General features: G+C 45.8%; 1 long non-coding RNA gene across 1 annotated transcript; it reads left to right on the top strand.

Annotated features, from left to right (window-relative positions):
* Positions 1–1,974: 1,974 nt before the first annotated feature.
* Positions 1,975–11,059, top strand: LOC139555111 (uncharacterized). The gene is made up of 6 exons (XR_011670947.1): positions 1,975–7,516; positions 7,640–7,749; positions 7,868–7,997; positions 8,615–8,790; positions 8,882–8,993; positions 9,086–11,059. It is a non-coding gene; the product is annotated as an uncharacterized lncRNA (long non-coding RNA).
* The last annotated feature ends 49,889 nt before the right edge of the window (positions 11,060–60,948 follow it).

The following is a 60,948-nucleotide window of genomic DNA, read 5'->3' as shown; positions in this document are numbered from 1 at the left end:
TGCTACTGTAGACTGAATGATATTTCCATGTTAAACTATTATGGGATGCATTTTCTCCAATGTTTTTAATGGTAGGCCACTCTGATAGGCCTACATTATGATGAAATGGCCACTGTTATAACTGTAACTTAAAGCGGGTACAACCTCAGTGTTCACAATAAACGCGCACCAGAAGTTGCACAGAACTTTCACAAAGTTCAAGTTTGCGCTCAGCAGACCTTGCACTTAGTAGCGAAAAAATGGATGGAACATTAGCCAGCATCCCTGTGGAACGCGTTTGATACCTTTTAGTCCATACCCCGACATATTGAGGCTGTTCTGAGGGGGGTGCAACTCAATATTAGGAAGGTGTTTTTAATGTTTTGTACACTCAGTGTATGTTAACTAGCTCTGCTATTAGCTAGTCTAACCTCATCGCCAGTGACGTCTTCCTTGAGTCCTGCAAGAAGCTGCAAGATGAGCGGGCATAGGTAACACCTAGCTACAGTGGCGGTTCTGGGGGGGGGGGGGGGGGCAGGGGGGGCCAGTGCCCCTGTGACAACAATTTTGAACCCCTTGTGGCCCCCCTAAATGTGGAGTATGAAATAATTTTTACATAACTCATTTTTGCTATCGTTCTTTTTTTACATCCGTTATTAGACAGTGGCAACGATGATGATTATGAACATGGTCTTTTGCCTGCTAATGCCTTCAATGCAGTGAAGAAAACAATAACGTCTAATGTAACTGGCCCCTCTAACAGTACAACTGGCCCCAGCTTGGCCCCTCCAGTTGAAATGGTCTAGAACGCCACTGCCTAGCTAGTACCTATTTACGTCACCTGACCTACTTACTGTGTTGCTCTACATTACCACTGAATCATAGCTGTAGACAAGACACACCATAATGAATGTTGACCATGCGCCATAGATCACCTGCTGGATGTCTACATGTTGAAAGAATTACGGCCAATATTCTGGTCAGTGGCGATAGGAGGATGTCTATCGCGTCTTTTCACCATTCGTCGACCTGGTATGTTTTCTCTAGTAGTTTAAAGTATTGCTCTACATTACCCATGAATCACAGCACTAGGTCAACACACACACACCTCTACGGCAGGGAGACAAGCATAGGCCACAATACTATTATCTGTAGCCTGTGTTGTGTAGTCTACAGATAACAGTATTTTGTGTGTGTGTGTTTGTTTTGCAGAGGTGGGACCGAGTCACAAGGTCCGAGTCTCAAGTCAAGTCCCAAATAGAACGGGTCAAGTCCAAGTCATGCATTCTAAGAGCAAGTCTAGCAAAGTCACAAGTTTCAAGTCAAGTTTTAAAAAAATCTATACATGCAACGACTTGTTCAACTACACATCTTTGTCTATTTATTGAGGGTACCAGACAACCCTTTTCATTATTTTGTCTACAACACATTTTGATTAGTCTGTCGTTTTTAAATAGGGACATGTAGCAATCGTAAGGTCATGACATCAGCAGAAGGCAAGGCAGGTTGATGTGCTCAGAGTAGATGTATTTACAGGTCTTGGTGATCCAATAGTGAAAGACCCATATCATACAAAATATACAAGTACACAGCAAATTGGCCAGTGATAACAGGGGTTCATTTTCTTGGTGTTACATTTTTCGAGGTGTTGACTTAAGAGATGTTTTTACACCCTCTGTGCTAATATAACTCCCAGGTGAGTTATTTTTTTCCAACAATAATAACAATATTACACATCAATACAGGGACATTCCTGTGAATACAATGAAACAAATGTAATAATAGAAAACCAGGCAATGACTTATACTAATGTTTCCAACTGATTAAGTTTCACAAGTTTGAGGGATTTATAAAATTGTAACAGTTCAATTAACAAAACTACAAAATAAGGATTTGTGAATATAATATTTGGCCAAGAGAATAATAATGTTAATAAAATAGTTATGATCGGAATTACAAGGACGAGCATAATGCCTCCCAGTTGAGAGTTACTGTACAGAGGTTGGGCGGTGATACTCAACAGTGTTGATTTAGCTTCCGGTTTTCGCTTGAAACTTCCTTTTCATCTAATTGCCAACGTTGCAAGGCAACTGGAATTGCGCAGCATTGAAAGGTAAGTAATATGTAAAAAATGTAATAAGTTAGCTGGTGGCCAACTTGTTATATCGGCTAAGTGAATGGTCGAGATCTTTGTAGCTAACGTTACATCTGCGAAGTTTAGATTTAGGAAGTTGCTAGCTAGCTAACGTGGTCAGTTAGCGCTAGATTACAATTAGAAAACTATTCGATTTGAGAAAATGTATCAAAATCCAGAAGGATCAGAGTTTGGCTGTACCGTTAGTTGATTTCAATCGTGTGCGTGTTGAGTTCACTAGGCCAACTAACTTAAACATTAGTTGTGCAGCAGGTGCATGGTGTTAATTGGGGTGTGACCTAGTGTGATCAATTTGAGCCTTATTTGGTGCAGTATGTAACTAGCCAGGAAGTGATGGTAACAACATGGCTAATATCTACTAATTTGTTCTTCAAAACGCATATAACTAAGAATGTTTGTCTGGCCAAATATTGTTAGCCATATAGCTAGCTAGTTAGTTATCTAACTACAATACCGATCTCAGCATATTGTAATTTAGCGCTAAAGTTAGCGAACTAGTGCACGTGGCCAGACGTCAAGATGACACCCCTATCACATTTTATATGAACATGTCTATCTATGGTGTGTGTGCTTGTTGTTAATCACAGATCAGACATTGTGTTCAAGCCAATATGGCTTGACATGTATTGGCCAGTTTCTTTCCTATAGATTTGAGTGGCGGTGGTTACTGTTTGTAGCTAGTTATATAGCTAGCTAGTTTGGATGGTTGATTTCACTGGAATATTGCCTTGCCAAGCCCCAGATCCGCAGCCAGGCAGACACCTGTTACTAGAGGTCGACCGATTATGATTTTACAACGCCGATACCGATTATTGGAGGACAAAAAAAGACGATACCGATTAATCGGCCGATTTATAAAAAATTAAAATAAATGTTTTATATATATATCATACACACACACACACATTTTTGTAATAATGACAATTGCAACAATACTGAATGAACAATGAACACTTTTATTTTAACTTAATATAATACATAAATACACACACACACAGACACACACAGCTCTGAAGTGACAATGATACTGAAAAGTCTGCTTAGGAGACAAATACTCTCAACTGTTTGAATAAAAATAGAGTTTAAGTTACCTGTGATGAATGTTGAAAACAAAAACTGTCATTTCTATATGCAGGAAATCCCATTTTAATAATGGGCATGGTAAGAATTGACAACCAAAGTGCGAGTCATAATTCCCATGACACCTTCTAGCAAAATCTGAAAAGCGGTTCCTTCATTTATTCCATAGGATATTTTTAGATTCACTTAAAATAAGGTCTGTGTTGTGTAGGCTTACATCACCGTGCCAATTTTATAACTGTGTAGATATCCATAGGACAAGGTAACTCTGATCAATATTGGCTAAATATAAGCGAATATAATTTTTTTTGTAGAGTGGATTTATGAAAATATGTTGACATGATGTGATATTTACACGGGTATCAAAACGTCGAGGCGGTTTAAACCTGCACGAAACACAGACCTTATTTGAAGTAGATCAAGACATTCTCTATGGAAGACATGAACGGTAAAATAACGAAGGAACCCCTTTCAAGTTCAGACGCAAGTTATTACAGGAATTATAACTCGTCGACTATTTCTCTCTAAACCATATACCTTTGACTAATCCGGAAACTATCACCTCGAAAACAAAACGTTTATTCCGTTACGTATTTTATCTAACGGGTGGCATCCATGAGTCAAAGTATTCCTGTTACATTGCACAACCGTCAATGTTATGTCATAATTACGTAAAAGTCTGGCAAATTAGTTCGCAAAGAGCCAGGCGGCCCAAACTGTTGCATATACCCTGACTCTGCGTGCAATGAACGCAAGAGAAATGACACAATTTCACCTGGTTAATATTGCCTGCTAACCTGGATTTCTTTTAGCTAAATATGCAGGTTTAAAAATATATACTTGTGTATTGATTTTAAGAAAGGCATTGATGTTTATGGTTAAGTACACATTGGAGCAATGACAGTCATTGATTGATTGTTTTTTATAAGATAAGTTTAATGCTAGCTAGCAATTTACCTTAGCTTACTGCATTCGAGTAACAGGCAGGCTCCTCGTGGAGTGCAATGTAATCTGGTGTTAGAGCATTGGACTAGTTAACTGTAAGGTTGCAAGATTGGATCCCCCGAGCTGACAAGGTTAAAAATCTGTCGTTCTGCCCCTGAACGAGGCAGAACGTTCCTAGGCCGTCATTGAAAATAAGAATGTGTTCTTAACTGACTTGCCTAGTTAAATAAAGATTAAATAAAGGTGTAAAAATAAATAATAATAATCGGCAAATCGGCGCCCAAAAATGCCAATTTCCGATTGTTATGAAAACTTGAAATCGGCCCCGATTAATCGGCCATTCCGAATAATCGGTCTACCTCTACCTGTTACATCATGGCATTTGGAACAAATGGTTGATCCACTGCGGGGAAGACAAAGGGGAGAGGGTATAAGGGGGCATTTTGTGTATCAAATCAAATGTTATTTGTCACATGCTCTGAATACAACAGGTGTATTACAGTGAAATGCTTACTTACAAGCCCTTATCCAACAATGCAGTTTAAAAAATAAGAAATAAAAGTAACAAATAATAAGAGCAGCAGTATAATAACAATAGCTTGACTATATGCAGAGTCAATGTGATGGAGGTAGTTAAAGTGACTATGCATAGATAACAGAGTAGCAGCAGTGTAAAGTGGGTGTGTGGGGGGCAATGCAAATAGTCTGGGTAGCCATTTGATTATAGGTTCAGCAGTCTTATGGCTTGGGGTTACAAGTTGTTTAGAAGCCTCTTAGACCTAGACTTGGTGGTCCGGTACCGCTTCCCGTGCGGTAGCAGAGAGAACAGTCTATGACTAGGGCAGCTGGAGTCTTTGACCATTTTTAGGGCCTTCCTCTGACACCGCCTGGTATAGGGGTCCTGGTTGCCAGGAAGCTTGGCCCCAGTGATGTACTGGGCCGTACGCATTACCCTCTGTAGTGCCTTGCGGCCGGAGGCCGAGCAGTTGCCATAACAGGCAGTGATGCAACCAGTCAGTATGCTCTCGATGGTGCAGCTGTAGAACCTTTTGAGGATCTGAGGACCCATGCCAACTCTTTTCAGTCTCCTGAGGGGGACTCGGTTTGTGTCGTGTTCTCTTCACGACTGTCTTGGTGTGCTTGGACCATGTTAGTTTGTTGGTGATGTGGACACTAAGGAACTTGAAGCTCTCAACCTACTCCACTACAGCCCTGTCGATGAGTATGGGGGCGTGCTCGGTCCTCCTTTTCCTGTAGTACACAATCATCTCCTTTGTCTTGATCATGTTGAGGGAGAGGTTGTTGTTGTTTCTATACAGTTGAAGTCGGAAGTTTACATACACCTTTGCCAAATACATTTAAACTCAGTTTTTCACAATTCCTGACATTTAATCAAAGTAAAAATTCCCTGTCTTTGGTCAGTAGGATCACCACTTTATTTTAAGAATGTGAAATGTCAGAATAATAGTAGAGAGAATAATTTATTTCAGCTTTTATTTCTTTCATCACATTCCCAGTGGGTCAGAAGTTTACATACGCTCAATTAGTATTTGGTAGCATTGCCTTTAAATTGTTTAACTTGGGTCAAACGTTTTGGGTAGCCTTCCACATGCTTCACACAATAAGTTGGGTGAATTTTGGCCCATTCCTCCTGACAGAGCTGGTGTAAGTGAGTCAGGTTTTTTAGGCCTCCTTGCTCGCACACACTTTTTCAGTTCTGCCCACAAATTTTCTATAGGGTTGAGGTCAGGGCTTTGTGATGGCCACTCCAATACCTTGTCTTTTTTGTCCTTAAGGCATTTTGCCACAACTTTGGAAGTATGCTTGGGGTCATTGTCCATTTGGATGACCCATTTGCGACCAAGCTTTAACTTCCTGACTGATGTCACATAATTTTCCTTCATCATGATGCCATCTATTTTGTGAAGTGCACCAGTCCCTCCTGCAGCAAAGCACCCCCACAACATGATGCTTCCACACCCGTGCCTCACGGTTGGGATGGTGATCTTCGGCTTGCAAGCCTCCCCCTTTTTCCTCGAAACATAACAATGGTCATTATGGCCAAACAGTTCTATTTTTGTTTCATCAGACCAGAGGACATTTGTCCAAAAAGTATGATCTTTGTCCCCATGTGCAGTTGCAAACCGTAGTCTGGCTTTTTTATGGCGGTTTTGGAGCAGTGGCTTCTTCCTTGCTGAGCGGCCTTTCAGGTTATGTTGATATAGGACTCGTTTTACTGTGGATATAGATACTTTTGTACCTGTTTCCTCCATTATCTTCACAAGGTTCTTTGCTGTTATTCTGTGATTGATTTGCACATTTTGCACCAAAGTATGTTAATCTCTAGGAGACAGAACGAGTCTCCTTCCTGAGTGGTATGACGGCTGCGTGGTCCCATGGTGTTTATACTTGCGTACTATTGTTTGTACAGATGAACGTGGTACCTTCAGGCGTTTGGAAATTGCTCCCAAGAATGAACCAGACTTGTGGAGGTCCACAAATATTTTCTGAGGTCTGATTTCTTTTGATTTTCCCATGATGTCAAGCAAAGAGGCACTGAGTTTGAAGGTAGGCTTTGAAATACATCTACAGGTACACCTCCAATTGACTCAAATTATGTCAATTAGCCTATCAGAAGCTTTTAAATCCATGATGTCATTTTTGGGAATTTCCCAAGCTGTTTAATGGCACAGTCAACTAAGTGTATGTAAACTTCTGACACACTGGAATTGTGATACAGTGAATTCTAAGTGAAATAAACTGTCTGTAAACAATTGTTGGAAAAATTACTTGTGTCATGCACAAAGTAGATGTCCTAACCGACTTGCCAAAACTATAGATTGTTAACAAGAAATTTGTGGAGTGGTTGAAAAAGTGAGTTTTAATAACTCCAACCTAAGTGTATGTAAACTTCCAACTTCATCTGTATGTACACCATCAAATGTTTGCAACCAAATTTTACTCAAATATGATATTGTGTGTAATTGCGTTTTGCAGGAATGCAGTGTAACATGTTGGGGAAGGTCCATTATCAAATATGCAAGAAGTTCATGAAGATGCAGACAGGTTTCTCTTATGGAGATTTTATCAATCAATGTGAATATATGAACTGTCTGATGTATATTCTTAATTGAACCCTTGGGCTTGATTCTGTTGCCCCCTAGATGGCTTATCTCTATGTATTATGTATTCTGATTTGGTCTATCTTTTTTGTAGTACAAAATAGGTTTGGACTGCCCTCTGCAGCACAAATATAATTTTTTTAATGATTCCTAAACTGAGGTGGAGGAGGATGTTCTGCTGGACCTGATTGAGGCCAATCCAGACTGTGCCTCACAATCAAAGTTCTTGATGAAGGTATCTTTCTACAGTCTCTCATAATGATATCAAATAACATGAATGATAGATTGGTTGCTTTGATCCGTTGTTTGTGCTCAGACTTTTCTCCTGCAGGCTGTTCAACACCTAGTTCCTCCACAGACACATTATCCTTCTAAAGTTATTTCGACCTGAGATCTCCAGAAAGGCCGTCTAAAAAAGCCAGGACAACCTTAGGAGATGAGGCCATCGACTTCACAGCAGCAAAAGAGGTATAATGACAACTGATATTGCATGTTGATCATCCCATTTCTGTGTTTGCTTTTCATGGACATTCCGACAGCATAATCCAACCCAAAATTGTTGAACTTTTTTCTCTTGTCTTAATAGATGGTCCGAGACACCCTGACTAGTAGACCTGGTGTGCAAGATGTATTAGAAGAGTACCAGACAACCAAAACATTGGACCACCGAACCAGGAGAGAGATGATTGCCATCTTAGTCAGCCACAATCATAATGGTAAGCTTCTCCTTAGCCAATCTGGCCACACAGTGGATCAAAACAATCGAACTATACATGAATGTTATTTGGCATCATTATGAGACTGTAGAAAAATACAGTACAAGTTTGGTTAAACGTATTTGGCGCGTGTATGCTTTACTGTTTTTGAGCAGGAGACTTCCCACTCGCCAACAGAGAGATAGTTATGCTCTTGGAAGTGTGACCCTCTTTCCTTCGTATTGCTTTAATATTTTGACACTTGACCTCGCGTCAAACCATCAAGAAGAGATTTCACCCCAGTCGGGAGGCCCAACCCATAGGAGGAAGACCTGGCCCACCAGCTTGTTGGTGATGCTTGCAAGGAGGCCATATCATTCCCTGTCCACTCGGCTGATGAAAAACACGTCTATCAGAAGATGGAGGTGTCACAGTATCGCCAGGAGTTTATAGCCCAGACAGAACCACAGATGTCCTCAGTCTTTTCCAGGTTTCTGGACATCAAAGGATTGGATAGTAATGTAGTATGTGCTGGAATCAGAAGTACAGGCTAGTTATCTGATTGAGAACATGAGTTGTCTCATTGAGAACATGATTTTGTGTTGGTCATGAAGTTGAATTGCTCCACTTTGTTTTAGGTGAATCAGGACTTTTTGCTGATGTTCAATGATGAAACATCCTCTAAACTCCTTGAAAAGTGGGACACTGGATTGAAGCCTAAAGTCATCAAACTGGTCAAATCCCTGACTACGACCATGATATGTGTTGCCTCTTGAAGTCTGCAGAAAACTTCCAGAGAATGACAGCGAAACCAGTAAGTGGGTTCTCTCATGGGTCGTGAAATGTTTCAAACTCAGCGATGTTGTTTTATGTGATTTGGGGTGTTTGCCCTTTCTTGCCCTCAGACTGGGACAATGATATGTCCTCCCTGCTGCTTCATCTCCCACCACCAGCAGGAGGGAAGAGGACCATGGTCAGTGCCTGTGATGCTGTGGCAGACTAGTGCACTTTCATACGGTAAGATGATACAGTACTTGTGTAATCATTTTTTTGGGTTGTCTTTGTCTTAACATGTGGAGAATGACTTAAAAAGACCCTTTGTGTTGCAGTCATGCTGCAGCATTGTAGACCATCTTGATGGGAGCCATGGTCGACAGACGTACCTCCTTGCCATCGGAAGAAGACAGAGCAAGATTGACAACTACTACAAAGTGGTGGACAAGAGGCTTGTTCCCTGCCAGGCAACTAGTGGTCTGTGTGCTTTTGATGTACTGTTCAAAGCCCACTTTGTCTTTAACCTGACGTATGATGATGCTCTTGTCAACTTCTACACATTAGTGCAGACAACCATCTACAACGTAGATGTAGGCAAAACAAGAGAGGCCCCTAGCGTGACAGAGTTGAGGACAAAACTTCTTTACTAGATACATGTATGTTACGGGGCTTTTGTTGTCAAGCGTTGTACAGAAACAGCCAGTCATTGATATCTCATTTGAGAATTAAGCATAGCTTCTATCCCTCCACTACGTTTAGATTGGTCTGTGCTCAAGATAATTGTAGATGGGATTTTCAACATACTCAGGTTTCAGAAGACATTTCAATAGTATTCACAAGGGTATTGGTCAAGTAGTTGATGCATTAAGCTTAGAAGGGCCCTCTCATGTTGCTGATTCTCCAGTCCAGTCAGAAGCTCCTAAAATGGGTGGTGACATTGGTGTCCCACATGATAACACTCAAAGGGATTGTTTTGAGAAGAATGGACAGTCTTGCTAAAGATATGTGTGCTTCCATCATTGCCAAGTTGCAAGCTAGTGGTGTTGCAAATAGTGTTGTCAACAGTAGTGTGATTCAGAAGAGCTTACTGCTGGGCTGCACTCCCTAATTAAACAAGATGTTCTGTCAGTTATGCCTATGGATAACACCTCTACATCTGCTGTAAAGGATCGTTTTGAGAATTTTTAAAACCTATTTGCCAGTTTTAACACAGAAATCAAGAGAACAAAGTACTTCAACCAAAAATGGGGGTTTTGTGGAGCCAGTAGAAGTAGTGTTTGGAGTGATAGCAGGGTAAATAAACAAACAGGCATGTATGATCAAGTCCCAGTGAAAGACACTTTTGTATATATTCCTATACTGGAAACATTGACGTTCATGTGTCGCAATTCTGTAATCTGTAAGTTATTGGAAAATGCAGCTAGGGATAAATCTGTAGAAGACGCGTATGAAGACTTTTGTGATGGAAGTTACTTTAAGACTCATCCCTTGTTCTCAAAACATAGTACAATTGGATCTGTAAAGTATTTCTATGGTGACTTAAACTGCCAACCCGCATGGATCCAAGCGTGGTGTTCACAAGATAGGCACCATTTATTTTGTCCTCAGGAATCTGTCGCCCAAGTTTACCTCTGCTGTGATGAATATTAATTTTGTGTCATTATTTCATTATCAAGATCTAAAGGAATATGGCTATGATGCCATTTTAGAGCCCTTGGTTAAACTGGAGAGTGATGGTGTAAATTTGTCTTTTTCAACTGGCTGTGCCTTTTTTCAACTGGCTGTGCCTTTTTTCAACTGGCTGTGCCTTTTTTCAACTGGAGACAATTTGGGGATGCATGCAGTCCTTGGTTTCACAGTCCTTCAGTGGTCATTACTTTTGCTGGTTCTGTTTGATAGAAAAGTGTAATGCTCAGACGGTTTACAGAGAGGATGACCCTAAGATTGTCTTGGTGGTACTGAACAAGTTGCATACTGATAATTTCTGTGAACATTACCATGCATTCACTGTGTTTGATGGTGTTGATGACAAAGTTTATCTGAAATGTTATAAGCCTTTTGTCCTTCAAAGTGCTTATGGTGCTGATGAGAGCCTTTGTTTGACATGATTGAGTAATAGTCAGATTATTGGAAACTTTGTCAAGAAAATTGCATACCTTGTCTTAGGACTTCCACTTGTGTTTAAATAGCAACTCTGCAAATACTCTTGTTCTCATATAGTACATGTTCTGATGCACTGATTTATTTTGAATGTGCCTGTAATGCACTGATTTCACATTAGCCTAAATAAATGAAACAAAGCAGTCACACTACTCTTGTAAGGAATCATTTATTGCTCCTGTTTAAGTCATCTACAACTTGCAGGCTTGATTTGAGTGGGAGAGAACCAGACAACAACAAAAAAAGATTTCCTAGTGTGAATATTTATCACTTCCTGGTGTCAATTCAGCTACAGGATGCATTCTGTATACATCTGGCCCTTCTTTGGACACTGTGTTAACTAACCTCCAAACGAGCCATACACCACTCCTTCCGTGGCCTCCAACTGCTCTTAAACGCTAGTAAAACCAAGTGTATGCTTTTCAACCGTTCACTGCCCGCACCCGCCCGCTAGCATCACTACCCTGGACGGTTCTGACCTAGAATATGTGGACAACTACAAATACCTAGGTGTCTGGCTAGACTGTAAACTCTCCTTCCAGACTCATATTAAACATCTCCAATCCAAAATCAAATCTAGAATCGGCTTTCTATTTCGCAACAAAGCCTCCTTCACTCATGCCGCCAAACTTACCCAAGTAAACCTGACTATCCTAACGATCCTCGACTTCAGTGATGTCATCTACAAAATAGCTTCCAAATACTCTACTCAGCAAACTGGATGCAGTCTATCACAGTGCCATCCGTTTTGTCACCAAAGCCCATTATACCACCCACCACTGCGACTTGTATGCTCCAGTCGGCTGGCCCTCGCTACATATTCATCGCCAGACCCACTGGCTCCAGGTCATCTATGTCTTTGCTAGGTAAAGCTCCGCCTTCTCAGCTAACTGGTCACGATAACAACACCCACCCGTAGCATGAGCTCCAGCAGGTATATCTCAATGGTCATCCCCAAAGCCAACACCTCCTTTGGCCGCCTTTCCTTCCAGTTCTCTGCTGCCAGTGACTGGAACGAATTGCAAAAATCTCTGAAGTTGGAGACTTATATCTCCCTCACTAACTTTTAAGCATAAGCTATCTGAGCAGCTAACCGATCGCTGCAGCTCTACACAGTCCATCTGTAAATAGCCCACCCAATCTACCTACCTCATCCCCATATTGTTTTTATTTATTTTTCTGCTCTTTTGCACACCAGTATCTCTACTTGCACATCATCTGCTCATTAATCACTCCAGTGGTAATCTGCAAAATTGTAATTACTTCGCTACTATGGCCTATTTATTGCCTGACCTCCTCACAGCATTTGCACACACTGTATATAGACCTTTTTTCCTACTGTATTATTGACTGTATGTTTGTTTATTCCATGTGTAACTCTGTGTTGTTCGTGTCGCACTGCTTTGCTTTATCTTGGCCAGGTCGCAGTTGTAAATGAGAACTTGTTCTCAACTAGCTTACCTGGTTAAATAAAGGTGAAATAAAAATTTAAAAAATGTATTCTCTAGAGTTGATCCTCAACATTGAAAGGTGTTGCTGCTTAATACTGAGGGTGTTGTTCAAATGAACCATGGGAGTGTTTTTTCTATGTCTGAAGTGTTATCTTAACGCTCAGTTTTTCAATATTAATACTACAAAAAGTGTTAAGTTAACACTTTCAAATTTGCTCTGTACATTTACCAAATGCACGGGCAATAGCCAAAAAGAAATAGCCTCTGTATTGGATTGGACCCTTTTTTTCAATTTCCGCCTAAAATGACATACCCAACTAACTGCCTGAAGCAATGAAACACTTTTGAAGTTAGTGGAAATGTGAAATAAAAGTATGGGAATATAACACAGATCTGGTAAAAGATAATACAAAACAAAAAAACATACTTTTTTTTTTTTTTTCTGTTCCATCTGAAATGTAAAAGAGAGGACATAATATATTGCAGTTTATGCGCATTTTGGATTTTGGCCACTAGATGGCAGCAATGTATGTGCAGAGTTTCAGACTGAACCGTTTAAGCGTTACAATACATCAGACAATTTTGTATCAAGTCTGCCCAAATTGGTCAATTGATACATTTTCAAGTACATAAAACATTTTCAAGTACATAACTATAGAGAAGATACACAAATGATATGTAATATTTTAAAAAATTACACTACCAGGAAAGTCATACATGATGGAAAAGTAACTTCCCTAAAGAAAAGACACTAACCTTCACTTATCTAGATGGCCGAGCTGAGGCGGGTGTGGGGCCAGAAACAGCAGGGGTTCAAACTTCAGAACCCAGTTCCTACATTTTGAATATAAAAATAGATTTTTATCAAACAAAACTATGCTACATGTTTTATCTCTGGGACCCTCATAACAAACCAGAGCAAGATTACGGAATGTAAGTACATTACCTTCAAATGTGAGGTAGCCTAGTGGTTAGAGTGTTGGACTAGTAACCGGAAGGTTGCAAGATCAAATCCCCGAACTGACAAGGTAAAAATCTGTCGTTCTGCACCTGAACAAGGCAGGTAACCCACTGTTCCTAGGCTGTCATTGAAAATAAGAATTTGTTCTTAACTGACTTGCCTAGTTAAAAAAAGTGAATGTATCAAACCAGTTAACTTGATAAGTCTTTTGTTGTGCACTCTCAAGCAATACCATGGTAGTTTTTCACTAATAGCTACTGTAAATTGGACAGTGCAGTTAGATTAACATGAATGTAAGTTTTCTGTCCGTATAAAACACGTCTATGTCCTGGGAAATGTTCTTGTTACTTAGTGCACGTTAGCTCAACCTTCCAGGTGCAGGATCCCTGTCCTATCTGAACGGACACAGGTAGAGGGCAAGACTGTACAGGTTCCCCTTGAGAAACTAAATCGAATCTGTCTCTAACAGCAGCTCAAACAGGTAGGCCTACATAATATCAGCCCCCAGGACCATACAATTACCCAATTGGCAATTACAACCAATAAACTGGTTCTACAATGTAAAAGGCATTTTCCACATCCATTGGTACATCAGTCTTAATCAGACTTAATGATAATGAATGGTATTTCAATACCAGGCATAGATGGAAGAATAATTTTCTCTTATTCAACGTTATGACTCCAAAGCGTGAAGTGCAGGCCACATAGCCTATTTCTATGCGCACTGAGGCGCACTATCCTATTACGCACAACCAGATTGACAGACATAGGACACAGACACACGGAACTCCGACATAACCCAGAAAATGTGAACAAAGGAAACCATACATTTAATTAAATAAATAGAACTTCCACCGCATGAGTCTTGTGAACGTTCATGTGCGCAATAAACATCGCGCCCACTCAGCATGTGAGAAATGGTTGGCTAAATCAAACTGTATCGTAGGCCTATGAAACAGAAATGTCTGCGTGTTTCAATGAATGGTACGGGGATGGAATGTTGAAACGCCAGCTATTATAGTATTAGATGGAAAATAGATTTACCACATTGGGCCTGTGCATTTAAACGTGTGAAAGCAAGAGCAAACATTTCATCAATATTTTTTTTAATTCTCCACTGGCTGGAGTTTGGAGAGCGCAAGTGAAGAGCCACGCCTGTGGTGCGTCTTCGCCACAGTAATAATTAATTTCTAACAAATTCCAAATGCAAGCTTCATGAGTAAATTATCAGTTTCAAGCAATTGTTACATACCAAAATACCAGTAGGCATATGCTAGTAATTGTTGCCCGATTTGCTGATGAGCTTGCAAAGTAAACCGTTCATATTCTTGATCACACATGTTTTGGAGCTGCATATATATTTATGGTAATCCTCTCTTCCTATAGTTTGACTGCACCGATCCTATAGCTGTACAGCAAATCCGCAATCTATTCGCTTGCTCACCACACGACCTGTGTTGATTGACAGTTTGCTGGTCCAATCAGTGTCGAGTGTGCGTTTCCCTAGCCAATCTGTTGCAAGTTTTTTTGCAAAGGCTTTGCTGCGGCTACTTTCTCTGGCTTGTGTGAAGAGTAATCCACGCAGACGCTGTGCCCCAAAATGAGTGACAAAACATTACCAAACCTGTCCAGATAAGTTCAGGTCATCAGTCTCAAGTCAAAGGCGAGTCCCGAGTCTTGAAGCTTCAAGTCTCAAGTTATTTAATTTTCTATCAAGTCGAGTCTCAAGTCATTGGCCAGGTCGCAATTGTAAATGAGAACGTGTTCTCAATTTGCCTACCTGGTTAAATAAAGGTTAAATAAAATAAAAAAATTAAATGTGTAACTCCAGTCAGACTCGGGTCCTAGTCATGTGACTCGTGTCCACAACTCTGGTATTTTGTCTACCTGGAGTCTGGAGGTGATGGTAGAAGTAGATGGGCTTGTATGTATTTCTCAGGTTGCATCCTGATTCTCCACCCTTCTCTCAAAGGTGTGCACTTGCACACTTCCCATCATGGATTTACAAATGGTGAAAACAATGCTTTTAAATCCACGACGGGATTGTGCAAGTGCACACTTCAGGAAAATGGAGAATAGGGATGCAACCTATAGTATCGCTGTCAGTGTCTCTTTGTATTTCTCACCCCTTCTTTCACTTGGTTCCTCCCTGTCCAGATCCTGCACTCCCCAGTGGAGGTTGCAGATAAAGCAGAATCATCACCATGCTACCCTCCAGTTCCACTGTCATAGAGGTCTACACTGGACCTGACTGCATCCTCAAGTAAGCAGCTCCCTCTCTCTGGTCCTCTTCCCCAGAACTATAGATGTAAAGAAACTGGTGTAGAAACAGACCTGATCCCCTATAACTGCCCTGATCCCCTATAACTGCCCTGATCCCCTATAACAGACCTGATCCCCTATAACAGACCTGATCCCCTATAACAGACCTGATCCCCTATATCTTCCCTGATCCGCTATAACAGACCTGATCCCCTATAACTGCCCTGTCCCCTATAACAGACCTGATCCCCTATAACAGACCTGATCCCCTATAACTGCCCTGATCCCCTATAACAGACCTGATCCCCTATAACAGACCTGATCCCCTATATCTTCCCTGATCCGCTATAACAGACCTGATCCCCTATAACTGCTCTATCCCCTATAACTGCCCTGTCCCCTATAACTGCCCTGTCCTCTATAACAGACCTGATCCCCTATAACTGCCCTGATCCCCTATAACAGACCTGATCCCCTATAACTAGCCTGTCCCCTATAACTAGCCTGTCCCCTATAACTGCTCTATCCCCTATAACTGCCCTGTCCCCTATAACTGCCCTGTCCCCTATAACTGCCCTGTCCTCTATAACTGGCCTGTCCCCTATAACTGGCCTGTCCCCTATAACTGGTGTTTGCAAATCTGAAGGAATCGGATTGGTGTAAGCCTCATTGGAAGGCTAGGTAGAGGTCATGGTCTCTGGACTTAGTTAACCCCCAAAAGTTGATGTCCGCGCCCCTGTTGAAATCTAATGAGCATAATAACAAATATCCCCATTAAAAATCCATCAATTTAAACAAGAAATGTCTGTTTTTTTGCATTGGATGCGTCTCAATCCACTGCATCTGCCGATGTCGCACTTCCTCATCTGCGGTGAAAGGTGATAGAACTAGAGCATCTGCGGTGAAAGGTGATAGAACTAGAGCATCTGCGGTGAAAGGTGATAGAACTAGAGCATCTGCGGTGAAAGGTGATAGAACTAGAGCATCTGCGGTGAAAGGTGATAGAACTAGAGCATCTGCTGTGAAAGGTGATAGAACTAGAGCATCTGCGGTGAAAGGTGATAGAACTAGAGCATCTGCTGTGAAAGGTGATAGAACTAGAGCATCTGCGGTGAAAGGTGATAGAACTAGAGCATCTGCGGTGAAAGGTGATAGAACTAGAGCATCTGCGGTGAAAGGTGATAGAACTAGAGCATCTGCTGTGAAAGGTGATAGAACTAGAGCATCTGCGGTGAAAGGTGATAGAACTAGAGCATCTGCGGTGAAAGGTGATAGAACTAGAGCATCTGCGGTGAAAGGTGATAGAACTAGAGCATCTGCGGTGAAAGGTGATAGAACTAGAGCATCTGCGGTGAAAGGTGATAGAACTAGAGCATCTGCGGTGAAAGGTGATAGAACTAGAGCATCTGCGGTGAAAGGTGATAGAACTAGAGCATATGCGGTGAAAGGTGATATAACTAGAGCATCTGCGGTGAAAGGTGATAGAACTAGAGCATCTGCGGTGAAAGGTGATAGAACTAGAGCATCTGCGGTGAAAGGTGATAGAACTAGAGCATCTGCGGTGAAAGGTGATAGAACTAGAGCATCTGCGGTGAAAGGTGATAGAACTAGAGCATCTGCGGTGAAAGGTGATAGAACTAGAGCATCTGCGGTGAAAGGTGATAGAACTAGAGCATCTGCGGTGAAAGGTGATAGAACTAGAGCATCTGCGGTGAAAGGTGATAGAACTAGAGCATCTGCGGTGAAAGGTGATAGAACTAGAGCATCTGCGGTGAAAGGTGATAGAACTAGAGCGGTGTTTGTCAGACCATGAGACATCCTGAAAATCCGTCTTTTCACAAAACCGTCTGTAGCGTCCGAACAGTTTGGGCTACAAACTATTAGGACCCCTCTATGGAAAGATGACTCTCATGAACAGTTTGTTTGTTGTTGTTGCTCTAGGACGCCCACAGGCCTCACAAGACTCGTCTGAAGGTCCCCGGTACCGTCTGAAGGTCCCCGGTACCGTCTGAAGGTCCCCGGTACCAGTTGAACATAAATTAATGGAAGTATATATGGAGACTGTTTAGGGCCATAAAGAAGGGGTTAAATCAGGTGTGTCAGATCAGGATCCTATTCTCTTGGAAGGAAACTGAAGAAAATGAGCCGAAACTGGGGAAGAACTACATGAACTTGTCCAATAATAAGAAATGCTACGTTTTGCTACAGTGCCCTAATGAATATGACCCTGATCTGAGAAAGTCCAGTAAAGGTCGCTAGTTCAAGTCAGTTGTTTCTGATGCGGTAGTTCCTCCGTCCATTCTAGCATGGCCAGACAGTGACCACTCTTTGTAGTCAGCGTAGAGCAGGATAGCCAGCCCATTAAGTAGGTTTTATTGTTGCTTTTGACCGGCTCTAAAAGGCAAGGCAAGGTTAACGTTTTAAGTCGTCATTTTGTTAGTCCTGTCTGATGACTCCTTGACAGTGCACAGGACAGCGTTCTCCTTAATGGCTTGAGCCGCAATGGAGAATCCCGTGTCAGTGTTTTTCATGTTGATGGAGCCTTAATGGCGGGTATCCCATGTCGGTGCCTTTCATTTAGATAAAGAGCCATAAAGAGGAGAGAAACTGGCCCCACAGGGAGTGAGAGGGTAAGAGGGGAGTTAAGACGAGGGAGACACGTAGCTGTAAAACTCTCCCTCTCACCTCGGCCAGACCAACTGGGAGGGGGACACGCGCGTGCACACACACACAAATACGCAGACAGACACTGATTCACGTTTCTGCAGATACACTTTTTGACGATCCCCAACAGCTCACAGCGTGGTCGTATGCTTGCCAGCACTCATTTTCTCACACACATTCCTTACATACAACACACACCCTCTGTTTGTTTACAGGCCGGCGTCTGTGCAGTGTAGACAGACTGTATTTAGTGTGTGCCGTCCTGTGTGAAGAGCCCTATTCTAAGGACTCTTTACTGAGCCTGCACAAACACAGGTACAGTGTTTCCACACTTCCTCTCTGGGCTCTTAGCTAAGCCTGGTTTACTGCTCTGGAATGGCAAATGATTTATCTGCTCCCCCACACACACACGTTCGGACACAAACATACACACACTTGACCGCCCACTATCTAAAGCTCATACATGCACACATACTAACATAACTGGCCTGGCCTCTAACCCCCTTGCTGAGGATGAAAGTGGCCCATCGCTGATAAGCTGAACTTGGGGAGGAGAAGACTGGGAGAGAGGCCAGGAGGAGGAGGCAGAGGAGAAGAGAGAGAGATAGGGGTCAGGAGGAGGGGGAGGAGAAGAGAGAGATGTCAGGAGATGGAGGGAGAAGAGAAGAGAGAGATGGAGGGAGATGGAGGGAGAAGAGAAGAGAGAGATGGAGGGAGATGGAGGGAGAAGAGAAGAGAGAGATGGAGGGAGATGGAGGGAGAAGAGAAGAGAGAGATGGAGGGAGATGGAGGGAGAAGAGAAGAGAGAGATGGAGGGAGATGGAGGGAGAAGAGAAGAGAGAGATGGAGGGAGATGGAGGGAGAAGAGAAGAGAGAGATGGAGGGAGATGGAGGGAGAAGAGAAGAGAGAGATGGAGGGAGATGGAGGGAGAAGAGAAGAGAGAGATGGAGGGAGATGGAGGGAGAAGAGAAGAGAGAGATGGAGGGAGGGAGATGGAGGGAGAAGAGAAGAGAGAGATGGAGGGAGGGAGATGGAGGGAGAAGAGAAGAGAGAGATGGAGGGAGGGAGATGGAGGGAGAAGAGAAGAGAGAGCTGGAGGGAGATGGAGGGAGAAGAGAAGAGAGAGATGGAGGGAGAAGAGAAGAGAGAGCTGGAGGGAGATGGAGGGAGAAGAGAAGAGAGAGATGGAGGGAGATGGAGGGAGAAGAGAAGAGAGAGATGGAGGGAGATGTCAGAAGCTGGAGGGTAAACTTCAGGTCACCTCCCAGATGTCCCAGTGTGTGTTGTGAGGGCTTCTCTCTCTGGTAGAGTGGGGGAGGGGATTTCACATGCTGCGTTTGTCCAGGAGGTGGCACTGTACCCCAATAGGGAGCCATAGAGAGCCATGTGTGTATGGTTGTAGTGTGTCTGTGTCATAGAGAGAGACAGTCACTTGCTTCTTGTGATCTCTTGATATCAGATCCAGATATAAACACAGTCACACATACACACACACACACTTAAGGCGTTTTTGACTGGTGGTCCCACCATGATCTATATTGTGAAGTCGCCACTGCACACAGACATACACACAGGCACACACACAGACACGGTGATATGCATTGACCCCTGACACACTCCTGTTTGTGTTAATGCTTATGATATCTGAGATGGTAGCTATGCTATATAAAGCACTGTCTCACACACACACACACACACATTTGCAATCACTTCATACACTCATGCATCCTCACAGACAGCATATGGTTTTCTTTGTTTTTTCATTTAGATTTTATTTAGATTCAAAATGAACCCTCTCTGGTCTGAGTGAGGTAGTGTGTTTTTTAAAGTTGTGTGTGTTTGGTTCCCACCTCGAGTGCGTCACTAGGGGTTTGGCAGTCGCCCCTAGGGTGTAAGACGAGGAATAATAACCTTGTTAAAAAACAACAATAATGTCCTTCTCTCTCTCTTTGTCGGTCTTGCTCTTACTGACCAGTTGTCTGGCCTAGCCCTGCCCAGCTGTGTCCTGGCACGAACACACACACATGGACACTGAAATACACACACACGCTTTCGCTCTCACAAACACACACACTTCCACCACTGTCTGGTGTTGTTAAAAGTGTCCACATGCAAACTAGACCCACAACAAAACAGGCTCTGACGTTACAGGCTCGGTCTATTGGCATGGCGATGGCAGAAATGGGAGCAGTGGCTAACGAGCGGCAGGGTCATTAGCGGTAATTACCCCGCATGCCTGCGTATAGCCTGCCCTCGGTGGGCTGCCACATCGCTAACGGACGGCGACTTTAAAAGGCTTTAAAAACGTTTCATTGTTTTCCCAACGCTGGGAACTGCACACTATCAGTGGTCGGGAGAGAGAGTGTGTGTGTGTGTGTGTGTGTGTGTGTGTGTGTGTGTGTGTGTGTGTGTGTGTGTGTGTGTGTGTGTGTGTGTGTGTGTGTGTGTGTGTGTGTGTGTGTGTGTGTGTGTGTGTGTGTGTGTGTGTGTGTGTGTGTTACGCACGCGACTGCACTGCACTAACATTGGTGCGACCGTGGGAGCTTAATGTGTTTGTGTACTGTGTGTCTCAGACAGTGCAGGTTTGCTGTGTGACCTGTGTGTGAAACTTCTACCATGTAGTCCATTGCGTTCTGCATCAGGCCACAGGCAAATCACCACAGCTAGCCATGGTCCAATTAAGACAGTGGGAAAAAGAGAGCATATTAAGAACCTTACAGAGGTCTAGGGTAGGGAGAGAGAGTGGGAGAGAGAGGCCTACTGTGCATCATAGTCGTGGGTAGTTGGCTGGGCCTGCTGTCAGTGATGACTAACTAACCAGCACTGGACTTACTATATTAGCATAACAAGCCCTTCACTAGGGGGACCAGGGGGACAGGGAGAGGCTGATTAGGAGGGTAGAGGGGGGAGGGGGGAGGGAAGGAGGTAATGGAGGAGAAGGAGGTAGGGCAGTCAGGGATGAGGGAGGATAGGGGGTGAGAGGAGGGGCGTAAGGGGGTGGGGGTCTGGACTCCAGATGGAAGCAGACCCACAGCAGCTGGGGGACTGGCTCTTTCAACGTAGTGTGTGTGTGTGTGTGTGGTGTCTTTCTCTGTGGGTGTGTAAGCCTATTTGTCAGCTGGTGTATGTGCCAGTCTTACTATAAAGCTCTGTCCATCAAGTTCCCCTAAACCTCACCCTGTATGTCACTCATCTTAAGAACATTTGCAGTGTGTGTGTAGCTCCTCTGTATCAGGGCTGTTAATTAGGGATCATTATCAGTCTACCTCAAACTTAATGGGTCTGCTTTGGACCAGAGGGATTGATTCAGGAATGATCTCGCTCTCTCCTCTTCCTCCACCTTTCCCTCTCTCCTCTGTCTCCTGCCATTGACCACTTTCCCCTCATGGAATAGAGCAGGGACTGATGATGATGAGAATGATGAGGTCAGGTCAATGAAGAAGCACTGTGAAGAGAAAGACTGCTGTTGCATGTCTTTCAGCATCATTCTCTCAGACTTTCTCCCTCTGTGCTTCAGTCTCTCATCGTGTGTGTTTGTGTGTTTTCTCATGACATCTGTGCGTGTCAGTGTGGGGTGGTTCTCAGGCTTGCGCTCGTTAACGCAGCAGATAAAGACTCTGTTTTTAACATGAAGGACTAGCATTAGCGACTTTGGCAGATAAACTGTTGAAAGTGCTGATTTTTTATGTGTGTGATTTGGGTTAGCACTCTCCCTCTTCTCTCTCCATTTTAGTTAGTTACTTGATATCCGCAGAGTATTTTTACGAAGGTTGTTTTTTTATATCTCCTATTGGGTATAGTTATATCACTGGGCCACATGAGGCTGCACTGAAGTCCTGTAAACAGTCTGTCTCTGCCATGGGGATTGGGGAGGGGGTAACGTTAAGAAGCCTCACTGAGAAACTTTATCAAAGCGTTTAGAACTCTGCCAGAAATGTTTCCACTAGAGCTTTGTCTCCCATGATTACAACAAAGATCGCTTATCAATCCCGTTAGATTTCCTGTTGTGTACAGCTAGTCAGTTTCTCTCAATAATTAAATAAGGAGTCATCCATTAGGCTAATGTCAGAATGCTGAGATCTAAGATACTCTGTATATACCAAAGTATGTGGACACCTCTTCACATTAGTGGATTCGGCAATTTCAGCCCCACCCGTTGCTGACAGATGTATAAAATCGAGCACACAGCCATGCAGTTTACATAGACAAACATTAGCAGTAGAATGGCCTTACTTAAGAGCTCAGTGACTTTCAAATCAGATGAAATCAAACTTTATTTGCCACATGCGCCGAGTACAACAGGTTTAAACCTTACCGTGAAATGCTTACTTACAAGCCCTTAAACAACAATGCAGTTCAAGAAAGAGTTAGGAAAATACAGTTGAAGTCTGAAGTTTATATACACTTAGCACCCCCACAACATGATGCTGCCACCCCCGTGCTTCACAGTTGGGATGGTGTTCTTCAGCTTGCAAGCATCCCCCTTTTTCCTCCAAACATAACGATGGTCATTATGGCCAAACAGTTCTATTTTTTTCATCAGACAGGAGGACATTTCTCCAAAAGTCCGATCTTTGTCCACATGTGCAGTTGCAAACCGTAGTCTGTTTTTTTTTATGGCGGGTTTGGAGCAGTGGCTTCTTGCTTGCTGGGCGGCATTTCAGGTTATGTCGATATAGGACTCGTTTTACTGTGGCTATAGATACGTTTGTACCTGTTTCCTCCAGCATCTTCACAAGGTCCTTTGCTGTTGTTCTGGGATTGATTCGCTCCAAATTACGTTCATCTCTAGGAGACAGAATGCGTCTCCTTCCTGAGCGGTATGACGGCTGCATGGTCCCATGGTGTTTATACTTGCGTACTATTGTTTGTACAGATGAACGTGGTACCTTCAGGCATTTGGAAATTGCTCCCAAGGATGAACCAGATTTGTGGAGGTCTACAATTTTTTTTTCTGAGGTCTTGGCTGATTTCTTTTGATTTTCCCTTGATGTCAAGCAAAGAGGCACTGAGTTTGAAGGTAGGCCTTGAAATACATCCACAGGTACACCTCCAATTTACTCAAATGATGTCAATTAGAAGCTTCTAAAGCCATGACATCATTTTCTGGAATTTTCCAAGCTGTTTAAAGGCGGTCAACTTAGTGTAGGCAAACTTCTGGCCCACTGGAATAGTTATACAGTGAATTATAAGTGAAATAATCTGTCTGTATACAATTGTTGGAAAAATGACTTGTGTCATTCACAAATTAGATGTCCCAACCGACTTGCCAAAACTATAGTTTGTTAACAAGACATTTGTGGAGTGGTTGAAAAACGAGTTTTAATGACTCCAACCAAAGTGTATGTAAACTTCCGACTTCAACAGTATATACAGGGGGTACCAGTACCGAGTCAATGTGCAGGGGTACAGGTTAGTCGAGGTAATTTGTACATGTAGGTAGGGGTAAAGTGACTATGCATAGATAATTAACAGCGAGTAGCAGCAGTGTAAAAACAAATAGGGGGGATCAATGTAAATTGTCTGGTTGGTCATTTTATTAATTGTTCATCAGTCTTACGTCTTGGAGGTAGAAGCTGTTAAGGAGCCTTTTGGTCCTAGACTTGGTGCTCCGGTACCGCTTGCCATGCGGTAGCAGAGAGAACAGTCATTGACTTGGGTGACTGGAGTCGTACATTTTTTGGGGGGCTTTCCTCGGACACTGCCTAGTTTATAGGTACTGGATGGCAGGAAGCTTGGCCCCAGTGATGTACCCTCTGTAGCACCTTACGGTCAGATGCCAAGCAGTTGCCATACCAGGTGGTGATACAACTGGTCAGGATGCTCTCGATGGTGCAGCTGTAGAACTTGATAGTTCATTGATGATGTGGACACCAAGGAATTTGAAACTCTCGACCCGCTCCACTCCAGCCCCGTTGATGTTAATGGGGGCTTGTTCGGCCCGCCTTTTCATGTAGTCCACGATCAGCTCTTTTGTCTTGCTCACATTGAGGGAAAGGTGGTTGTCCTGGCACCACACTGCCAGGTCTCTGACCTCCCTATAGGCCGTCTCATCGTTGTCGGTGATCCGGCCTATCGCTGTTGTGTCATCAGCAAACTAAATGATGGTGTTGGAATCGTGTTTGGCCATGCAGTCATGGGTGAACAGGGAGTACAGGAGGGGACTAAGCACACACTCCAAAGGGGCCCCAGTATTGAGGATCAGCGTGGCAGACGTGTTGTTGCCTACCCTTACCACCTGGGGTTGGCCTGTCAGGAAGTCCAGGATCCAGTTGCAGAGGGAGGTGTTTAGTCCCAGGGTCCTTACCTGAGCTGTAGTCAATGAACAGTATTCTCACATAGGTGTTCCTTTTGTCCAGGGTAGTGTGGATTGAGATTGCATCATCTGTGGATCTGTTGGGGTGGTATGGGAATTGGAGTGTGTCTAGGGTATCCGGGATGATGCTGTTGATCTGAGCCATATCCAGCCTTTCAAAGCACTTCATGGCTACTGACGTGAGTGCTACAGGGTGGTAATTATTTAGGCAGGTTACCTTTGCTTCCTTGGGCACAGGGACTATGGTGGTCTGCTTGAAGCATGTAGATATTACAGACTCGGTTAGAGAGACGTTGAAAATGTCAGTGAAGACACTTGCCAGTTGGTCCGTGCATGCTTTGAGTACACGTCCTGGTAATCTGTCTCGTCTCACCCCGCTGCTTTGTGAATGTTGACCTGTTTAACGGTCTTGCTCACATCGGCTACCGAGAGCATTATCACACAGTCGTCTGGAACAGCTGGTGCTCTCATGCATGCTTCAGTGTTGTTTGCCTCGAAGCGAGCAGAAAAGGCATTTAGCTTGTCTGGTAGGCTCACGTCACTGGGCAGCTTGCGGCTAGGTTTCCCTTTGTAGTCCGTAATAGTTTTCAAGCCCTGCCACATATGACGAGCGTCAAAGCCGGTGTAGTAGGATTCAATCTTAGTCCTGTATTGACGCTCTGCCTGTTTGATGGTTCGTCTGAGGGCGTAGAGGGATTTCTTATAAGCATCCGGATTAGTGTCCCACTCCTTGAAAGCGGCAGCTCTAGACTTTAGCTCAGTGCGGATGTTGCCTGTAATCCATGGCTTCTGGTTGGGATATGAAAGTACAGTCACTGTGGGGACGACATCGTCGATGCACTTATTGATGAAGCCGATGACTGAGGTGGTATACTCCTCAATGCCATTGGATGAATCCCAGAACATATTCCAGTCTGTGCTCACAGACAGTTCTGTAGCGTAGCATCAGCGTCATCTGACCACTTCCATATTGAGCGAGTCACTGGTACTTCCTGCTTTAGTTTTTTCTTGTAAGCAGGAATCAGGAGGATAGAATTATGGTCAGATTTGCCAAATGGAGGGCGGGGGAGAGTTTTGTATGCGTCTCTGTGTGTGGAGTAAAGGTGGTCTAGAGTTTTTTTTCTTCCTCTGGTTGCACATGCTGGTAGAAATGAGGTAAAACAGATTGAAGTTTGCCTGTGTTAAAGTCCCCGGCCACTAGGAGCGCCGCTTCTGGATGATAATTTTCTTGTTTTTCTTGAGTGCCGTTTTAGTGCCAGCATCGGTATGTGGTGGTAAATAGACGGCTACAAATAATATAGATGAGAACTCTCTTGGTAGATAGTGTGGTCTACAGCTTATCATAATGTACTCTACCTCAGGCGAGCAATACCTCGAGACTTCTTTAATATTAGACATTGCACACCAGTAGTTATTGACAAATAGACACACACCCCCGGCCCTCGTCTTACCAGACGTAGCTTCTCTGTCCTGCCAATGCATGGAAAATCACGCCAGCTCTATCTTATCCGTGTCGTTGTTCAGACTCGGTGAAAATAAGATATTACAGTTTTTAATGTCCCCTTGGTAGGATAATCTTGATCATATACCATCCATTTTGCTTTCCAGTGATTGCACATTGGCCAATAGAACGGATGGTAGTGGAGGTTTACTCACTCGCCTCCAAATTCTCAGAAGGCAGCCCGACCTCCGCCCCCTTTTTCTCTGTCTTTTCTTCACGCAAATGACAGGGATTTGGGCCCGTTCCCCAGAAAGCTGTATATCCTTCACGTCGGACTCGTTAAAGAAAAATGTTTGTCCACTTCGAGGTGAGTAATCGCTGTTCTGATGTCCAGAAGTTATTTTCGGTCATAAGAGACAGTAGCAACAAAAAAGAAGTTAGAAAAACTAACAAAATAGCACAGTTGGTTAGGAGCCCGTAAAACGGCAGGCATCTCTTCTTGGCACAGTCATAGGATGCCACCTTTCCAACAAGTCAGTTTGTCAAATTTCTGCCCTACTAGAGCTGCCCCAGTCAACTGTAAGTGCTGTTTTGGAAACGTCTAGGAGCTACACCGGCTTAGCCGCGAAGTGGTAGGCCACACAAGCTCACAGAACAGGACCGCCAAGTGCTGAAGCGCGTAGTGCGTATAAATCGTCTGTCCTCGATTGCAACACTCACTACCGTATGCTACAGCATACAATGATATTCTAGGCGCTTCTGTGCTTCCAGCTTTGTGGCAACAGTTTGGGCAAGGCCCTTTCCTGTTTCAGCATGACAATGCCCCCATGCACAAAGTGAGGTCTATAGAGAAATGGTTTGGAAGAACTTGACTGGCTTGCACAGAGCCCTGATCTCAACCTCATCGAAAACCTTTGGGAGAAATTGGAATGCCCACTACGAGCCAGGCCTAATCACCCAAAATCAGTGCCTGACTTCGCTAATGCTCTTGTGGCTGAATGGAAGAATGTCCCTGCAGCAATGTTCCAACATCTAGTGGAAAGACTTCCCAGAAGAGTGGAGGCTGTTATAGTAGCTAAGGGGGCACCAGCTCCATATTAATGGCCATAATTTTGGAATGAGATGTTCGACGAGCAGGTGTCCACATACTTTTGGTCATGTAATGTACCTGCAGGGCCCGAGTTCCCTCTTCAAGTGTGTGAGCTCTGGTAGAAATCAGCCACGGGCCGTATGTATCAGGCGTCTGATAGTAGGAGTGCTGATCTAGGATCAGATCCTCCCGCGTCCATTGAATATCATTCATTGTGATCTAAAAGGTAAACTGATCCTAAATCACTCTTACTCTGAGACTTGATACATATGGCCCCATGTCCTAATGCTGTCGGTAGTGCTATAGGAGTGACCTGTAAAGGGGTTTCTACAGAAACACTGTCAAATGTGTCATTCACTTCTAATGCGTGGGAACAGCCACCGCGTGTGTGTGTTTATACAACCTCATACTCAGACATGTAGTTTAATTGAACCCTACCACCAATTAAAGTGCCTACTGCTTTACACAGCCTCGTAACCCCGTGGATATTGCCTCAGAAGCCCGGGCTGACGTCTCCACCATGGCCATCACCTGTCCCTGATGCTACACACATACACAAAGATACACACACACACACACACACACACACACACACACACACACACACACACACACACACACACACACACACACACACACACACACACACACACACACACACACACACACACACACACACACACACACACACACACACACAGACAGACCACTTCAAAAAGGGCTCCAGTTTAAAAGGCTATAAGACTAATGAATCGCTTCAGTTAATTATTTGTCTGTAATGAAACAAGAGCAAATTAATTCAGCTCTCGTTAGAACATGACAGAAACCAGAGTTCACTCTGATCTTCTTCCCCCTTCTCACCCCAGCTCACCCTCTCTCTTTGAAGGAGAGGAGACAAGGAAAGCAAGCTTCTTTAAGCCTCCCAGTCATTGAATCTACCTCCCACCATGTTGGACTAGGAGTGGCTTTGGCTGTCCCCTTTCTCGAACGGTCATTAATACCAACGCCAGCTCACCGTGGTCTAACCGTGGTTGTACCGTGGTCAGGCTGGTTCGACATGGCCTCCGGGTTTAATGTTGGCCAGCTATTACTTGTCCCTGGAGCAGGATAAGAGGGACTCTTGTCTGCTCTTTCCCAAGGGAATTGTTTCTCAGAGAATAGAGGCTCAGCTATCCTGGTCTCGGTCTCTATTTACCATTCTCCCTTTCTCTCTCTCTCTCTCTCTCTCTCTCTCTCTCTCTCTCTCTCTCTCTCTCTCTCTCTCTCTCTCTCTCTCTCTCTCTCTCTCTCTCTCTCTCTCTCTCTCTCTCTCTCTCTCCCTCTGTCTCCCTTTCCCTCTCTCTCTCTCTGTCTCTCTCTCTTTCTCCCTCCCTTTCCCCTTCTCTCGCTCTCTCCCTTTCCCCTTCTCTCTCTCTCTCACTTCCCCCCCTCTCTCTCTCTCCCCCTTTCCCCTTCTCTCCCTCTCTCTCTTTCCCCTTCTCTCTCTCTCTCTCTCTCTCTCTCTCTCTCTCTCTCTCTCTCTCTCTCTCTTTATATCCCTCTCTCTTTCTCTAGCTCTCTCTCTCTTTCCGTTTCTCTTGCTCTCCCTCTCTCTCCCTCTCTCTCTCTCTTTCCCTTTATCTCTCCCTCTCTCTCTCTTTTTCCCTTTATCTCTCTCTCTCCCTCTCTCACTCTCTCTCCCTCTTCCCTTTCTCTCTCTCTTTCTCTGTACCTCTCTCTCTTTCCCTTTATATCCCTCGCTCTCTCTCTCGTTCCCTTTCTCTCTCTCTCCCTCTCTCTCTCTCCCGCTCTCTCTCTTTCCCTTTATCTCTCTCCCTCTCTCTTTCCCTTTATTTCTCTCCCTCTCTCTCTCACTCCCTCTCTCTTTCCCTTTCTCTCTCTTTCCCTCTCTCTCTCTCTCTCTCTCTCTCTCTCTCTCTCTCTCTCTCTCTCTCTCTCTGTCTCCCTTTCCCTCTCTCTCTCTCTGTCTCTCTCTCTTTCTCCCTCCCTTTCCCCTTCTCTCGCTCTCGCTCTCTCCCTTTCCCCTTCTCGCTCTCTCTCACTTCCCCCCCTCTCTCTCTCTCCCCCTTTCCCCTTCTCTCCCTCTCTCTCTTTCCCCTCTCTCTCTCTCTCTCTCTCTCTCTCTCTCTCTCTCTCTCTCTCTCTCTCTTTATATCCCTCTCTCTTTCTCTAGCTCTCTCTCTCTTTCCGTTTCTCTTGCTCTCCCTCTCTCTCCCTCTCTCTCTCACTTCCCCCCCTCTCTCGCTCTCCCCCTTTCCCCTTCTCTCCCTCTCTCTCTTTCCCCTTCTCTCTCTCTCTCTCTCTCTCTCTCTTTATATCCCTCTCTCTTTCTCTAGCTCTCTCTCTCTTTCCATTTCTCTTGCTCTCCCTCTCTCTCCCTCTCTCTCTCTGTTTCCCTTTATCTCTCCCTCTCTCTCTTTTTCCCTTTATCTCTCTCTCCCTCTCTCACTCTCTCTCCCTCTTCCCTTTCTCTCTCTCTTTCTCTGTACCTCTCTCTCTTTCCCTTTATATCCCTCTCTCTCTCGCTCTCTCTCTCTTTCCCTTTCTCTCTCTCTCCCTCTCTCTCTCTCCCTCTCTCTCTCTCTCCCGCTCTCTCTCTTTCCCTTTATCTCGCTCCCTCTCTCTTTCCCTTTATTTCTCTCCCTCTCTCTCTCACTCCCTCTCTCTTTCCCTTTCTCTCTCTTTCCCTTTCTCTCCCTCTCTCTCTCTCTCTCTCTCTCTCTCTCTCTCTCTCTCTCTCTCTCTCTCTCTCTCTCTCTCTCTCTCTCTCTCTCTCTCTCTCTCTCTCTCTCCCTCTGTCTCCCTTTCCCTCTCTCTCTCTCTGTCTCTCTCTCTTTCTCCCTCCCTTTCCCCTTCTCTCGCTCTCTCCCTTTCCCCTTCTCTCTCTCTCTCACTTCCCCCCCTCTCTCTCTCTCCCCCTTTCCCCTTCTCTCCCTCTCTCTCTTTCCCCTTCTCTCTCTCTCTCTCTCTCTCTCTCTCTCTCTCTCTCTCTCTCTCTCTCTCTCTCTTTATATCCCTCTCTCTTTCTCTAGCTCTCTCTCTCTTTCCGTTTCTCTTGCTCTCCCTCTCTCTCCCTCTCTCTCTCTCTTTCCCTTTATCTCTCCCTCTCTCTCTCTTTTTCCCTTTATCTCTCTCTCTCCCTCTCTCACTCTCTCTCCCTCTTCCCTTTCTCTCTCTCTTTCTCTGTACCTCTCTCTCTTTCCCTTTATATCCCTCGCTCTCTCTCTCGTTCCCTTTCTCTCTCTCTCCCTCTCTCTCTCTCCCGCTCTCTCTCTTTCCCTTTATCTCTCTCCCTCTCTCTTTCCCTTTATTTCTCTCCCTCTCTCTCTCACTCCCTCTCTCTTTCCCTTTCTCTCTCTTTCCCTCTCTCTCTCTCTCTCTCTCTCTCTCTCTCTCTCTCTCTCTCTCTCTCTCTCTGTCTCCCTTTCCCTCTCTCTCTCTCTGTCTCTCTCTCTTTCTCCCTCCCTTTCCCCTTCTCTCGCTCTCGCTCTCTCCCTTTCCCCTTCTCGCTCTCTCTCACTTCCCCCCCTCTCTCTCTCTCCCCCTTTCCCCTTCTCTCCCTCTCTCTCTTTCCCCTTCTCTCTCTCTCTCTCTCTCTCTCTCTCTCTCTCTCTCTCTCTCTCTCTCTCTTTCTCTCCCTCTCTCTTTCTCTCTCTCTCTCTCTCTTTCCGTTTCTCTTGCTCTCCCTCTCTCTCCCTCTCTCTCTCACTTCCCCCCCTCTCTCGCTCTCCCCCTTTCCCCTTCTCTCCCTCTCTCTCTTTCCCCTTCTCTCTCTCTCTCTCTCTCTCTCTCTTTATATCCCTCTCTCTTTCTCTAGCTCTCTCTCTCTTTCCATTTCTCTTGCTCTCCCTCTCTCTCCCTCTCTCTCTCTGTTTCCCTTTATCTCTCCCTCTCTCTCTTTTTCCCTTTATCTCTCTCTCCCTCTCTCACTCTCTCTCCCTCTTCCCTTTCTCTCTCTCTTTCTCTGTACCTCTCTCTCTTTCCCTTTATATCCCTCTCTCTCTCGCTCTCTCTCTCTTTCCCTTTCTCTCTCTCTCCCTCTCTCTCTCTCCCTCTCTCTCTCTCTCCCGCTCTCTCTCTTTCCCTTTATCTCGCTCCCTCTCTCTTTCCCTTTATTTCTCTCCCTCTCTCTCTCACTCCCTCTCTCTTTCCCTTTCTCTCTCTTTCCCTTTCTCTCCCTCTCTCTCTCTCTCTCTCCCTCTCTCTCTCTCTTTCCCTTTATCTCTCTCTCCCCCTCTCTCTCTCTCTCTCTCTCTCCTGCTATCTCTCTTTCCCTTTCTCTCTCTCTCCCTCTCTCTCGCTCTCTTTCTCTCTCTCCATCCCTCTCTCTCGCTCTCTCTCTTTCCCTTCATCTTCCTCTCTCTCTCTCTCTCCCTTTCCCTTTCTCTCTCCCTCTCTCTCTCTTTCCCTTTATATATCTCTCTCTCTCTTTCCCTTTATCTCTCTCTCTCTCTCTCTTTCCTTTCTCTCTCTCCCTTCTCTCCCTCTCGCTCTCTCTCTCTCTCTCTCTCTCTCTCTCTCTCCCTTCTCTCCCTCTCGCTCTCTCTCTCTCTCTTTCCTTTCTCTCCCTCTCTCGCTCCCTCTCGCTCTCTCTCTCTCCCGCTCTCTCTCTCTCTCTCTCTCTTTCCCTTTATCTCTCTCTCCCTCTCTCTCTCTCTCTCTCTCTCTCTCTCTCTCTCTCTCTCTCTCTCTCTCTCTTTCCCTTTATCTATCTCTCTCCATTGCCCCCTCTCTCTCTCTCTCTGCCTCCTTCCCTTTCTCTCTCTGCCTCCTCTTCCCTTCCCTCTCTTTGGGTATATCCCCTTCAGCTAGCCCTAGGGGGCGATGTGTGGCAAGTCTGTGTTAACGAAGCAGGAGTGTCATTCTCCTGTGGGATGGATGGGACAGAATGGAACAGGCAGCGTTCCCAATGCTCCCACAGCTTCATTAGGATTCCTGTTTAATCAGTCTATGACGGGACTGACCGGGCCACGGGACGCCCCTCAACACACACACACATTTTCAAGAACACACACTCTCTCTGTTATGCTAATATGTGTTCTTCTTCCTGCACCGGCGATCTTCCATCATCCCTCTGTCACTGCTTATAGAAATCCACTACAGATCATAGAAGCTTATTATGTGTGATTAGTTCTGAGAGAGAGGGAGGGAGGGAGGGAGGGAGGGAGGGAGGGAGGGAGGGAGGGGGAGGTAAACAAGCAGTGCAGAGAGAGAAAGTATTCACTCTCCATCTCTCTCTCTCACTTAGTTTCTTTCTCTCCCTCTTTCATTGCTCATCCATCTCTCTTCACCTCTCTCTCTCCCCCCCTCCCTCTGTCTAGAGATGTATATTGATCAGCATGTTGACTGTGATATCAATAATCTCCTCTTTAGTGATCCTGTCCCCAGTCATCTCCCACTAATGAACCAGTGGAAATGTGCAATGCTGCATTATATAGGCCGTATTAGTGTGAATGTTGATGGTTGTATGTATGGTGATTGGGATTCAGAAAATCTCTCCATTATTATCTTGATAACTCAATCTCTCTATCTTCCTCTTTTTTTCTAAGATAGAGCCTGTGAAGAGTGTATGTTGAGTGTGTGTATTGTGGTCCATAGACATCTGCTGCAATATGGACTGGGTTTATTATGTGTCCCTGTTTCAACACACACACACACACACACACACACACACACACACACACACACACACACACACACACACACACACACACACACACACACACACACACACACACACACACATACACTCACAGACAGACAGCTAATTATCAGTGCGTGAGAGGGTAGGAAGAGTGGGATTGTTAGGGTAATGCATACCATTACTCAATGGACAACAGCAACATACAGTCAACTCACACTGTACTTCAGCGACTCTTTTGTCTCTCCTCTACTCCCTCTCATCTCTCCTCTCATCTCTCCTCTCTCCCCATCTCATTTTCCTCTCCCCCTTCTGCTATCTGCTCCTCTCTCCTCTACTCCCTCTCATCCCCCTCTCTCCCCATCTCCTTTTCCTCTCCCCCTTCTGCTATCTCCTCCTCTCCTCTCCCCCTTCTGCTATCTCCCCCTCTCTCCCCATCTCCTTTTCCTCTCCTCCTTTCTCCACCTCCCCCATTCTCCTCTCCCCCTTCTGCTATCTCCTCCTCTCTCCTCTACTCCCTCTCTCCTCCTCCTGGTTGTGTGGTTTCAGCTCTTTTCTCTCCCTCCTAATTCCTCTTTAATTATTAACACCAACATTATTAGGCCTTTCATTAGTGCAACACAGCACCCTGAAGACTGATCACACACACACACACACACACACACACACACACACACACACACACACACACACACACACACACACACACACACACACACACACACACACACACACACACACACACACACACAACCTCAGACTTCATCAAGCACACTCATACACACACCACACACCCGCATAGACTCCATCAAACAAACACACTTCCAATTATTAAGACACTCTAAATACACACAACTCTTACAGTGTTGTTAAGATGTATTGCTCTTTAGGTGGTTGTGGATGGTTCTTATGACACTGTTACCAAGCACAGCACAGCCTGTCCTATGGATTTAACCCTAGGTTTCTAAATATCTAGATAGTATAGTTGTGAGTGCTTTACCTATCACCAGAATACAGCATGAAGAAGTTGTGCTCTTTGAATACTTACAGGTAACAACAATGTGTGTGCGTGCGTGTGTGTATGTGTTTAGTGGTTAATCAATGGTACATTAAGGGGCCGGGCCGTGGCAGATGAGATTTGGGAGCGAGGGTTCCGCCTCCGTTTTAACTGTTTTATTTCTGTGTTAATCTGGCATGTCTTTGGCCATCTATCTGTGTCATCAGGACCCGTCGGGGGGCGGAGAGGTCCTTGACAAAACACGGAACGCTCCTTAAGCCATGAGGCACTGGGGGGATGGGGGACTGAGTGTGTGTGTGTGTGTGTGTGTGAGGCCTAATTGAACATGATAAAGTGTAAAGTTAATTACCCCTCACGGCTGTCACTGATACTCCCAGGGGGGGGCTCGGGCACAGCTGTCGGCTTTGGGGTGTGTGTGACAGAGTTGTGTGAGTGAGTGAAGGAGAAAGAGGAGAGTGGGGTGGGGGGGCGAGGGGACAATGGGACCCCTCCCATGGGGGTCGTGTGGAGGATGATGGGAACAATCGGCTTTTAAAGACGCCCCCTGTCCCTCTGGTGTGCCTCTCCTTAACACTCCTGTTCCATCACAACACATACAACAACCCTATCCCAGGTCATCCCAGATTGTCTCTACACATACAACAACCCTATCCCAGGTCATCCCAGATTGTCTCAACACATACTACAACCCTATCCCAGGTCATCCCAGATTGTCTCAACACATACAACAACCCTATCCCAGGTCATCCCAGATTGTCTCAACACATACAACAACCCTATCCCAGGTCATCCCAGATTGTCTCTACACATACAACTACCCTATCCCAGGTCATCCCAGATTGTCTCTACACATACAACAACCCTATCCCAGGTCATCCCAGATTGTCTCTACACATACAACAACCCTATCCCAGGTCATCCCAGATTGTCTCTACACATACAACAACCCTATCCCAGGTCATCCCAGATTGTCTCTACACATACAACAACCCTATCCCAGGTCATCCCAGATTGTCTCATCACATACTACAACCCTATCCCAGGTCATCCCAGATTGTCTCTACACATACAACAACCCTATCCCAGGTCATCCCAGATTGTCTCATCACATACTACAACCCTATCCCAGGTCATCCCAGATTGTCTCTACACATACAACAACCCTATCCCAGGCCATCCCAGATTGTCTCTACACATAAAGTGGTTAACTGATGCTGAGCTTCTTAGATCAAATAAAATAATCTGGCTGCTATTAAAAGAGTATTCTTGTACTGTGAGAGAGCTTTCTGGCAGCAAGTCAATACCCTTCATAACACCTTCATGAGACTGACATGATGTAGCGTTTTTTGGGGGATGGGCCCTAACTGGTGAACCTAGCGTCTTGTCCAGGGGATATATTTGTAGGCTACAGAGACTGGAAAAAGGCTCTTGCCCCTATGGGCCGTTCTGGCTCGGACAAGACTTACTTGTCCAAGGCATACTTCTTCACTGGTAAACCATCTAGCAATGTGTCTGTGAGCCTGTCAACCACTAACCCTGTTTAGCAAGCCTTCATCAGGTACAGTCAACCACTAACCCTGTTCAGCAAGCCTTCATCAGGTACAGTCAACCACTAACCCTGTTCAGCAAGCCTTCATCAGGTACAGTCAACCACTAACCCTGTTCAGCAATCTTCATCAGGTACAGTCAACCACTAACCCTGTTCAGCAAGCCTTCATCAGGTACAGTCAACCACTAACCCTGTTCAGCAAGCCTTCATCAGGTACAGTCAACCACTAACCCTGTTCAGCAAGCCTTCATCAGGTACAGTCAACCACTAACCCTGTTCTGCAAGCCTTCATCAGGTACAGTCAACCACTAACCCTGTTCTGCAAGCCTTCATCAGGTACAGTCAACCACTAACCCTGTTCAGCAAGCCTTCATCAGTTACAGTCAACCACTAACCCTGTTCAGCAAGCCTTCATCAGGTACAGTCAACCACTAACCCTGTTTAGCAAGCCTTCATCAGGTACAGTCAACCACTAACCCTGTTCAGCAAGCCTTCATCAGGTACAGTCAACCACTAACCCTGTTCAGCAAGCCTTCATCAGGTACAGTCAACCACTAACCCTGTTTAGCAAGCCTTCATCTCAGTTCCACTTCCTTTCACCATGAATAGGTCTATTGTCTTTTTAAAGAGCATTTTGGTCTTGGACCTGAACTAGAAGTGTGCTGTTTTGAGGTTTCTTTTGCATTGGGTTTGGAGAGTATTAAGGCCTACAGTATATGGGAATAAGGAGACAGCTGTGCCATATACTGTAGATTGCAAAATAGTTGGGAAGCGATTTTAGATGTACCGATTCCATGTCACGTGGTTTATGAACTGATACACAAAACAATGCTGGCTTCAAAATGTTTTTCCGTATAAATTATTATGCAATATTCTTTCAACCAATAGAATGTTATAAACTCATCAAAAGAAGAACCGTCCCTTTTTCAGGACCCTGTCTTTCAAAGATAATTCATAAAAATCCAAATAACTTCACAGATCTTCATTGTAAAGGGTTTAAACACTGTTTCCCATTCAATGAACCATAAACAATTAATGAACATGCACCTGTGGAATGGTCGTTAAGACACTAACAGCTTACAGACGGTAGGCAATTAAGGTCACAGTTATGAAAACTTAGGACACTAAAGAGGCCTTTCTACTGACTCTGAAAAACACCAAAAGAAAGATGCCCAGGGTCCCTGCTCATCTGCGTGAACGTGCGTTAGGCATGCTGCAAGGAGGCATGAGGACCGCAGATGTGGCCAGGGCAATAAATTGCAATGTCCGTACTTTGAGACGCCTAAGACAGCGCTACAGGGAGACAGGACGGACAGCTGATTGTCCTCACAGTGGCAGACCACATGTAACAACACCTGCACAGGATCGGTACATCCGAACATCACACCTGTGGGACAGGTACAGGATTGCAACAACAAATGCCCGAGTTACACCAGGAACTTACAATCCTTCCATCAGTGCTCAGACTGTCCGCAATAGGCTGAGAGAGGCTGGACTGAGGGCTTGTAGGCCTGTTGTAAGGCAGGTCCTCACCAGACATCACCAGCAACAACGTTGCCTATGGGCACAAACCAACCGTCGCTGGACTAGACAGGACTGGCAAAAAAGTGTTCTTCACTGACGAGTCCTGGTTTTGTCTCACCAGGGGTGATGGTCAGATTCGCGTATATCGTTGAAGGAATGAGCATTCCACTGAGGCCTGTACTCTGGAGCAGGATCGATTTGGAGGTGGAGGGTCCGTCATGGTCTGGGGCGGTGTGTCACAGCATCATCGGACTGAGCTTGTTGTCATTGCAGGCAATCTCAACACTGTGCGTTACAGGGAAGACATCCTCCTCCCTCATGTGGTACCCTTCCTGCAGGCTCATCTTGACATGACCCTCCAGCATGACAATGCCACCAGCCATAGTGCTCGTTCTGTGTGAGATTTCCTGCTAGACAGGAATGTCAGCGTTCTGCCACGGCCAGCAAAGAGCCCGGATCTCAATCCCATTAAGCACATATGGAACCTGTTGAATCGGAGGGTGAGGGCTAGGGCCATTCCCCCCAGAAATGTCTGGGAACTTGCAGGTGTCTTGGTGGAAGAGTGGGGTAACATCTCACAGCAAGAACTGGCAAATCTGGTGCCGTCCATGAGGAGGAGATGCACTGCAGTACTTAATGCAGCTGGTGGCCACAACAGATACTGACTGTTACTTTTGATTTTGACCCTCCCTTTGTTCAGGGACACATTATTCCAGTTCAGGTTAGTCACATGTCTGTGGAACTTGTTCAGTTTATGTCTTAGTTGTGGAATCTTGTTATGTTCATACAAATATTTACACATGTTAAGTTTGCTGAAAATAAATGCAGTTGACAGTGAGAGGATGTTTCTTTTTTGCTGAGTATATATAAGAGGGATACAACCATCCCAGCTCTGCAGATTTTGCTGCGAAGACGGTGTCACACCTTGATTTGTGTCACCTGTCTTTCTGATTGTCTCCACCTCCCTCCAGGTGTCGCCCATCTTCCCCATTATCCCCTGTGTATTTATACCTGTGTTCTCCTTTTGTCTGTTGCCAGTTCGTTTTGTTCCGTCAAGCCTACCAGCGGTTTCCCCTCTGCTCCTGTCTCTCGATTGTTCCCGTTTCCTAGTTTTACCGGTGTTGACCATTCTGCCTGCCCTGAGCCTGCCTGCCATCCTGTACCTTTGCCCCACCTTTCTGAATTACTGACCTTTGCCTGCCCTGAGCCTGCCTGCCGTCCTGTACCTTTGCCCCACCTTTCTGAATTACTGACCTTTGCCTGCCCTGAGCCTGCCTGCCGTCCTGTACCTTTGCCCCACCTATCTGGATTACCGACCTCTGCCTATCCAGGAGCTGCTTTTTCCTGCCCATGTTCGATTAATAAACTGTTGTTACTTCGACGTTGTCTGCATCTGGGTCTTTTTCCTGAAACGTGGTACTGTCCATATGTAGCTTGCTTTTGGTCGCAGGTTCAAGAATGGCTGAATAATTGCAACATTCACCTGGAGCAAATAGCACTGCTGAGTGACTTTAAAAAGTCATAGTCAATCGATCAATAATGTAATAATACTCTTAGCAATTTTTTTATTTAAATTTACAATCAGCAGAATCTATGAGAATAGAAAGGTTCAGAACTTTTGTGAAACAGCACAGTTGAAAAATATATGGAAAATAGAAATCCAAACTGGATGGTGTTTAGAGATAGATGGGAGGGGTTGAGGGTAGCTGATGGATGGGACTAAAAACAAACAAAATATAAATATTGTGAAATATACTGTGTCCGTAAAATATGTACAATATATGTACAGTTGAAGTCGGAAGTTTACATACACAAATTTCTTGTTAACAATTTATAGTTTTGGCAAGTTGGTTAGGACATCTACTTTGTGCATGACACAAGTAATTTTTCCAACAATTGTTTACAATTGTTATTTCACTTATAATTCACTGTATCACAATTCCAGTGGGTCAGAAGTTTACATATACTAATTTGACTGTGCCTTTAAACAGCTTGGAAAATTCCAGAAAAGGATGTCATGGCTTTAGAAGCTTCTGATAGGCTAATTGACATAATTTGAGTCAATTGAAGGTGTACCTGTGGATGTATTTCAAGGCCTGCCTTCAAACTCAGTGCCTCTTTGCTTGACATTATGGCAAAAACAAAAGAAATCAGCCAATACCTCAGAAAAAGAATTGTAGACCTCCACAAGTCTGGTTCATCCTTGGGAGCAATTGCCAAACGCCTGAAGGTACCACGTTCATCTGTACAAACAATAGTACGCAAGAATAAACACCATGGGACCACACATCAGTCATAGCGCTCAGAAAGGAAGAAGCCACTGCTCCAAAACCGCCATAAAAAAGCCAGACTACGGTTTGCAACTGCACATGGGGACAAATATCGTACTTATTGGAGAAAGGTCCTCTGGTCTGATGAAACAAAAATAGAACTGTTTGGCCATAATGACCATCATTATGTTTGGAGGAAAAAAGGGGACGCTTGCAAGCCAAAGAACACCATCCCAACCGTGAAGCACGGGGGTGGCAGTATCATGTTGTCGGGGTGCTTTGCTGCAGGAGGGACTGGTGCACTTCACAAAATAGATGGCATGATGAGGGAGGAAAATGATTTGGATATATTGAAGCAACATCTCAAGACATCAGTCAGGAAGTTAAAGCTTGGTTGCAAATGGGTCTTCCAAATGGACAATGACCCCAAGCATACTTCCAAAGTTGTGGCAAAATGGCTTAAGGACAACAAAGTCAAGGTATTGGAGTGGCCATCACAAAGCCCTGACCTCAATCCCATAGAACATTTGTGGGCAGAACTGAAGAAGTGTGTGCGAGCAAGGAGGCCTACAAACCTGACTCAGTTACACCAGCTCTGTCAGAAGGAATGGGCCAAAATTCACCCAACTTATTGTGGGAAGCTTGTGGAATGCTTCATTTGACCCAAGTTAAACAATTGAAAGGCAATACTACCAAATACTAAGTGAGTGTATGTAAACTTCTGACCCACTGGGAATGTGATGAAAGAAATAAAAGCTGAAATAAATCATTCTCTCTACTATTATTCTGACATTTCACATTCTTAAAATAAAGTGGTGATCCTAACTGACCTAAGACAGGGAATTTTTTACTAGGATTAAATGTCAGGAATTGTGAAAAACTGAGTTTAAATGTATTTGGCTAAGGTGTGTGTAAACTTCAACTGTATAAGCTGGAAGTAGAAGCCTAGGTGTTGTTGTCCATTAGTTCACTCCAATTAGGGGAGGGATGGTAGGGTTAGGGGAAAGTAATAAAGGAGAACATATTTTATATATATATATTTACAAAAAAAATATTGGGGATTGGAGATTATGCAGACAATTACATCGATGGAAGCCACAATCTTATCTGCAATATTACATCTGATCTACCCCCTAAAAAAACAAAAAACTAAAACCAAGGAGACAGGAGTGTGTGTGAGTGTGTATAGTACGTTCAGAAACTATTCAGACCTCTTCCCTTTTTCCACTTTTTGTTACGTTACATCCTTTTCCTAAAAGGGATTAAGTAAAAACAAATCCTTATCAATCTACACACAATACACCATAATGAAAAAGCTAAAACAGATTTTTTGAAATGTTTGCACATTTATTACAAATAAAAAACAAATACCTTATTTACAAAATATTCAGACCGTTTGCTATGAGACTTGAAATTGAGCACAGGTGCGTCCTGTTTCCATTGATCATCCTTGAGATGTTTCTAGAACATGATTGAAGTTCACCTGTGATAAATTCAATTGATTGAACATGATTTGGAAAGGCACTGTGACGTTCGTCGTTGGGAGAAAGAGAGGAGGACCAAGGTCCAGCGTGGTAAGTATTCATTATCTCTTTTAATGAAAACGAATACTCGAACAAAAACAACAAAACACGAGAACGAAACGAAACAGTCCTGAACGGTGAAAATACAAAACACAGAACAGAAAATAATCACCCACGAAACACAGGTGGAAAAAGGCTACCTAAGTATGATTCTCAATCAGAGACAACTAACGACACCTGCCTCTGATTGAGAACCATACCAGGCCAAACGCAAAACACAACATAGAAAAACGAACATAGACAACCCACCCAACTCACGCCCTGAACATACTAAAACAAAGACATAACAAAAGAACTAAGGTCAGAACGTGACAGTACCCCCCCCCCAAAGGTGCGAACTCCGGCCGCAAAACCTGAACCTCTGGCGCGGGACGTGGACCCCACTCCACCATCGTCTTAGCCCGCTTAAGTGGCGTCTTTGGCGAGGCGACCCTCGCCACTGACCTTGGACTGGGGACCCTAATAAAGGGCACCACTGGACTGAGGGGCGCCTCTGGACTGAGGGGCGCCTCTGGACTGAGGGGCGCCTCTGGACTGAGGGGCAGCTCCGGACTGAGGGGCAGCTCCGGACTGAGGGGCAGCTCCGGACTGAGGGGCAGCCCCGGACTGAAGGGCGGCTCAGGCGCCTCTGGACTGAAGGGCGGCTCAGGCGCCTCTGGACTGAAGGGCGGCTCAGGCGCCTCTGGACTGAAGGGCGGCTCAGGCGGCTCAGGACAGACGGGCGGCTCAGGCGGCTCAGGACAGACGGGCGGCTCAGGACAGACGGGCGGCTCAGGCGGCTCAGGACAGACGGGCGGCTCAGGCGGCTCAGGACAGACGGGCGGCTCTGGCAGCTCTGGGCATGAGGAAGACTCTGGCAGCACTGAACAGGCGGGAGCACCTGTAGGGAGCAGACGGAGAGACAGCCTGGTGCGGGGGGCTGCCACCGGAGGGCTAGTGCGTGGAGGCGGCACCGGATAGACCGGACCGTGGAGGCGCACTGCAGGTCTCGAGCACCGAGCCTGCCCAACCCTACCTGGCTGAATGCCCCCCCGTAGCCAGGCCAGTGCGGCGAGGTGGAATAGCCCGCACTGGGCTGTGCTGGAAAACCGGGGACACCATGTGTAGGGCTGGTGCCATGTACCCCGGCCCGAGGAGACGCACTGGAGACCAGATGCGCTGAGCCGGCTTCATGGCACCTGGCTCGATGCCCACTCTAGCCCGGCCAATATGAGGCGCTGCTATGTACCGCACCGGGCTATGCCTGCGCACCGGGGACACCGTGCGCCTCACGGCATAACGCGGTGCCTGCCCGGTCCCTCTCTCTCCACGGTAAGCACGGGGAGTTGGCTCAGGTCTCCTACCTGACTTAACCACTCCCCGTGTGCCTCCCCCCAATACATTTTTGGGGCTGCCTCTCGGGCTTCCAACCACGCTGCCGTGCTGCCTCCTCATACCACCGCCGCTCAGCTTTCGCTGCCACCAGCTCTGCTTTGGGGCGGCGATATTCTCCAGCCTGAGCCCAGGGTCCCTCTCCGTTCAAAATCTCCTCCCATGTCCAGGAGTCTTGAGATTTCGGCCGCTGCTGCTGCTGCCCGATACCACGCTGCTTGATCCTTTGGTGGTGGGTGATTCTGTGACGTTCGTCGTTGGGAGAAAGAGAGGAGGACGAAGATGCAGCGTGGTAAGTATTCATTATCTCTTTTAATGAAAACGAATACTTGAACAAAAACAACAAAACACGAGAACGAAACGAAAGTCCTGAACGGTGAAAATACAAAAGACATAACAAAAGAACTAAGGTCAGAACGTGACAGGCACACACCTGTCTATACAGTGGGGCAAAAAAGTATTTAGTCAGCCACCAATTGTGCAAGTTCTCCCACTTAAAAAGATGAGAGAGGCCTGTAATTTTCATCATAGGTACACTTCAACTATGACAGACAAAATGAGAAAAAAAGATCCAGAAAATCACATTGTAGGATTTTTTATGAATTTATTTGCAAATTACGGTGGAAAATAAGTATTTGGTCAATAACAAAAGTTTATCTCAATACTTTGTTATATACCCTTTGTTGGCAATGACAGAGGTCAAACGTTTTCTGTAAGTCTTCACAAGGTTTTCACACACTGTTGCTGGTATTTTGGCCCATTCCTCCATGCAGATCTCCTCTAGAGCAGTGATGTTTTGGGGCTGTTGCTGGGCAACACGGACTTTCAACTCCCTCCAAAGATTTTCTATGGGGTTGAGATCTGGAGACTGGCTAGGCCACTCCAGGACCTTGAAATGCTTCTTACGAAGCCACTCCTTCGTTGCACGGGCGGTGTGTTTGGGATCATTGTCATGCTGAAAGACCCAGCCACGTTTCATCTTCAATGCCCTTGCTGATGGTAGGCTTTGATACTTTGGTCCCAGCTCTCTGCAGGTCATTCACTAGGTCCCCCCGTGTGGTTCTGGGATTTTTGCTCACCGTTCTTGTGATCATTTTGACCCCACGGGGTGAGATCTTGCGTGGAGCCCCAGATCGAGGGAGATTATCAGTGGTCTTGTATGTCTTCCATTTCCTAATAATTGCTCCCACAGTTGATTTCTTCAAACCAAGCTGCTTACCTATTGCAGATTCAGTCTTCCCAGCCTGGTGCAGGTCTACAATTTTGTTTCTGGTGTCCTTTGACAGCTCTTTGGTCTTGGCCATAGTGGAGTTTGGAGTGTGACTATTTGAGGTTGTGGACAGGTGTCTTTTATACTGATAACAAGTTCAAACAGGTGCCATTAATACAGGTAACGAGTGGAGGACAGAGGAGCCTCTTAAAGAAGAAGTTACAGGTCTGTGAGAGCCAGAAATCTTGCTTGTTTGTAGGTGACCAAATACTTATTTTCCACCATAATTTGCAAATAAATAAATTTAAAATCCTACAATGTGATTTTCTGTTTTTTTCTTTCTCATTTTGTCTGTCATAGTTGAAGTGTACCTATGATGAAAATTACAGGCCTCCCTCATCTTTTTAAGTGGGAGAACTTGCACAATTGGTGGCTGACTAAATACTTTTTTGCCCCACTGTATAAGGTCCCACAGTTGACAGTGCATGTCAGAGCAAAAACCAAGCCATAAGGTCGAAGGAATTGTTCGTAGTGCGCCGAGACAGGATTGTATCGAGGCACAGATCTGGGGAAAGGTACCAAACCATTTCTGCAGCAGTGAATGTCCCCAAGAACACAGTGGCCTCCATTATTCTTAAATGAAAGACGTTTGGAACCACCAAGACTCTTCCTAGAGCTGGCCGCCCAGTCAAACTGAGCAATCGGGGGAGAAGGGTCTTGGTCAGGGAGGTGACCAAGAACCCGATGGTCACTTTGACAGAGCTCCAGAGTTCCTCTGTGGAGATGGGACAACCATCTCTGTAGCACTCCAGCAATCAGGCCTTTATGGTAGAGTGGCCAGACGGAAGCCACTCCTCAGTAAAAGGCACATGACAGCCCGCTTGGAGTTTGCCAAAAGGCACCTAAAGGACTCTCAGACCATGAGAAACAAGATTCTCTGGTCTGATGAAACCAAGATTGAACTGCCAAGCATCACGTCTGGAGGAAACCTGGATCCATCCCTACGGTGAAGCATAGTGGTGGCAGCATCATGCTGTGGGGATGTTTTTCAGCGGCAGAGACTGGGAGACTAGTCAGGATCTAGGGAAAGATGAACGAAGAAAAGTACAGAGAGATCCTTGATGAAAACCTGCTCCAGAGCCCTCAGGACCTCACTGGGGTGAAGGTTCACCTTCAAACAGGACTACAACCCTAAGCACACAGCCAAGACAACACAGGAATGGCTTTGTGACAAGTCTCTGAATGTCCTTGAGTGGCCCAGCCAGAGCCCAGGCTTGAACCTGATCAAACATCTGTGTGTGTGTGCAGCGATGCTCCCCAACCAATCTGACAGAGCTTTAGAGGATCTGCAGAGAAGAATGGGAGAAACTCCCCAAATACAGGTGTGCCAAGCTTGTAGCGTCATACCCAAGAAGACTCAATACTGTAATCACTGCCAAAGGTGCTTCAAAAAGTACTGAGTAAATGGTCTGAATACTTATGTGAATGTGATATTTAATTTTTTAAATATTTTTTTATAAATTAGCAAAAAATTCTAAAAACCTTTTTTTGCTTTGTGATTATGGGGTATTGTGTGTAGATTGATGAGGGAAAATTTGCATTTAATACATGTTATTATATGGATGTAATGTAACAAAATGTGGAAAAAAGTGAAGAGGTCTGAATACTTTCAGAATGCACTGTAGACTGTGATGCTGGTGGGTGTGGGTGGGGGGTCAGCCTACCCCTCTGTCAGAGCTGTCAGGGGTAGAGGGAGACTGATGAAGAGACTCTTTTACATTGACTGGTTGAGCTCTCAGTAAAGCCAACTCACAACCAACCAACCCTGCTGCTTACAAACTATACTCCCGTACGTATTTATTTGGACAGTGAAGCTAAAATGTATAATTTGTCTCTATACTCCGGCATTAACTTTCTCACTCGTCATTATTCAGGATTCATTCATGATTATGCGTAATCATAGTACCATCCACATTAATGTAAAAGTGTTCATAAACAAATTATATTTTTATTTACAATGAAAGTGACTCCAAAATTACAAAATATATTATTTACCATTAATTTCTATTGGCCACAGCATAATCTGAAACACAACCAAATCAAACTGAAAATGCAGCCAACAATTTTGTAGAGTCACAAGCTTGATGTAGCCAAATACTACACTTTTGACTGAATTGAATACACTTTAAGTGAATTTGTCCATATACTTATCATACCTTCAAACGGGGGACTAGATACATAACGTGCTTTCATTTCTAAATGGTAAAACAGAGATGTATGAAAATACCCTCAAATGAAAGGTGACATTCTTACTGTCACCTCATATGAAACATTTGATCTCAAATCCAAAATGCTGGAGTATGAAGCCAAAAGTCAAAGTTTTTCTTCACTGTCCAAATAAATACGTAGCGGAGTGTACATCTACCAGCATTTACCACTCCCAGCCCTGAGACTTAGCTGCTTACCAATTACATATCCCACCACTCCCAGTTCTGAGACTTAGCTGCTTACCAATTACATATCCCACCACTCCCAGCCCTGAGACTTAGCTGCTTACCAATTACATATCCCACCACTCCCAGCCCTGAGACTTAGCTGCTTACCAATTACATATCCCACCACTCCCAGTTCTGAGACTTAGCTGCTTACCAATTACATATCCCACCACTCCCAGCCCTGAGACTTAGCTGCTTACCAATTACATATCCCACCACTCCCAGTTCTGAGACTTAGCTGCTTACTAATTACATATCCCACCACTCCCAGCCCTGAGACTTAGCTGCTTACCAATTACATATCCCACCACTCCCAGTTCTGAGACTTAGCTGCTTACCAATTACATATCCCACCACTCCCAGCCCTGAGACTTAGCTGCTTACCAATTACATATCCCACCACTCCCAGCCCTGAGACTTAGCTACTTACCAATTACATATCCCACCACTCCCAGTTCTGAGACTTAGCTGCTTACCAATTACATATCCCACCACTCCCAGCCCTGAGACTTAGCTGCTTACCAATTACATATCCCACCACTCCCAGCCCTGAGACTTAGCTGCTTACCAATTACATATCCCACCACTCCCAGTTCTGAGACTTAGCTGCTTACCAATTACATATCCCACCACTCCCAGCCCTGAGACTTAGCTGCTTACCAATTACATATCCCACCACTCCCAGCCCTGAGACTTAGCTACTTACCAATTACATATCCCACCACTCCCAGCCCTGAGACTTAGCTGCTTACCAATTACATATCCCACCACTCCCAGCCCTGAGACTAAGCTGCTTACCAATTACATATCCCACCACTCCCAGCCCTGAGACTTAGCTGCTTACTAATTACATATCCCACCACTCCCAGCCCTGAGACTTAGCTACTTACCAATTACATATCCCACCACTCCCAGCCCTGAGACTTAGCTGCTTACCAATTACATATCCCACCACTCCCAGCCCTGAGACTAAGCTGCTTACCAATTACATATCCCACCACTCCCAGCCCTGAGACTTAGCTGCTTACCAATTACATATCCCACCACTCCCAGCCCTGAGACTTAGCTGCTTACCAATTACATATCCCACCACTCCCAGCCCTGAGACTAAGCTGCTTACCAATTACATATCCCACCACTCCCAGCCCTGAGACTAAGCTGCTTACCAATTACATATCCCACCACTCCCAGCCCTGAGACTTAGCTGCTTACCAATTACATATCCCACCACTCCCAGCACTGAGACTTAGCTGCTTACCAATTACATATCCCACCACTCCCAGCCCTGAGACTTAGCTGCTTACCAATTGCATATCCCACCACTCCCAGCCCTGAGACTAAGCTGCTTACCAATTACATATCCCACCACTCCCAGCACTGAGACTTAGCTGCTTACCAATTACATATCCCACCACTCCCAGCCCTGAGACTTAGCTGCTTACCAATTACATATCCCACCACTCCCAGCACTGAGACTTAGCTGCTTACCAATTACATATCCCACCACTCCGAGCCCTGACGCTGCCTCAGTCGATAAGACTGTAAAACTACAATTACTTAAAGAAGAAATTAAAGAATATGTCTTTCTTCCACCTATTAAAAACCATAAATGGCTTAAAATGATTAGTATAAGTCATATAAAAAATTGATCAGTTTCACTTAAAGTCAAAAGGTTTGACACCTATGCCGTACAAAATTCAAGTCAGTTGGGAACAGGTTTTTGGTGTCCCAATACCTTGGCGTCAGGTCTATGAACTGCCATATAAAACAACAATTGACACATCAATACGTTTGTTTCAATTTAAGCTATTATATAAAATACAAAAAGAAAGCTCACTATATGGGGCATTGAACAGTCAGACTCTGTTACAAGGAAACAGAATCAATAGAACATGGTTTCTGGTGCTGTCCATCGGTGGCTCGCTTTGGGAGTCAGGTCCACGAATGGTTGTTATGTCATAATATCAGGGGATCTGAAAAAACAACCAGTCAATGTGAAATATCATTATACTCTTGGGTAAAGTATTTATTTTTAGGCCAATATCGGTAGAAATGTTACCGATATGGAGGTTCAGGACCTTCGTAAGACATCACAGTAAAATGGAGTGATATATTGCAGAAGGAAATAGCTAAATTGTATTATACTGGGAAAGACGGGTTAATCTGTGAACATCTGCATGTTGGAGTTAAGATCAGAATGAATGGTGGATTGTCCGCTGTGGGTGAAAATCCAGCACTTGCAGAAAGAGAAAAAGAGATGAGGAATATTTGTATAATTAGTTAACTACATGTACTGTATATGTGAGCAAAAATAGCTGTAAGTAGTAGAAGACGTAATGTTGTCCGTTAGTTTACTCCAATCAGGGGAGGGGTAGTAGGGTTGGGGGAAAATGTAGTGACGCAAACAAGTATTAGAACCCAAAATCTATCTGCAATATTAAAGCTGATCTGCAACTACCAACCCCTGACAAGCAACGTTTTAAATAATGCTACCCTCTTGTGTCTTTGAGTCAGTGACTCCTATCACAGAGTGAGATTTGCCTCTGGTGCAGTGTGTACGTGCAATGTGTGTTTGTGTGCGTGTGCTTGCCTGCGTGTGTGTTTGTGGGTGGGTGCGTGCGTGCGTGCATGCTGTGTCCGTGCGTGTTTGCTTCCATGCGTGTGCCTGGGTGTGTGTAAGTGTGTGTGTCCTTAGTGCAGCTGATTTATCTGTGTGGAGACGGAGGGGGAGAACTGTCACGGGCAGACGGACATAAATCCACCCCACTAGGCCTGAAATATTGAGGCATTATGAGAGCAACACAGATTCACACTCCACTGTTCCTACCACACACACACACACACACACACACACACACACACACACACACACACACACACACACACACACACACACACACACACACACACACACACACACACACACACACACACACACACACACACACACACACACACACACACAGACGCAGAGTACAAATGTACACATACACACACACATACGTACATAGAGCAGTGTTTTGATTTTATGCATTAAGCAGTGCTGCACCGCCGCTGCTAAATCGTGGCAGTCACTGCAAATTTTTGTAAATATTATTATTATTTTTAAGTGTAAACTTAAATTACTAAAACCAGATGTAGAATATGTAGAGATAATGACTCAATATATTTTTTTATAAAATCATCTTTGAGAACTAATCACCAAAATAAAAACTAGTCGGTCAGGGAGAATCTGAAACTCCCAAAATGTCATGGCATGGGGCACCCATTGATTTTGTTATAATGTTTGAGTCACTCAGATAGCATAAGAACGAGGCATACGCCATGACAAAATGTGTAGAATTGCAGGAAAGTCGCTTTGAAACAGAACATTTTCTCAACTCCATGGCAAAATGTGTAGAATTGCAGTAAATTTGCTTTGTAAAATGTTCTCCTTGTGGCCAATAGGCCTCTAAAACCGCAACCTTAGCCACTCCCCTAACCCCCACCCCCCAATGCTGCTGAAAAAAATTATTAGAGAAACACTGTAGAATGCACACAGAGTAGACACACACAGTGTACACACATATTTAGAGACTAGAGATCAACAGAGATTTACACACCACTCTGTGCTACACAGTTATGTGCACTTGCACATACAGTGTGTTTATATAATGTCCTATCTTTCTAACAGTGGCTGGTTCCTCTATGGAGAGTCTATGTCCATCTCTGGAGCTTTATTAGGGGGGTTGACAAAGACTGTCATCGTTTAGAGAGGAGACAGCCATAAATCTCCAATGCTGCATTGTAGCCTGGCCGCAGAAGGGAACAAGAACACACTCTCTCAGAGCCAATTTACAGGAAAACAGCAATAACATTTTATCATGCTGGAGTAGGGCTTGATAGAGCTGCCCTTTCCAATACCTGTCCCCACATATACACACACACACACATACATACACACACACGCACATGCTGCCTGTACCGTCCACACGGCTAATTTGTTGATTTCAGATGGAAGGTTGGGCCGTCTCTAGCATGACGTTCCCTTAGAGCAGAGAATGGCCCCGAATGACAATTATAACCACACACACACACTCTCTCGGGCTGGGAGATATGGCCTAAAAATAATATATCTTTTTTTGCTTATGGGCAATTCACGAAATGTATATATTTCTTAACGTTTTCTCTTAATAAGCTTGGTTGCACAATTTAAAGGGCAATACTCCTCATTTCTAACCATCAGAACAATCTAATGAATTCAGGGCTTGTAAAATTATACCTAAGCTAAATATAAGCCTTCCATTACCATTTTCTCAAAAATTATTTTACCTGCTTTTTTTGCAATAATCACTGATCTGGTCTCCATGTCTGAAAATGGCCTGTTTGTTAGAAATGTAACCAGGACCATGCACAATGCTTATCCACTAATAATGACCAACTTGTAGCAGGCTTCTAGAACATTAACCCAGCTCTGATCTCCTGGAGCACAAGCGTACCTGCTAGTGAGTAGCCAACCAATCTTTATATTTCAAGTCTAGCCAACTTGAATCTATTTGCTTGCTAAAAAAGGTAGAACAGTTGAACTGTTATGAACACACGCTCCTGTCCATCTCCAACTGTTTGAACAATACATTTTTATTTATTTGATTCAACCTTTTTTTAACTAGGCAAGTCAGTTAAGAACAAATTCTTATTTTCAATGACAGCCTAGGAACAGTGGGTTAACTGCCTTGTTCAGGGGCAGAACAGACTTCTACCTTGTCAGCTCGGGGATAGATCAACATGTATTACATGTTGTAAACAACAGCCTGTTCACTTCGTTTGGATATTGAAATCAAGTGGCCTACCTGGATAAGAAGATGATTATTTCTCAGAAAGAGAACGAGTTGCCAATTCCTGATATAAATGCTTATTTTAATAGCTCACTGACTAGAAGGCTAGCACATAGGTCTGTGGCTATAATGCTGCTAGTGGTACTGCAAATCCACACTTGACAAACTGAGCATTAATTTTCCAAAATCATGTTTATTGACACTCCTGTTTTAGTGGGGTCTGCTCTGTTCTACATTTTGGGATTTGAGACATAAAACTGGAATTGTTCGAAGGGGAATTGAGCGATTTATGTTGGACTAAATCTCAAATGCAAATAGCGAATTGAAACGGCTTGTTATCAGACAGAAAGAAGTGAGCTTTTATCTTTGTTGCTTTGAGTAGCCAGGAGAGGGACTTGGTGTCTGTATGAGGGGGGAGGTGCAAAGTGCACACAGCACAGTACAGAAGGAGGAGGGACTTGGTGTCTGTATGAGGGGGGAGGTGCACAGTGCACACAGCACAGTACAGAAGGAGGAGGGACTTGATGTCTGTGTGAGGGGGGAGGTGCACAGTGCACACAGCACAGTACAGAAGGAGGAGGGACTTGATGTCTGTATGAGGGGGGAGGTGCACAGTGCACACAGCACAGTACAGAAGGAGGAGGGACTTGGTGTCTGTATGAGGGGGAGGTGCACAGTGCACACAGCACAGTACAGAAGGAGGAGGGACTTGATGTCTGTGTGAGGGGGGAGGTGCACAGTGCACACAGCACAGTACAGAAGGAGGAGGGACTTGATGTCTGTGTGAGGGGGGAGGTGCACAGTGCACACAGCACAGTACAGAAGGAGGAGGGACTTGATGTCTGTGTGAGGGGGAGGTGCACAGTGCACACAGCACAGTACAGAAGGAGGAGGGACTTGATGTCTGTGTGAGGGGGGAGGTGCACAGTGCACACAGCACAGTACAGAAGGAGGAGGGACTTGATGTCTGTATGAGGGGGGAGGTGCACAGTGCACACAGCACAGTACAGAAGGAGGAGGGACTTGATGTCTGTGTGAGGGGGGAGGTGCACAGTGCACACAGCACAGTACAGAAGGAGGAGGGACTTGATGTCTGTATGAGGGGGGAGGTGCACAGTGCACACAGCACAGTACAGAAGGAGGGACTTGATGTCTGTGTGAGGGGGGAGGTGCACAGTGCACACAGCACAGTACAGAAGGAGGAGGGACTTGATGTCTGTGTGAGGGGGGAGGTGCACAGTGCACACAGCACAGTACAGAAGGAGGAGGGACTTGATGTCTGTGTGAGTGGGGAGGTGCACAGTGCACACAGCACAGTACAGAAGGAGGGACTTGATGTCTGTGTGAGTGGGGAGGTGCACATTGCACACAGCACAGTACAGAAGGAGGAGGGACTTGATGTCTGTGTGAGTGGGGAGGTGCACAGTGCACACAGCACAGTACAGAAGGAGGAGGGACTTGATGTCTGTGTGAGTGGGGAGGTGCACAGTGCACACAGCACAGTACAGAAGGAGGAGGGACTTGATGTCTGTGTGAGTGGGGAGGTGCACAGTGCACACAGCACAGTACAGAAGGAGGAGGGACTTGATGTCTGTGTGAATGGGGAGGTGCACAGTGCACACAGCACAGTACAGAAGGAGGAGGGACTTGATGTCTGTGTGAGTGGGGAGGTGCACAGTGCACACAGCACAGTACAGATGGAGGAGGGACTTGATGTCTGTGTGAGGGGGGAGTTGCACAGTGCACACAGCACAGTACAGAAGGAGGAGGGACTTGATGTCTGTGTGAGTGGGGAGGTGCACAGTGCACACAGCACAGTACAGAAGGAGGAGGGACTTGATGTCTGTGTGAGTGGGGAGGTGCACAGTGCACACAGCACAGTACAGAAGGAGGAGGGACTTGATGTCTGTATGAGGGGGAGGTGCACAGTGCACACAGCACAGTACAGAAGGAGGAGGGACTTGATGTCTGTATGAGGGGGAGGTGCACAGTGCACACAGCACAGTACAGAAGGAGGAGGGACTTGATGTCTGTATGAGGGGGGAGGTGCACAGTGCACACAGCACAGTACAGAAGGAGGGACTTGATGTCTGTATGAGGGGGGAGGTGCACAGTGCACACAGCACAGAAGGAGACGAGACCAAAATGCATAAAATACATGAAAACGAAAGCCTTAATTCTTGCGATACAGGCATTTGGAACATCGCACTAAAACATAAATTAGAATTAATCGAAGGAATTCAATATGTCGCCCAGCCCTAACTCTCCCTCTTTCTCTCTCTGCTTTTTTTCTTCTATCAGTTTTTCTCCTCCCTATGTTTCCCTTTCTCTCTTTCATACATTTTTTACATATTTTCTCCCCATTTCTTTCTCTCTCCTCTCTCTCCATCCCCCACACCCTCTCTCTGGTCTGTCTCTTCTCAGGCTCCTATCTTTCAGTCTGTCTGAGGAGCAGCCCTGCTTTTAATGATGCTCCTGAAGAGAGGAGAGGATGACTCAGAGAGAGCGGTGTATAGGGAGGGATAGAGAGGGAGGGATAGAGGGGGAGGGATAGAGAGGGAGGGATAGAGAGGGAGGGATAGAGAGGGAGGGGTGTAGAGGGAGGGATAGAGAGGGAGGGGTGTAGAGGGAGGGGTGTAGAGGGAGGGATAGAGAGGGAGGGATAGAGAGGGAGGGATAGAGAGGGATGGATAGAGAGGGGGGATAGAGAGGGAGGGATAGAGAGGGGGGATAGAGAGGGAGGGATAGAGAGGGAGGGATAGAGAGGGAGGGATAGAGAGGGAGGGATAGAGAGGGGGGATAGAGAGGGAGGGATAGAGAGGGGGGATAGAGAGGGAGGGATAGAGAGGGAGGGATAGAGAGGGAGGGATAGAGAGGGAGGGATAGAGAGGGAGGGATAGAGAGGGAGGGATAGAGAGGGGGGATAGAGAGGGAGGGATAGAGAGGGAGGGATAGAGAGGGAGGGATAGAGAGGGGGGATAGAGAGGGAGGGATAGAGAGGGAGGGATAGAGAGGGGGGATAGAGAGGGAGGGATAGAGAGGGGGTGGGATAAAGACTTTGGAGCTTACGCTTCACCTCACAGACCTGCATACATGCATAAATATATATACAGTCACAGACACACACACACTCCCTCTCTGGTTGTAGTGGATCGAGAGCATATGTTCCAGTGATAGATTCAATTCAGGTGATACACTTTCTTGTTACCTCTTAAATGGTGTGTGCGTCTGTAAGTGTGTGTAGGCGTTGTGTTTGTAAACGTGCTTGTTACCTCTTTAATGGAATAATACATGTTGAGCACGCTTCCTCTCCTGTGGTTTAGAGAAAGAATTAAAGCTAATCGTAATGAAACAGAAAGTTAATATCCCTCTAAATTAACTCCACCTGCTACACATTACACAACAGCAGTCCATCCCTTTCCCTCTTTTCCCTTTCCCCCTGTCCCTTTCCCTGTGTCCCTTCCCCTCTGCCCATTTCCCTCTGTCCTTTTCCCTCTGTCCCTTTCCCCATGTCCCTTCTCCCTGTCGCTTTTTCCTTGTCCCTTTCCCACTGTCCCTTTCTTCCTGTCCCTTTCTTCCTGTCCCTTTTTATCCCTGTCCCTTTCCCACATCTGTCCCTTTCCCCCATGTCCCTTTCTCCTGTCCCTTTCCCGCTGTCCTTTTCCCTCTTTCCCTGTCCCTTTCCCTCCGTCTTTTTCTTCCTGTCTTTTTTCTTCTGTTCCTTTCTGCCTGTCCCTTTCCCTCTGTCCCTTTACCTCTCCCTTTTTCCCTGTCCCATACCCTGTCCCTTTCTCCGTGTCCCTTTCCCTCTGTCCCTTTCTTCCTGTCTTTTTTCTCCTGTTCCTTTCTGCCTGTCCCTTTCCCTCTGTCCCTTTCCCTCTGTCCCTTTCCATTTGTCCCTTTACCTCTGTCCCTTTCACCCTGTCCCTTTTTTCCCTGTCCCTTACTCCCTGTCCCTTTCTCCCTGTCCCTTTCCCGCTGTCCCTTTTTTCCTGTCCCTTTCCCTCTTTACCTTTCCCTCTGTCCCTTTCCCTCAGTTCCTTTCCCTCTGTCTCTTTTCCCTCTCCCCCTGTCCCTTTCCCGCAGTTCCTTTCCCTCAGTTCCTTTCCCTCAGTTCCTTTCCCTCAGTTCCTTTCCCTCAGTTCCTTTCCCTCAGTTCCTTTCCCTCTGTCCCTTTCCCTCAGTTCCTTTCCCTCTGTCCCTTTCCCTCTGTCCCTTTCCCTCAGTTCCTTTCCCTCTGTCCCTTTTCCCTCTCCCCCTGTCCCTTTCCCTCGGTCCCTTTCCCTCAGTTCCTTTCCCTCTGTCCCTTTTCCCTCTCCCCCTGTCCCTTTCCCTCTGTCCCTTTCCCGCTCTGTTTTGGACTTACCCAGTCTGTTTTGCTAGCAGAGACTGGAAAATGTTCCGGGGTTCCTCCAATGGCATTGAGGAGTACACCACATCTGTCATTGGCTTCATCAATAAGTGCATCGATGACTTTGTCCCCACAGTGACCGTACGTACATACCCCAACCAGAAGCCATGGATGACAGGCAGCATCCGCACTGAGCTAAAGGCTAGAGCTGTCGCTTTCAAGGAGCGGGACTCTAACCCGGAAGCTGATAAGAAATCCTGCAATGCCCTCCTACGAACCATCAAACAGGAAAAGTGTCAGTACAGGACTAAGATTGAATCGTACTAAACTGGCTCTGACGCTTGTCGGATGTGGCAGGGCTTGCAAACCATTACAGACTACAAAGGGAAGCACAGCCGAGAGCTGCCCAGTGACACGAGCCTACCAGACGAGCTAAACTACTTCTATGCTCGCTTCGAGGCAAATAACATTGAAACATGCATGAGAGCACCAGCTGTTCTGGTGATGTGAGATCACTGTGTGATCTCGCTCTCCGCAGCCGATGTAAGACCTTTAAATAGGTCAACATTCACAAGGCCGCAGGGCCAGACGTATTATCAGGATGTGTACTGCGAGCATGTGCTGACCAACTGGCAAGTGTCTTCACTGACATGTTCAACCTCCCCCCTGTCTGTAATACCAACATGTTTTAAGCAGACCACCATAGAGCCTGTGCCCAAGAACACTAAGGTAACCTGCCTAAATGACTACCGACCCGTAACACTCACGTCTGTAGCCATGAAGTGCTTTGAAAGGCTGGTCATGGCTCACATCAACACCATCATCCCAGAAACCCTAGACCCACTCCAATTTGCATACCGCCCAAACAGATCCACAGAGGATGCAATCTCTATTGCACTCCACACTGCCTTTTCCCACCTGGACAAAAAGAACACCTATGTGAAAATGCTATTCGTTGACTACAGTTCAGTGTTCAACAGCATAGTGCCCTCAAAGCTCATCACTAAGCTAAGGACCCTGGGACTACACACCTCCCTCTGCAACTGGATCCTGGACTTCCTGACGGGCCGCCCCCAGGTGGTAAGGGTAGGTAACAACACATCCGCCACGCTGATCCTCAACACCGGGGCCCCTTAGGGTTGCGTGCTCAGCCCACTCCTGTACTCCCTGTTCACTCATGACTGCACGGCCAGACACGACTCTAACACCATCATTAAATTTGGCGATGACACAATAGCCTGATCACCGACAACAACGAGACAGCCTATAGGGAGGAGGTCAGAGTCCTGGCCGTGTGGTGCAAGGACAACAACCTCTCCCTCTATGTGATCAACACAAAGGAGATGATTGTGGACTACAGGAAAAAGGGGAACGAGCACGCCGCCATTCTCATCGACGGGGCTGTAGTGGAGCAGGTTGAGAGTTCAAGTTCCTTGGTGTCCACATCACCAACAAACTAACATGGTCCAGGTACACCAAGACAGTTGTGAAGCGGGCACGACAAAACCTATTCCCCCTCAGGAGACTGAAAAGAGTTGCCATGGGTCCTCAGATCCTCTAAAGGTTCTACAGATGCACCATCAGTAGCATCCTGGCTGGTTGCATCACTGCCTGGTATGGCAACTGCTTGGCCTCTGACCGCAAGGCACTACAGAGGGTAGTGCGTATGGCCCAGTACATCACTGTGGCCAAGCTTCCTGCCATCCAGGACCTCTATACCAGGCGGTGTCAGAGGAAGGCCCTAAAATTGTCAAAGACTCCAGTCACCCTAGTCATAGACTGTTCTCTCTGGTACCGCACTGAGTGCTACCGGAGCACCAAGTTTAGGTCCAAGAGGCTTCTAAACAGCTTCTACCCAAAAGCCATAAGACTCCTGAACATCTAGTCAAATGGCTACTCAGACTATTTGCATTGCCCTCCACCCGTCCCCTCTCCACACCACTGCCACTCTCTATTGTCATCTATTCATAGTCACTTTAATAACTCTACCTACATGTACATACTACCTCAACTAACCGGCATCCCCCTGTATATATTGTTATTTTTTACAGCTGCTCTTTAATTACTTGTTACTTTTATCGCTTATTGTTATCTGTATTTGTTTGAAACTGCACTGTTGATTAGGGGCTCACAATTTCACTGTAGTCTCTTCCTGTCTAGCTCTTTCCCCCTTTCCCTCTCTCTCCCCCTTTAAGTGTCTCTCTCTCCCTCTTTCAGTTTCTCTCTCTCTCTGCCCCTTTCAGTTTTTCTCTCTCTCCCCTTTCTCCCTCTTTCAGTTTCTTTCTCTCTCTCTCCCCATTTCTCCCTCTTTCAGTTTCTCTCTCTCTCTCTCCCTTTCAGTGTCTCTCTCTCTCCCCCCTTTCTCCCTCTTTCAGTTTCTCTCTCTCCCTTTCAGTTTCTTTCTCTCTCTTTCTCCCCATTTCTCCCTTTTTCAGTTTCTCTCTCTCTGCTTCTGTCTCCTTTTGTATCTTTCCCTTTCTCTGTCAGTTGTTTCTCCATCAGCTGTGATGGGGTTACTCTGCAGCACCTTTGTTGTACTGTGTGTGTTTGTGTGTGTGTGTGTGTTTGTGTTTGTGTATCCATGTCAATCCTGTTGAAGTGTGACATGTCCTATTCTCCAGACAAATTAACTGCACCGCTAAAGAACAACACTGGCGCTAAGGCTAATAACCACCACTGTGATAGAAAAGGGAGGGGCTCATGACTAATAACCACCACTGTGATAGAAAAGGGAGGGGCTCATGACTAATAACCACCACTGTGATAGAAAAGGGAGGGGATCATGACTAATAACCACGACTGTGATAGAAAAGGGAGGGGCTCATGACTAATAACCACGACTGTGATAGAAAAGGGAGGGGCTCATGACTAATAACCACCACTGTGATAGAAAAGGGAGAGGCTCATGACTAATAACCACCACTGTGATAGAAAAGGGAGGGGCTCATGACTAATAACCACCACTGTGATAGAAAAGGGAGGGGCTCATGACTAATAACCACCACTGTGATAGAAAAGGGAGGGGCTCATGACTAATAACCACCACTGTGATAGAAAAGGGAGGGGCTCATGACTAATAACCACCACTGTGATAGAAAAGGGAGGGGCTCATGACTAATAACCACCACTGTGATAGAAAAGGGAGGGGCTCATGACTAATAACCACCACTGTGATAGAAAAGGGAGGGGATCATGACTAATAACCACGACTGTGATAGAAAAGGGAGGGGCTCATGACTAATAACCACGACTGTGATAGAAAAGGGAGGGGCTCATGACTAATAACCACCACTGTGATAGAAAAGGGAGGGGCTCATGACTAATAACCACCACTGTGATAGAAAAGGGAGGGGCTCATGACTAATAACCACGACTGTGATAGAAAAGGGAGGGGCTCATGACTAATAACCACCACTGTGATAGAAAAGGGAGGGGCTCATGACTAATAACCACCACTGTGATAGAAAAGGGAGGGGCTCATGACTAATAACCACCACTGTGATAGAAAAGGGAGGGGCTCATGACTAATAACCACCACTGTGATAGAAAAGGGAGGGGCTCATGACTAATAACCACCACTGTGATAGAAAAGGGAGGGGCTCATGACTAATAACCACGACTGTGATAGAAAAGGGAGGGGCTCATGACTAATAACCACCACTGTGATAGAAAAGGGAGGGGCTCATGACTAATGACCACGACTGTGATAGAAAAGGGAGGGGCTCATGACTAATAACCACGACTGTGATAGAAAAGGGAGGGGGCTCATGACTAATGACCACGACTGTGATAGAAAGGGAGGGGGCTCATGACTAATAACCACCACTGTGATAGAAAAGGGAGGGGCTCATGACTAATAACCACCACTGTGATAGAAAAGGGAGGGGGCTCATGACTAACCACCACAATAGGTTGTGTGTGGTGTGTGTGTGTGAGTTAGTTATAGTAGAGGGAGGATCATTGAGTTATCGTTAAACAGACAACAGTTCTGTGTCAGCAGTGTATCTGGCTGCTGTAACAAACGATGTGAGCCCGGACGTGCTTTATTGTAGCGCATTCAGTAACCTTTTTCAGCTGCTGACCCAGAACACAGGCACTGGGTGGGCCGTGTGTGTGAGGATGTCAAACATGTACCCCTGAGTCCTTAGACAGGGAGGTGTCGGCTGGGGCAGGATGGAGCGAGGGAATGAGAGGAGGTGTCGGCTAGGGCAGGATAGAGAGAGGGAATGAGAGGAGGAGGTGTCGGCTAGGGCAGGATAGAGAGAGGGAATGAGAGGAGGAGGTGTCGGCTAGGGCAGGATGGAGCGAGGGAATGAGAGGAGGTGTCGGCTAGGGCAGGATAGAGAGAGGGAATGAGAGGAGGAGGTGTCGGCTGGGGCAGGATAGAGAGAGGGAATGAGAGGAGGAGGTGTCGGCTGGGGCAGGATAGAGAGAGGGAATGAGAGGAGGTGTCGGCTAGGGCAGGATAGAGAGAGGGAATGAGAGGAGGAGGTGTCGGCTAGGGCAGGATGGAGCGAGGGAATGAGAGGAGGAGGTGTCGGCTAGGGCAGGATGGAGCGAGGGAATGAGAGGAGGAGGTGTCGGCTAGGGCAGGATGGAGTGAGGGAAGAGAGGAGGAGGTGTCGGCTAGGGCAGGATGGAGCGAGGGAATGAGAGGAGGAGGTGTCGGCTAGGGCAGGATGGAGTGAGGGAAGAGAGGAGGAGGTGTTAGCTGGGGCAGGATGGAGCGAGGGAATGAGAGGAGGAGGTGTCGGCTAGGGCAGGATGGAGCGAGGGAATGAGAGGAGGTGGTGTCGGCTAGGGCAGGATGGAGTGAGGGAATGAGAGGAGGAGGTGTCGGCTGGGGCAGGATGGAGCGAGGGAATGAGAGGAGGTGTCGGCTAGGGCAGGATGGAACGAGGGAATGAGAGGAGGAGGTGTCGGCTAGGGCAGGATGGAGCGAGGGAATGAGAGGAGGTGGTGTCGGCTAGGGCAGGATAGAGCAAGGGAATGAGAGGAGGAGGTGTCGGCTGGGGTAGGATGGAGCGAGGTAATGAGAGGAGGTGTCGGCTGGGGCAGGATGGAGCGAGGGAATGAGAGGAGGAGGTGTCGGCTAGGAAAGGATGGAGCGAGGGAATGAGAGGAGGAGGTGTCGGCTGGGAAAGGATGGAGCGAGGGAATGAGAGGAGGTGTCGGCTGGGGCAGGATAGAGAGAGGGAATGAGAGGAGGAGGTGTCGGCTGGGGCAGGATAGAGAGAGGGAATGAGAGGAGGTGTCGGCTAGGGCAGGATAGAGAGAGGGAATGAGAGGAGGTGTCGGCTAGGGCAGGATAGAGAGAGGGAATGAGAGGAGGTGTCGGCTAGGGCAGGATAGAGAGAGGGAATGAGAGGAGGAGGTGTCGGCTGGTGCAGGATAGAGAGAGGGAATGAGAGGAGGTGTCGGCTAGGGCAGGATAGAGAGAGGGAATGAGAGGAGGAGGTGTCGGCTGGGGCAGGATAGAGCGAGGGAATGAGAGGAGGTGTCGGCTAGGGCAGGATAGAGAGAGGGAATGAGAGGAGGAGGTGTCGGCTGGGGCAGGATAGAGCGAGGGAATGAGAGGAGGTGTCACGGTTCTCTAAAGTAGAACCCAGAAGCAGACCAGGACAAGGAGAGTAAGACGAAGGTGAGTATTTATTTACAAGTTTAAATGTAGTGATAGAAAAATCCAAGTAGCGGAGCGGGCAGCGGAGGTGAGTTGATGGAATTGAGTAAGCAGATCCAAGGAAGTAACTGAAGTCACCGACGACCAGGTAGGGATGGGATGAGTGTTCCGGGTGAATGACTGTAGACAGAAAAAACGGAGGTAAGTTCAAGGCAAGCAAGACGTACAAAACAACAAAACAAACTCTATCAAACTGGAGGCTGATACGCTGGCACAACATACTGTTCATGGCTAACGATCCGGCAGGGAATGGATGTCAGGTCAGCGCTTATGAAGTGGAGGGGTGATGATCAGGACCAGGTGTGCAGATAGCTGATGGGATACAGGTGCGGGTACTCAGAGATCC

This window comes from Salvelinus alpinus, chromosome 26 (genome assembly GCF_045679555.1).
Source record: "Salvelinus alpinus chromosome 26, SLU_Salpinus.1, whole genome shotgun sequence".
Taxonomy (NCBI): domain Eukaryota; kingdom Metazoa; phylum Chordata; class Actinopteri; order Salmoniformes; family Salmonidae; genus Salvelinus; species Salvelinus alpinus.
Note: the sequence above shows the minus strand (reverse complement) of the source record. Positions and strands in the feature narration are given on the sequence as shown.